At 35.4% G+C, this 72089-nt stretch overlaps 3 protein-coding genes across 3 annotated transcripts; all 3 read right to left on the bottom strand.

Annotated features, from left to right (window-relative positions):
- Positions 1–2860: 2860 nt before the first annotated feature.
- On the bottom strand, positions 2861–20460 carry LOC114312744 (DNA repair protein RAD16). Its single transcript, XM_082879404.1, has 16 exons — positions 20130–20460; positions 19770–19874; positions 18373–19592; positions 16813–16935; positions 16655–16728; positions 15976–16039; positions 15716–15862; positions 15540–15625; positions 11772–11841; positions 8927–9049; positions 7708–7938; positions 4405–4509; positions 4170–4322; positions 3614–3702; positions 3437–3517; positions 2861–3333 (listed from the first exon to the last, which is right to left on the bottom strand). Exons 1-16 carry the CDS (start codon positions 20134–20136, stop codon positions 3261–3263), a joined length of 2751 nt encoding a protein of 916 aa, XP_082735530.1. The 5' UTR covers positions 20137–20460; the 3' UTR covers positions 2861–3260.
- Positions 20461–36569: 16109 nt separating this feature from the next.
- On the bottom strand, positions 36570–37952 carry LOC114312788 (protein FAR1-RELATED SEQUENCE 1-like). Its single transcript, XM_028259084.2, has 3 exons — positions 37214–37952; positions 36787–36905; positions 36570–36683 (listed from the first exon to the last, which is right to left on the bottom strand). The coding sequence occupies exons 1-3, from the start codon at positions 37950–37952 to the stop codon at positions 36570–36572; spliced, it is 972 nt and encodes a 323-aa protein (XP_028114885.2).
- A 558-nt stretch (positions 37953–38510) lies between these two features.
- LOC114312787 (protein FAR1-RELATED SEQUENCE 7-like) lies at positions 38511–39371 on the bottom strand. The gene is made up of 3 exons (XM_028259083.2): positions 39117–39371; positions 38897–38960; positions 38511–38689 (listed from the first exon to the last, which is right to left on the bottom strand). The coding sequence occupies exons 1-3, from the start codon at positions 39369–39371 to the stop codon at positions 38511–38513; spliced, it is 498 nt and encodes a 165-aa protein (XP_028114884.2).
- Between the last annotated feature and the right edge of the window lie 32718 nt (positions 39372–72089).

Raw genomic sequence — 72089 nt, 5'->3', positions numbered from 1 at the left:
TAAAAGAAATTTTGTCACCGAAACTTGACATTTGGTGACCAAAAGTTTGGTCGGGAAAGATTAAAAATTAATTTTTTTATTTTCATTCGGCTACCAAATAATTTAGTAGCCGAAAGTAGGTATACAGCGACTAAAAGAAATTTTGTCGCCGAAACTTGACATTTGGCGACCAAAAGTTTGGTCGGGAAAGATTAAAAATTAATTTTTTTATTTTCATTCGGCTACCAAATAATTTAGTAGCTAAAGGTACCTCTACGGCTACTAAATTTTTATTTAGTCGCCAATTGTCATATGTTTAGCTACTAAAAATTGTTTTAGTCGCCAATTGTAATATCTTTAGCTACTAAATTTTTTTTAGTAGCCAATAAACAACATTCCCCTACTAAAAAAAATTAGTAGCTAAAAAGTTGACTTTTGCCGACTAATATTATTTTTGGTAGCCAATTCCGTGACTTTTGGCGACTAAATTAGTTTTGGTAGCTAAAAGTGGTCGGCAAAAATGCTTTTTCTTGTAGTGATAGCTTGTCTCTAGTTTGAAATCGGACTGAACGGTACTGTTAGGCCATGGTGAGCCCAACTTTGGGCCCATTTGGATGATCTAAACCATTCAATGTGTAGAGTTAATTAAGTAAATCATTCCTGCAAAAAATTATGTTGATCGGATATCGATAGCCACTTGATCATATTGCATTTGTTTCAACGACACTAATGTTTTTAAAAATAAATCGTAGACACTATTGTAATCTAATCAAGTGGCTATCAATATTTGATTAATGTGATTTTTTATAGGAATAACATAATCGACGAGCTCTAACGATTTGGAGTCAGGCCCACCAAGGCCCAACAATATCGTCTAGTCCAGAAACAAACTAAAGAAAAGTTGTACCCTAATTTGTTGGCTCAAAAATCACAAGAAGCTTTTTCCTTTTTAATTTTATATACAATTTCAGTATGTAAGAATTTAATATAAAAATAACAATCTAGCTACATCAATAAAAGGAAAATGATATGATCCTAAAGGCCAAACAACCATACAACAAAACAAAAATTACGAACTGCAAAAAAAAAAAAACAAATCTGTTAAAAAAATCAATTACAATTAAAGGAAAACCACTGATCTTCTCATAAATGTGATTTGCAAAGCTAGATCTGCCTCAAAGCCCACCATCTACGTCGTCCTCGTCGCCGCTGCCCAACTCCGCCACTATTGCCGTCGTTTTTCAAACACCGTCAGAAGTTAAAGTTGAAGAGGAAGAACACCCACAATAGTATGAGAGAAGAGAAGAGGGAACCATTGTAGGTGTTGAAAATCTAAAAATCTATGTCGAAATCGGGAAAAAAATACTCAAAACCTCTATTTTAGACATAAAAGGGTCAAATCTACACTCTAGAACTGTAAATCTATACTCTAATGGTATGTTTGATTGGGTGAATTAGAGCATAGGATTGAGATTATTAATTCGTGGGCCCAATTATTCTATGTTTGTTTTATCATTTTGGTTTAGGATTATTAATCCAATAGATAATTAATCCAACAAATTTGTAGGATTATTAGTAATGGGGTAGGGGTGAGATTATTAATCCAATGGATATTAATCCAATTGAATAATGAATACCATACTAATTTAATAGGATTATTGATACTTCACTAGTCTTATGAATCAAACATGACCTAAAGTTATAGATCTACACTTTAGAAGTATAAAAGAGGTCACCAGACCATGGTCGGAGCACTACCAGAAATCTCCTAGAGAGAGAATCACTTGCTGTCTCTCTATGGTCTTGCTACTGTTATATATTCGGGATTAGCTTGTATGATAAAAATGTTCGATAATTTGAAAGGATTTCGTCTGTATCACAAAGGGGCATGGGGTTAATGTTGTGCCCATAGCTTGTTGTGAGGCTTTTTGGGAACTTGTTTTTTACCTATTTGGATTATTTGAATAGTTTATATTAAAAAATTTGTAGAACTATATCTATGAAAAAAATCAGGTTAATCGGATATTCGTAATTCCATAATTAAGTCTTGCTTTTTTTTTTAAAAAAAAATTATTAAAATCATGCTAGCAATTTATTTTTTAAAACACAAATGTGGTCTTGTGATAGAGCTACAAATGTTCGATTAACGTAATTCTTTTCATGAATAATCTAGTTAACGAATTTTATAATATGAACAATTCAAATCATCAAATTAGACTCTCCAAAAAACCACCCCCACAAAGCTTACACAGACCTGCCATTGTCCAATTTCATGACCTGCCATTGTCCAATTTCATCGACTGCGAGTCTGTGATAGCCTTCAATAAATTAGGGGTAATGCTATACAAAATAAAAAAATGGTACATAAGTTTTATACATAATGGTATGACTCATTTCAAATCTGTCATTTCAAAATAAAATTACCATTAAATATGAATTTGTTTATAATAATACATTATCACATCATTCTTGTCAAATTATTTGTATGAATTTTATGTATAAATAGAATTCTCCATAAATCAGAGGTCAGAGATACCAATAATATCACCTGACGTTGCCTTGCCTTGCCTTAGCTTTATTTATTCTTCTAAAAACAGCAGTTGTGTTAAGGGCCTAATTGACCGTGTGTTCATTTTTTGTTTTTGTTTTTCAAAAAACAGATGACACTTGTTTTAGCAAATTAATTCCAAAAAATAATTTTGGCAATTTTTTTTTTAAACAACTCACATTTTACGAAACCACCAAAAAATTATTTTTAACTTTTCGACAACCATTTTTACATGATTGAAAAAGATTGATGTTTTTGAGCATTTTTTTTTTCCTGAAAACACCAAAAACAAAATAAAAAGCAAAACCACAATGGATGATGCACTGCAATCAGTTGGGTCCAAGGAGTTCATTCATGCATTCACATTTTATTTAGGAATCGCTATTTTCACAATGGAATTTATGACCAATACAGGATTTTACAGTGAATGTTCATCTATGCATATAACCTACTCGAAAAACAAAATGATGTCCATAACAAGTTCAGAGGTTGATGATAATACTGTTCACAAATGTGCCTATCTTTTCCCAATCAAAAAATAACAGTTTTAGGTACCTCTGTACAAAAAAATGGTGGTAGTGGCGGCATTGCAGTGTCAGTTGTGCAACCACTGAAGTCAAAAGCATCTCTCATTTTCTTCCCCCTTGGGCAGACCATTCAAGATATCAGATATGAACACTGCTATAGAACACTAAACCAAGGTACAAAACTGAGTTTGTAGCTAATCCACTGTTCAGGAACCAAAGAGGAACCGCAAGTCAGCCTCCGTTAGTTTTCCAAGAGCCTCGGAAGAGCCACCCATGGTCCTGTAAACAAACCAAAATGATTAAAAAAAAGGGTAAGCAGATTCACCCAGGAGGTTCTAAAATTTGGCGAGTATCCCAATGCACGTAGACAATTTGAACTAACCCTTCAAAGACTAGTTCCTTCTTCTTCTGCAACTCCAAAATTCTTTCCTCAATTGTGTTCTCAATGACAAATCTCACAACCCTACAACATTACCCCAAAAATAAAAATAAAATGTCACCTCTCACAGTGATGCTATCACAGAAGTTAATGGACAATGGGACAAGGAAGCAACACTACTTGATAGGTTTATATTGTCCTATTCGGTGGATTCTATCTTGGGCTTGTCGCTCTGCAGCTGGATTCCACCAGGGATCCATCAGGAAAACCTGCAAAATCAAGTGTGAAAAGCCAGAATAAGAGGAAGTGACAAGTGCTTAAAAATAACTGCAGAAGAAAAAGAAATCAGTACTTGTATAGAAAAATAGAGCAAATATACAAAAGAAACATTGCGCCTTCATGGAGAGGACTTAGATAATCTATTCCATCTAGCGTCATCACAGGTGTGCATGAGAGAGAGAGAGAGAGAGAGAGAGAGAGAGAGAATTAAGGGTAATGGGAAATGTAACTAGAATTCAAAAGAAAAAGGATCTCATTCAAGTTCTAGCCATTCATCAATCTTTTTCAACATAAACTGAGCAGCTCCTTTAAAGCCCTAACGAAATAAAATAAATAAATAAAAGTAATAAAGTGAATAATCTAAACAGGATTAAAAATTTAAAGCAAAATATAAAATGAAGTGATTTTGCATCCATCTCCACCAATTTAATTGACAATATGAAGAGAGGCTCCTTACATGTGATGCAACTGTGAGATTCAGGGCGACACCTCCAGCTTTCAAGCTCATAAGGAAGATTTTGCAATCTGGATTGTTGGTAAATCTCAAAATTGCAGCATCTCTAGCACTCATGGACATGGACCCCACTAATTGAGCACAAGTAATGCCGGACTGCAAAAGGTTGATCAAATAACTATGGCTTTCACTTTTCAATGCATAAACACAATGCTGGAACCTGAATTGTTTACTTTACCTTCTGGAGGGAGTAGTGTATCAGATCCAAGAATGACGTGAATTGGCTAAAAACGATTCCTTTTGCAGAACCATCGCTTTCAACCATGAATCTGATTTCTTCTCTCTGGAACCGATCAATTCATTTTAGCAGTAACAAAAAGATAACAAGTGAACAAAATATGTAAATACCTATAGATTCACAATAAAATCAACAGAGATGTAGGTACAAGTCTATCACAACCATTTAGTTGACCAATTTACTCTCTGACATCAGTTAACTCACACTTCTACCCTTAATCCTCTTTTGTTTCGTTTTTTATGCACGTGCAAAAGGATGGGCAGACAGGAGAAGCAATGTGGTTGTCTGATCAAATGTAAAGATGATTTTTCTAGGCTGCTCTTTCCAGTTCTATTTCTATTTCAAAGCCCTGAAGCTCAGGATGATAACATTACAAAAACTTGAATATTGAAGCAAAAGATGGCAAATCAACTGAGTGACAATGAAGTATTGTTATAGGATTAGACAGCCTTTTGCCCCATTCCCCTTCCTCTACAGCCAATATTTAGTTAACAACTAAATGAACTTAAAGATGCATCCCACCCAGATAAGCATATAGATGTATGTTCCACATTTAATTATGGGTTTCAACATATGCCATGTCATGGAACATTGTCATCGCATCACTGTCACTACTCTACCATGGATGTGTACATTCTTGTTCTCTTGTTCAATACATAAATGAATTGCAACATTTTGGAGGTTTCATTTCTTAAAAGAATGAGCTGTATAAAGCTCACTTCTAAATTGCCTTAAAAGTGATGTAGGACAAGATTTTCAAAACAAGATTCTCAGAATTTTTATATTTTTAGTTTTAATATTTTTGATATATTATTAGGATTCTTGTAATTTAGTATAAATATTTTAGAATTATTAGGTTTCTTAATTTTATTATTTTAGAATTAGATTTTGACTAAGATTTTAAGTAGTTTAGAATTTTAGTTTCCTATTCTCTTAAGTTTCCTAATTTGTGTTGATTTAAGTTCCCTAATTTATTTTAGAATTACTTTTCCTACAAGTGTTAGGTTTAGTTATTATAAATAGCTATGTAAGCCTCATGGCAAAGATAACTTTTATTCATTCAATCAATAATATTAAGATATTTTTTCTTTCTTGTGGATTCAAGGTTCTATTTTTCTCGTGGATTCGAGAGCCCCTTTCGTCTACTAGAACGATATCTAGTCCCCGTGTATTCCGCTACGTCAAGTGGTATTAGTCTCAACATTAAATAGGAACCGCGCTATGGGATTTGCCCAAGGTCAGCCTATTAACCACAACATCTTGAGGCGATCTTCTTGTTATCAATACGATAGTGAGGACGAATCTGAAGATGAGTTATTCGAGGATTATGGTGAATACCAGTCAGTAAGGCAACAACGAAAATTTAGTAATGTGTTCAATAGCAATAATTGCATCAATCATGACTTTTCAGATTATCAAGTACCACCAGAAATTCCCTGTTTTAATGCTTCTTGTCGTACCAAGGATTTTATTTATTGGTTTCGCAAAGTTGACAAATTCCTTGTGTGTATGGAAATCTCTGAAAAAAAGGAAGCCAAATATGTCGCACGTAAGTTACAAGGTATGTTTCTACATGGTAGAAACAATTGCAGTATATGATCGAAGGAGACAATGCAAACAACCCACTAGGACGTGGCATAAGATGAAGAAGTTGATGAGTTCTAGACTCCTTCAATCAAATCATGGGCAAATTTTGTATCAACAATATCAAAAAAAGCTTGAATCGAAACAATTGTGCCAAGGTAATTCTGATTCACAATATTCTTCGCAATTCAATAATTATTATGCAATTATGGATACAAATTATTCGAGAAACATGACTATGCCTTTGCCAAGTTTGGGTCAATCAAATCTTGTGGGTCAATCAAATCTTGTAGATCAACAAATTTGTCACGCTCAACCACGCATTGAAGAAGAAAAGGTTTTGAATATCTCAATGTTTCAAAATTTTGAAGACCCAAACAGATATTCAATTGAAGTAGAAAATCAAGTTGATTTCAACAATGGTGAGAACGTTGAAATTGAAGAAAGAGAGGTCACTGGAATTACTTTGATCAAGAAGTTTGAAGAAGACAATGAAGAGGTGAAGCAAGAGAAAAAAATTGAAGGTAGCCAAGAGCTTCTAATGATGGAACTATCATCTCTCGATTATTATGATGGTTATGAGATCGCAAAAGAAAGAAATCTAGTTGAACTCAATGAAAAAAAAGAAATAAAAGATGAGATAATAAAGTTGACATGTGCACCAAAGAAGTTGATTGAGGATGCAATTGATATTCCAAGATTGATAATTGAATGTCCAACTGATTCTAAGACAGAGCAGAGTCCAAAAAGTATTCAACATCAACATAAAATACACTTCGTTGATTTTCTTGGTATGGAGCAATTTAATTTGATTTTCAATGCTTGTCTAATTGATCTTGTCCACCAGTTGAAGCATATAGAGAATAACTTTCAGAAAGTAGACTTCTCTGCATATAATGTTCGGAAGAGGGACAAACAACTGAAGCATACCAAGTATCTTTTTATTTGGGATGGACGATAGCAGATCTCTAATATGAACTCGAGGATGAGTTCTTTCAAAGAAGAGGAGCCTGATGTAGGACAAGATTTTTAGAATTTTTATATTTTTAGTTTTAATATTTTTGATATATTATTAGGATTGTTGTAATTTAGTATAAATATTTTAGAATTATTAGATTTCTTAATTTTATTATTTTGGAATTAGATTTCGACTATGATTTTTAAATAATTTAGAATTTTAGTTTCTTATTCTCTTAGGTTTCCTAATTTGTGTTGATTTAAGTTCCCTAGTTTATTTTAGAATTACTTTTCCTACAAGTGTTAGGTTTAGTTTATTATAAATAGCTAAGCCTCATGGCAAAGAAAATTTTTATTCATTCAATCAATAATATTAAGATATTTTTTCTTCCTTGTGGATTCAAGGTTCTGTTTTTCTCGTGGATTCGAAAGCCCTTTTTGTCTACTAAAACGATATCTAGGCCCCGTGTATTCCGCTACGTCAAAAAGTTTGGCTCGAACTTAATTATAGAGAAGCCAAAATTACTGAAAAAACTGATGTCTATGTACTGGTAAATGACAAGATAATGCATGGACTGCATTTTTCATTACAGTTTAGCTTCTTTTGTTTCTTCATGAAGTTTTGACTCCCTAAAATGATAATAATAATTATACTAACTACAATAACAACAAACAAATGAAACAATTTTAGATATCACATACCAAAGCCTCAATTTTTGTACTTGTCTGGAAATTGTCAAGGCAGATCCGGTTTAGAATACTTGATGGTTTAAACCCTTTAATGGTTGTTTTAGAATTCTGAACTCCATGATCCACATTTGTACTGAAGTCAACAGTAAGTGGTTCTGAACATGAAGGGCATAAGACTTGTCCCGTACTAGCAGGGAAATTGATGAAACAAGACTTACAGAAGATGTGCGCACATGATGCGACCTGAAACAGTCCAAAGAATTATACATAATCATTACATATCAAAAGAAAATGAATGAAGGATTAGGTATTTATTAAAACCAGGAAGTGGCATGCCAATGCATATTCCTTGCCAAATTCAAATGTAATTTGAAATCTAGTTCTTTCGTTGGGAATAAAAAATGTATATTATTATCTCATTATATCACATCACATTATTATGTCGCTCTACAAATGCAGCAATGGCTCTTCAGTAATCATAAAACAAGAAAATCATAGTTAAGTCATTTAGGGCACTTGAATATTTTTTTTTTAAAATTGAAAGGCAATATATAGAAAATGTACCTGAATAACTAAGAAATCCAAAAACATGTGAGCAAGAGTAAAGAGTTTCTTTACATTTCTCATAAATTACATCAATCATAAAACTCTGGTAAAAGTACTTTTTAATCCATAACATGCCCAACATGTGTATGCCACTCTTTTTAACCAAGCATCTAAGAAAGCTTCAGTTGCCAAACGCCCTTTTGGCACACTTGAAAAGTACATCACAATCACATTAAATGTCAATCTGGAAAACTTCTTTTGTGAGTGTGCAGATGTAATGGAACCAAGGTGCTTACTAGCACTTGGACATGTCCTTTCTTCAAGAATCCAAAGTACGTGGAAAGATAACTTGGTCAGCCAAGAAACAGGTGGCCACCAAGGAAATGTCACCTTTTGCATTTTACAACTATCCAAATCCAAGTTGAGATAGACATCTTTTCGATTTTCAGGGATAACATGATAACTACTCATTTATAGAATAAACTGATTCAAATATCAGAACTACTTTGTTATCTGTCTACAATCTAAACTGGCAGGCTTTCAATAAGAAGTTTGAACAGTTTCCAGTCCTAACTTGATAATATAAAACTACCAAATATTGGCTAATAGTAATGACCAAGTATCAAGGCCAAAGAAAAGCATAAAGTAAAACATGAAAAGAATACAGACACATATGATGACTTACCACAGGATCTTCTACTGTGTCATGACATAAGCCACATACTTGCTCACCATTACCAGCATCATCCAAACTTCCACTTCCAGCAGCAGTTCTAGAATATACCACAAGGTAAGGGTGATCAACTGCCTGTAGAGTCAAAGAGAGATCAATCAGAGATTGTTGCCTATTTGTATACAGGCTCAATATATAATGAAACACAAACATGTAATTGATCCACAGTACAAATCACCCATATAAATTATTACACTTGAAAATGGTAAAGTTGTTTGCCTTGTATATTCTAGTCCTTAACATCAGTTTATTGATGTCTCTTTATTGTACTTCTCCAGTGCATTTTCATCAATAAAATCTTTGTTGATATAAAAAAAAAAAAAAAAAAAAAAAAAAAAAAAAAAAAACTCAAGTTTATTAGTAATAGTAAAACTATTTTTTTCCGAACATAAGTTTATTCGTAATATTAAAACTGTTTTTTCTTCCTGATTATGTTCCCAACTTTACCATTTTTAAGATAGTAATTGGACAAGGCTAAAACTGAAAGTCATTTCTAATAATACTCAATCCAATCTGAAGGAAATGCTTTATATTGAATATAAATTCAATAAGTAGCAACTAGCAGTTATGTTCACTTCCAGTTTCTTTCTAACTTTTGAATCTATAAAAACGTAAGTGTGGAAACCACAACTAAATTCAATGCACTCCTGGCCACAATATAAAATCTAGCATCAATTAAGAAAAAAAGAAATTCTTACAATACAGTAATACCAATAAAGCTAAAATCAACAAAGTCCATCTTTAAATTGCAATAAATAAAGTAAGAACAAGTCATTCATTTGGTAGAATCAATTTCATTCAACCTTTGATTCAAAGAACTGTGCAATAAATGAAACTTCTCTGCTAATTGCAATAAATAAATGGTCTACAGATTTACAAATAATTCAAGAGACATAATAAGTGAATTTAAAATTGAGCACATTTTCTTGAGTACATCATGAAAACATAGTATGCAACAACTCCCTCACATACTGAAGTAGACCATGTGAATTGGCTTATCGTATGCTTAATCAAAGAAATCCATTACAGCTAAAGAAAGGAGAACAATGTTGTCTAGACTACTTTATTTACTTAGAATACTTTCCCAATAGGACTAGACTAGCTTCCAGGTATCTAGATTATTCAAAATCTAATTGTTGCGAGTCTTGTGACTAACCAGTCATTTGACCTTGCTGGCAATTCTAGCAAGCCATTAGATCATATTTGAAATAGAACCAACCCACTTCATTTCTTTAGTTTATGTTCCTTACAATATATTACTTCAGTCATTCTGTCTGATGCATCCTTTTCTGGGTAACAATATTTAAGAGGGTCAAATCTCACTCACGAGGCTGGAAAGGGCCAAGCACCCATGTGGCCTTGGGCCAAGCTACTAAGGACCCTTGGTGCCTAAATGGGAAAGCCTTGGACTGGGGGTTGGCCAAAGGCACAGGAAAGGAACAGCTCTGGATTGAGCCGAGATCTTTGCTTAAATAGGAACAGTGATAAGCTGGGCAGGCCCAGGTGAACATTTGGTAATTGAACAAGCTGGATAAGGCTCGCCCATCTAGAGTTGCACATCATACAAACAAAGCCATAGTGATTTCACGAGATCAGTATGAGAAGGTTCTGCCACATGGAATAAGGGATTGCCTCGCAAATATTCCACAAAAATAGTAAGCAGGGAAAAAATGGTTAATAGCAGATACAGTATTCACACGAATGTCACATTTTTACAACAACTTTGTTCTAAAATGATAAGCCACCACAGGCCAATAAAATAAACCACGTTTTATTTATTTATTTTTATCTTTGTTTTCGCAACCAACAAATGGTATCTTCATTATAGTATACATTGTGTATACGAGGTTGCACCCCTTCTAGCATTGTTTTAATGCAATATATATACTCATAAAAAAAAAGGTATCTTCACCATATGAGAGTTTTTGGCAGCGAACGAGATCTACAGTGTAACCCACTCAACCCACACCACTAATGGCACTATTGAGACGGAATGGGGGGCAAGCAAAGGGCCAAGGATCCAGCTTGTGAATAGGTAGGTATCTTAGCCCAATCCAAGCTCAAAGCAGGGCAGTAATTAGAACCGCAATTACATAAAAAATTTACAGCAATATTCTTCTTAGTTTGTAAATTACCTGGTGTATGAAGGTGCATTCATACATATAGCGAGATGGTGATTCAAGGAAAAGGCTTAATTCTAGCATAAATTGGGTTTTATAGTAAACTACTGAGCATGAACCCTTAAATGAGGCTTACAAAAGGTTCTAGATGAAGGTTTACTGAGCTTTCTAACTTCATTTCAGGTTTCAATGGAGGATGGTAACAAGACTAATAGCATTGGAAGTCAGGAACTACTTTGTAATGCTATTGCCTCGGCCAATTTGATATACACTAAACAATGATATTATTTGTACAGAAAATTTCGAGACAGAAATTTCCTGTCACATGTCAGAGCTTCATGTAAAGAGCAAGTAGGCTCCCCTCAATATCAAAAGTTTGATGAGGTGGGTGCACCAATATATGAGCAGAGATTGCCATGTGCATACAAGTGTGTTTAGTCAGCAAATATAAACATAAGATTTGGCAGGTGACAAAGTCATTACTTCTCATTCCTTCTCTGTCTGAGCTTTTTTCTAGGCTAGCCCAGCCCCCATCATGGATTTGGGAAGTGTTCTCTCTCCACCAAAGCAGAGTTGGGGAAATCAGTGCACACACCCCAACCCATCCCAATTACATCTATTAGGGTATCATAAGCCATGAGTCATCTACAAGTATTTACTTAGAAACAATCCTTTACCTGCCGCAGTCGTGTGAGGAGGACAAATATATGAGCATAGTTATTCATCAGAGTTCCTGCCTCAACATATCTGCACATCAGAAAGCAGATCACATTAACAGGCAGATTATTATTATTTTTTTAATATCACCTTAATAAATGAAATTTTGAAACCCAAAAATGAGGTCCTTGTTGATTTTCAGTATAAAGCACCCAAAAAATTTTTTATTTTACTCCACAATTCTAAGCCAAAAAAACACCTAGAGATTATCCAAATGCACTTGATCAATGACATTCTTCCCATCTAAATACTGGAATACTTAGAGGACATAGCATACGATATATTGACATCCATTTCAACACATGAAATGCCAAAAAGATGGCAAATAGGCCTATTTCAACAGTGATGAAAAAAAAATGAAGCCAAAACAGCCCAAGCTTGAAAGAAGACCATGTACACTAATTCCTAGAGGTAAAATCACAGCCACTAAAACTTTAAGCCAATCTCAATTCTCAAGGGATGTCCATCAAACCATCCTGCCCAATGGAACCATCTGATTCAAACCGAACCGAAGAGAAACCATCGGCTCCATAAATGCATTTAGTTGGCTTTCGGTTGTAGAAGTGCTACAAAAATTTAAATTGGTCAGCTATCTATGGATGTTGGAAAAAATGAGCAGACAAAACCAAATGGAACTGACCGATGATCATTTTAAAGATATACAGAGCAAGTAGACTGGCCACTTAATATTTCCCTTATCATCTTGTCTCCAGGAAATCTGCTACATCTTACCCGTCGATTTCTCTCTACCCCATCACAAATACACCAATTTTGCCACTATCTTCCATTACACGAAAAAGCCTCCTCCTCCAACATGAAGTTTCTCTCTCTCTCTTCACCAGTTCACCATCTCTCTCTCCCCATCATGAAACCTGTCTCCCTCTCCGCTCTCCCTCACCCCCTCTTCAATCTCCCACCCCAAAAACCATTCCCCTCTTCAATCTCTCTTCCTTGAAAACATTGATTGTCACAGTGCAAATTAATTGCAGTAGCACAAAGGCAGCAGAATGATAACAATGGGAGGGCGTTGATCGATGGCGGCAGTGGTGGTGATCGATGGTGGTGGTGGTGCTAAACGATGGGGATCTTCTCTCTCTCAAATCTGTATGCTTGAATCACATTGTTCAAATCTCATATCCCTCTATCTTCCAATCCATTCAATTTAAGTTGTATACATGTTTTTGAATGTGAGATTTGCTTGAATCACAGTATGAGTTGTGTATGAATCGCTGTCTGAACTAACTAGCAAACAGTATGATTTGGCTCAGTCAATTTCGAATAGAAAATCAGTTGGCAATGGGTGACCTTTCCACGAATCCGATGGATTCGGTTCAGTTGTTGGGTTGAGAGCAAATCCGATTTGAACCAACCCATGGACAGCCCTAGTCCAAACCAAATTCTATTTGTCAAACAATGCATGTCATCCTTACGCCTATGATGTGCTGGATCAAAATCCAGAAAGCCCAATGAAAGGATTCAGGCCAAACTTGTCAACAGGACTGACTGAGTTCCATCCCTGTGAGGTGTCATGTTCCAACAAAAAGAAGCACCACTACTCATATGAGATGGGACAAGTACGGGTAAATAGGAATGAAGAAGTTTTTGTAAAGAAGAGCACAAGCTTGGGTGAAGATGTCAGCTACCTATGCAAGTAAAGTCTCTTAAGGGTGTTTTGGGAAGATGGTTAAAAGTTACTTTTTGGCCTTTTTTTGGCTTTTTTGTGAGAGAGGGAAGTGGGTTAAAAGCTGGGAAGTGGCTTTTAACCCACTTCCCAAAATGAGCCTTAGTGTGTGGTACGAAGTACCAGAGATCTGCAATCTAATCCCACCTTCACCTGGGTTAGGGAGGGTTTATAGGTGTTAGGTAGGGGGAGTGCAACCATTTTACATTTAGGAGAAACAAAAAAGTGATTCTTTGATTACAAGAAACAAGATTCTGAAAAATAAATAAATAGATCATTTTCAACATAGTAAGAATGCCCAATGAACAACAATATGGCTTCTATAGACATACAGGCGTAGGAGAGCCCCAGCTCTTAAAGGATCAAATTCCAGTAATGCTGTAAAAAACAAAGACCTATCCTTGAGGTCAAAAGCAAGAAGATAAAGTGAAAATATGCCACAAAGTTGTTTGGCAAGGTGAAGTAATATCCCAAAGAAAACGATCTTCCAATCAAATTATCCCACAAAAGGCACTAAGAAATAACAATAGCCTACAGTGTTGTCCATCAACGGCACAGCTTTCTAGAGGATTCTAGGTTCATGCATACTATAAAAGAGCGAACATCAACAGTGCTTCTTTGTAAGGGTATGTCCTTGCATATACTTCACATTTGTATGGGTGGCATCCCCTTTTTGCCACTCTTCAATAAAAGTTCATGATTTAAAAAATGCAAGAAGATTAAGCTTTGTTTTGGCAACCTGCTAAAATAGCCAAAAATTCCAAAAAGTTAACTATTCTCTCTAGTTTTTTGCACGTCTTTTCATAAAAAGCCAAAAAGGCAACGAAAATAGTTAGTTCCCAAAACAACCCTAAGTGGAACTATCAACAATTTGAAGAGTAGTATATTTTTATTAAGCGAACTAAGAAACCAAAGGAATGATTATCCCCTTTCCAATGATTGTCTTAGGATAAATGCACAGCTCCACCAACCCACAATGGGGACAAAAAAAAGTTACAATTACACATAAAATACATTGACAAGACACTAAAATCCTCTAGTTTGCTAGTTTCCTAGATGTATCGACACCAATTGTAATCTGAAAAGATGCTTTAAATTTGAAATTATAATAATTTTACAGGAACACCATCAATGCTTCAGATTGAAATCACCATACAAAAATGTTTGGTTTTCAAAAAATGTCCCATGAAGCTATCAACCTACCATTGTAATCAACATGTCAATTTAATAAAATGCCACTGTCTAATCAATTAACTACACACTTCTAAATACAATAAAGATGTTCATGCATTAGCAGATTTGGCTAAAATGTTAAAATAGGAACAACAACAACACTAATGGATAAAGAAATCAGCTCTTCAAAGCTAATTAAACTAAATCCTGGCAACAACAAAATGACATCAGAGTTTAGAAGATAAAGCAAGACATTGAAGCAAAAGGGCAGCGAAACACCCTTGTCCAAAACCATATAACAACATAAAGCACCAAGCGAAAGCAACAACAAGCCAACTTGAGGAATCAAGTTGTAGATGGTTCAAACATCCAATTCACTCCAGAAGAGTAAGTCAAAATTAAGCACAGGTTATTTATATGGAGTGGCTAGAGCAGCAAGGTTTCTTGACATTTTAGAAACAAAACCATGAAGAACAAAGGTTCAGCCAAGTAGCAGAAATTTATACTAAAAACAGTAGTTCTCAATAGAGAGACAAACTTATAATTCAATAAGGAAAAACAAAAAATCAATCCTTCAATATCTGAAACGTTTAGATGTATTTAGAGAAGGTAAATCTAACAAAAGTATTCAATGTAGTAGCAAAAATGATGTCAATGACAATATATCAAATAAAAAAAAAAAAAAAAAATTGCACCATATATTTTGTAAATTGAGTGAGCACATCCAAAAGTATTGAAACATTAAAATGATGTGAAGAACTAGAATCATGAACTTGTACAAGATGAATTGTGGAGGGGAAGGAGTATTAAAAAGAACTCTCTTCTTATATAGCCAAACTAATGAGCAAAGGTGTGGATATAGAAGGTGATATACGTATTAAATTGCGCTTGACTGTCGTTGTTCAATGATGTATAATAGTCTTCTTCTTTGATATCCAGAGTGTCCCATCTCAATGTAATCTGAAGAAAAAATTAAAACTAACGAATATCAGAAGATTTCAAAAATGACTGATGCAGATGCAACCATTAGTGGCATAGTGAAAGACTTACAATTCTTGGAGGCAGTGCAAGATCTTCTTCCCTACCCTTTTTAGTGCGTCTCAGCATTGTGCTCTTCAAAATTTTGTGCTTTAACAAGAGCATTGCTTTTCTACCCTCACCAGAATTCCCACGTTTTTGTATTGGTGTAGACACATACTTTTAAAATTCAAAATGGAATACATTACAACACCACAAATATTTCAATACAATATATGCCTTAAACAATTAACCAAAACAATGACAAAAACAGTACTGAATGTTTGTCTCACCTTGTTCCACCAGCAAAAGTGCCTCCCAAAACTATGAGGGCAGTTTGGACAACTAGTTGACGATCTGTAACAAGACAACAAAATTATGGGGGAAAAAACTGCTAAAAAGTTATCAGACATTCCAATCACAAATTAATACAGACAGCAATAGCAAAAACAAAAGATCACACTAGAGCTGAGATAGATATAATAACTTGATATAACAGCCCAGCTTCACAGCTGCAGATTCTTACATACTATGCATGTACTTGAAACGAAAATTGAGAGAAAAAAGGGCACAAGACACTAAAGCAGAAAACGGGCCTCTACACACAGCAGTTGACATGGTATACCTTGTGTTGTATAATCTCAACTACAATAATCAAGAGATTGCATTTTTAATGACGACTTATGGAACCTCTGGATCAAAGGCTGCATTTAGCATAACAAAGAAACAAATCCCCAGAATTGTCCCGGTAGTTTTGCGTTTGCATTTCCAGAAAATGGGATTTTAATTCAATAAAAAACACAGTTCCCCTAAAAGAACCTTCCTTAAATTTCTTTCAGATTCAATTACCAAATCATAGAGTGGACTGGATACAAATGGTATCAAAGTTTGGGTTGCTATGGAAAATTCCATGTTACTCTACTCATGCAACTTCAGATAGGAGAATAGAGCATAACGAATCTTGGGCTGTACCTGTAATCAAGTGATTTGCAGTCACAATCCTTACAGAAGTAATAAGAGTAAGGGAATATCTGTAGGAAGCGGACCTGTGTAAATAAAACAAAACTTATAACACATTTTAGAAGTAAAAGTTGCATGGAAAATTTAACTCATATAAAGGCTATATATACCAGTGAATAAAGTTCTCCAACACGATTCTGAACAGGAGTTCCACTTAAAGCCCATTTGTATGAAGACTCTAAAGCAAGGATAGCTTTTGTGGTATTGCAACTTCTACCTTTTATATAATGAGCCTATATTGGATATAAAATGTTAATGAAGACTCTAAAGCAAGGAGTTCCACTTAAAGCCCATTTGTAAGAAGACTCTAAATAAGGTCTGAAAGCAGATATTTGTAGTAAGATGCTGATGAAAGAATTACTTATTGTTTGAATATAAAATGTTTATGGGCAAAAATGAAATCAAAGAGGAAGTAAAAGGGGGAAGATAAGGAAAAGCATAACTTTGTTAATGACTTTGTCAGACTGCTAGTAGACAATTAAGGATAAATGTGTGACATAAGACATAGTAAAGTTTAACTCAGGGGAAGAAAAAATAAAAATAAACATGGCAACTCGGTTAAAAGCACCTTTTTTGGCTTTTTAGCTTTCTAGCTTTTTACCTTTTTGGATCACATCACATCTCTATTTTTTTATACGTTTATTAAAAAAAAAGCCCAAAAAGACAACTTTTAACCGATTTCCCAACGCAGAACTGGTTTTTCACAATTAGCAATAAGAAAATTATTCTAGCCAAGATGTAGTTACACAAAATAAATAAATAAAATATAATAATTAAAAAAATTTGCTTCCAAAGAAAATCTAGTTGTTTATTCAAATAAACTACAAATCTCATAAAACTTATTTTCTTTCTTTTTTCTTTTCTTTGTTTCCCTTTTTTTTTTTTTTTCCTTTTTTGGTACTAATCATTAATATGCCATTTTTCACAACTTCGAAATTTTATATTGTAAACAGTCTTGGACTTATAATCCAAAATCTGCAGATGTAACGTACATATGTTGTCAATAAATTATTCATTGGACCTCTAAAGGTGGAATAAGCGGTCATAAAGCCACTATCTGCTACGTTGTTTGACTTGGATAGCTGATCTCAGCACTTTTCAATTAGATGAAATTCAAACACCGAAACATTTAGTCATAAGACCCATCCTCCCATCCTCACATCATATTGTAATTTTTTTTTTTTTTTGATAAATGTGTATGTACAAATATTGTAAATTATAAACACCATCAAATATCCTGTACCCACGACCTGTCTTCCCAACACCTCAACAATAACTTTGCAAAGAATTTAACTTCACTTCTTATTTTGATTGCTATAAAGAATCTAATTAATCTAATTCTACTTATTATCTTTGATCGCTATATGCAATGATATGAATGTTGGGCTGATAGCTTCAACAGGTTGACAAAAATGATTATGAATGGTTCTATTTTCGTTCAATTATTAAAAAGGGAAAAGGAAACGCATATCTTAATACACAGAGAGATTGAACCACAAATGACATGATTATCTCTAGACTCTCTACATGGGGCATGGGTCTGTATTAAACTGTATGACTTTATAAATCCCACCTATTTTATGCAAACTCACATATGCCTCAAGTTGGAGCAAGTCCAAAGGAAAGCAAGAAAGTACAAAAGATTTCCTAACACAGTAAGTGAAACTTACCTCATCCAAAATAATGCGATCCCATTTCACAGAGTGCAAAATAGATTTCCTTCTGAGCACACCTTGTTCAACACCTGCTGAATTATCCTTGGAAGAGCCAATTCCTAAATCATTTTCCTCAGTGTTCAGCTTCATAGCCCTTTTGAACACAACCCACTTTTCGTCACCCTCAGATTCACTGGATTGGCCGTCAGTAGACACAGATAGCTTTAACATTTTTCCTGAAATTTTAGCCCCCTTCCTCCGTTGTTTTGACTGCTTATCTGTTCTAACAGCGTCAGGCCCACACAATTTCAAGTGAGTAGACATCTTACTTTCAGAAAATAATTTCCCACACCACTGGCACTTCTGTTTGGGTGGCATCACAGTTTTCCTATATTCAGACTCAACAATGGAGTATGTCGTTATGACAAAATCATATTCAAAGAATTGTTGAAGACTCTTTTCCCTTTTGGCCCCATGATACACCAGTACCATGTTGCTTCCTTTTGTGGTGAACCGATCAACCTCATTTTCCCACTGTCTCACAGCAACCATTGGACAAATAACGAGGGTTCCTTTAATTTCAGGCAATGCAGTGGATGAAGAGGGTGAAGGCGAGTGTCCAATGGGTTCTGAAACTGCTCGTCTGATTTCCCGTTTAGCTAAGACAAGGGCAATTGCTTGAATAGTCTTCCCCATCCCCATCTCATCAGCAAGGATCCCCCCTCTTGTGGAAGACTCCTCTTGCTTCAAAGCCCATGCCAACCATTCCTTCTGGTACCTCAGCAGAGGCATAACCAAATCTGAAGATGCATCACAAGTTTCAGTGATCACTTCATTCTGATTTTCCAGATCAATATCATTCATCATATTGTTTTCAACCCATCTGTTTTGGTCTTCTTCCCAAACTTCCCACTTCAGGGTCCTTTTATCTTTTTTCCTTTTCCTAGTCTTCTCATTTCTCATCTTCTTCAATACAGGAAAATCAATATCCATCTCAAGATCCTGTAGTTCTTCACCATTACTTATAACCAACCCCACTTCCTCTTGCACTCTGAATTCCTCTCTGTCGTGACTCGGGCCTCCCATTTTATTCCACTTTGGCATCCTATACTCAAGATTAGAATCACTTGCACTATCTTCTTGATCACTAACTCCAACCCAATCCTTTGGCACAGAATCCAAGTCCCAAACCTCTCTCCCTTCATTCTCTTCCATTGTGCTCAAAAAATGTTCACCTACATTTACACACAGTACTTCAATTCAATGTGTGTAGCAATATACAAAAGGTGCTTACTCAATCAACCACACTGAACCCCTCAACATTTACAAAAATCAATGATGTATACCCATTCATCAAATTTCAATTTAAAATATTATTACACAATCAAAAACCCACAAGAGAAAAAAGATACCTTCATTATCAGAACTCAAATGTATAACACTATCGCCATCTGAACTCAAACATATCACATGATCGCTATCTTCACCAGTGCTATCATTACACTGGGAGCCTTTGCCTGTGTTCACAACCATACATCAAAATTCAATAGAAATCAAGAACAGAAAAAAAGAAAAAAAATAAAAAAGAGAGAGAATTGTGAATTCAATGTCTGTTTTCTGAAGAGTCAGACGTTTAAATCTTTCTCTTATCTATTCCCACATTTTCCCGATAACCAAACAAAGAATCGATCGATGACAAAACAAATAGATCAGCTAATATAAAAGGCAAAATTGGGGAGAAAACCGAATCAAACAAGGGCTTCGAAGCGTACCTTCCATCGAAGGAACAGAGAGCGATGAGAGCGAAACTTCGTTACTGCGAATCGAAGACGAAGACGAAGACGATCAAGAAATTAGGGTTTTGCGATGAATTGTAGAATAATATGAATGCGCAACAAGAATTTATTACTTTTGTCTTTGTTTTTGTTTTTGTTTGTTTTTGTTTTGGTTTTTATAAAGAGAGAGAGAGATAGAGAGAGAGAGAGTAGAGTAGGGTACTGTTCAGAGTGAACGTGAACGGCGGGAAAGTGCTTGTACATAGATATTGCTATTAGCAGGCAGAGAGTGATTTTGCCACCAAATTTCATTAATCGGTGTTGTGTCGAGGAGTCTTAAGGCCTAGTTTCGAAAAAATTAAATAAGGATATTTTTTAACTTTTTATAAAATATGGGTTAGATTTAGGTTAGATTTGAAGTTATGTATTAGAAAAGTGATGTGACTTAAATAAGATGATATGACTTAAATAGAATAGTGACTTTTTAACTTTTTGTCTTTTTTCAATCTTCCCAAAGTAGGCCTAAATAAATATATTTTTTAATTTTTTTTATAAAAATAATATGTAAAAAAGTGACTTGATTTAAAAAAAATTAAACAAATACATTTTTGTAGGAGATGCAGATGGTGCCTAAATGTCATTCTCTTCGTACTAACATTGAGCCGACCTATCTAACCCATCTAACCCGACTCAATTCGATTTTAAATTGACAATTTCGATATAATGGCTTGATCAAATGCAAGTTTAATAATTTCAAAAAAAATTTGTTTTTGGTTGAGTGACAAATATCCAAGTTTCAATTATCAAAATCCTGGCAATAGCAACGGCTGCTTAGACAATAAAAAATTTAAGATTTTTTTTTTTTTTAACCGGTGAAAGTTAATTATTTTCCATTCTTGTAACGGACAAAGTATTTGCCTCCTAAATAAAAAAGGCTAACTTTTTATCGGCGAAAGTCAGTCATTTCTCCATTCTTGCAAATAGGGTTGTGCGAGGTGCGGTTTTGGCGATTTGAAAGTAAAATTATATATTGAATAATAGATTAGCGGATTAGTAGACTAGCGAATTGACAAATTACGGTTTGAGCGGATTAGCAAATTGAAGAATATTCTAACTAATTATCAAGCATTTGTATAACATATAATATTAATTTGTATAATATTTTTCATATATATAACACAAACTAATTTTACATTATATTTTTCATATATATAACTACTAATTTATAATAAATTTCATATATTAAATCTTTCTTACACTCATTTTTATTTTGATATTTCATTATAAATTAAAAAGTATATATGTATTAACTACAACGGAGCGGAATGATTTCGAAAGCATAATATAAATTTTAAAATTTAAATAACGGTTAGTAGATAGAACAGTGCGAATTGATGCCGATTGATATGATTTTAGCAAATTGATTGATATTTTGCACAATCCTACCTGCAAGAGATAAAATATTTGCTTCTTAAGTCAACTCTGTCTTAAGCATAATTGAACCTGTGACCTGTCTCCTAAGATTAAACCCTTCAAAAAAATTATAATAAAGCCCTAATATAGGCTAACTTCTTTGAAATGTGTCTCTCCATTGTGACACTTTAGTTGACTTTTGGTCGACTTGCACTTTTCAGTTACCAAAAAACTTGAGAATTCATATTTTAAGTTGCGTTTGAATGAGTTTTGTAAATATGATTTGAAAATAGAATTGTATTTTGAGTTTGTAAGTTTTGAAATTATAATTTGAGTGTGAAAAATTTGTTTAGTGAATGAATTTTGAAAAGAGTTTTGAATTGAGTAGGGATTTTTTGATGTGACATATGATATTTGATATAAAAATTTACAACTCATAACTAAACACACAACTCAAAATTCTATTAAAACTCATAAATTTTTTTAAAAAATTCAAAAAATTTGTTTTATTGAATATATAAAAATTAACATGTGTCAATTGCAAAAAAAAAAAAAAAATTGCACTGTTCCGGTCAACCGACTGGACGACCGGTAAAACGTCCAATTAGCCCAAATTTTCCCACCTTCAACCGCGTTTTCAAAAGTAAGTATGAAATTAATTTTTGAAATTTGTAACCAAACGCCCTGTTCAAATCAGCTCTGGAACTAATATTCTAGAGCTGTACCAAACACAGCCTTAATTTTTTTTTTTTTATTAAGATGAGTTTTCTCTCAAAATATACCTTACAAAAATTACAAGATTTTGCAAGAAATTTAACAACTATTTTTTTTAGCATTTTTATATCAATGAAAATTATCAACTGTTTAAAATTAATTTGCGAAAAGTATTAGTTCAAAAAAAATTATCCCCCGAAAAATCCTAAAAAATAATTGTCAAAACATTAATGCTTAAAACCAAGGATTTGGATAATTCAATTTATTTGCTTTGCAAATATATGATATTTATAAATAAATAATTCATATTTTAATTTTTTTTCATTAAAATGAGTTTCCTCCCAAAATATACCTTACAAAAATTACAAGATTCTGCAAGAAATTTAACAATTATTCTTTTTAGCATTTTTATATCAATGAAAAGTATTAACTTTTTTAAAGTAATTTGCGAAAAGTATCAGTTTTAAAAAAAAATAATTTTTTTATCCCAAAAAAATGCTAAAAAAATAATTGTCAAACATTAATGCTTGCCAAAGAAGAGTATTAAAATCAAGGATTGGGATAATTCAATCTATTTATTTTGAAAACATATGATTTTTATAAATAAAATAATCATAAAAAGAATTAGATTCAAATCATAATTGTAATCACATCTATGAAGCATGGAATGAAAATAACGTATCAATAAGAAATGGGATAATAATTTGTAAATCAATAGAAATGTTTTGAAAATTATGGTTGAAATGAAAAGAATAAAAAAAGTTGACAAAATTGTGGAAACCACTAAGCTCATTTACCAAACTTCTTGTTATCTTTCCTTTATTATCCATTTTGAGTGGTGACTTCGAAATTTTAATGGATGAAATTATTTAAAAACATACATTCTATAAAATTTATAAGAAAAATAACTTTCCAGCAAATTTCATTAAACGTCAATTCTCTTTGGACAACCATTGAATCAACATGTCTATCCCGTCTTACTCAACTTAACTCTATTTTAAATTGCAAGTTTAGTAATTATTTTTTTAAAAAAAATTGTGTTTTTGGTCGGATAACGAATATTCAAGTTTCAATTCTCAAAATCTGACCTAATTGCATTGAATTAATAATTCTTCATAAATATTGATATATATATGTACATATTATTTATATGTTGTATTATTTATTTGCTTAATAAATAAAAGTATTGAAAATTGAAATTGATTGTTTTTACTTCTTAGAAAAAGTAAAACCCTCACTCCTCATTGTTCACTTTAAAAAAATAAAATTTTTATTTTTTCTTTTGTAAAATAGAATTTGTTCGGTAAAAATTTAGGATTTTTTGGGAGGCGGTAAAATTAGGATTTCCTCAATCTTTTAACCATTATTCATTTTTATCTATCAAATCGCCCAACTCGCTTAGTCAATTTCGAAACCACGGATGGTCAGTTTTGGATGGGATTTTCTCAATCCAAATCTCATTCGGTCAAGTGATAGATGACATATAATCCATCCAAACTTGACCCACGAGTATCTCTAGTTTTGAATTTTTTGCTTTTACCATTTTGTTATGTTTAGTAAATTGTTTTCAAATTTTTCGTTAATTTTTTTTTTATGACTTTTTATGCACTTAAGCTAGATGAATTAAAAAAGTAAAAATATTTGTACTAAAATCAAAAAGTTCAGTACATTTTTATATTTATTGAATTTTATTTAAATTTTTTCATAATTTTTTTTATATTTTTGATGTATCTAACTTAAGTATATCTAAAAATAAAAGGAAAAATTAGGAAGGCATCCCTTTGCATATTTATGTAAAAGTTTAAGGACAACCACAATTTGCTAGTTAAAAGTCTTTAAAGATTTGAAATTTCATGAAAATAAGGACAAACATCAACATAAATGTCAAGAATGCCCTTTTAACAATTTGTACCATATTGTAGACAAGTTAAATTTTGAAATGTGTTTCAAAACTTTAAAATTTAATAATTTTTTATTTGAAACTCTATATTTTGTAAAATTTATATTTTTTGAATCGTCTCATTGAGATCTATCAAATAAGACCAATGATGAATATAAAATTTTGAAAAGAAAAAAAAATTCACTAAGTTTTTTTACTACAAGTTAAGAAATTTCACAAACTTTTCAATTGTCCAATTTTTGAATTTCTCAGAGAAAAAATAAGCAATTCAAAAATTTCTCTGAACAATTATGAAATTTCTCTAAGCAATTTTATCAGTGAAACATAAAGTCAATTACAGTGACATTTAACTGATTTTAGTGAAATCTAACTTAGGTTAGTAAAATTTTATTTTATTTTTGAATTTCATATTCACCATAGATTTTGATGAGAAAACTCTAAAAATATAAATTTTATGAAAAACGGATATGTAAAGATAAAGTTGTTGAATTTTAAAAATTTAAAATTATTCCAAAGATAGCATAACAAATTATTCGTGTGGGGGTACTTTGATCCGAAAATGACGTTGGAAGTCTTAGAGGACTTGAATCAAAAAAAAAAAAAAAGCATGTCCTCAAACTAACATTTATAATGGGAGAGCTGTAGCTAAATCTCCCATAAAAATATAATAAAATAAAATATAAAAAATTATAAAATAAAAAAAATATGAAAAATAAAAATTTTGGAAAATCAGAACTAGGGGGGTAACAATGGTCTGACTTGGCCCATTTGGGTCTAGGCTCAGGCCTAGCGGGCTCCTGTAAAAAATCGGGTCGGGCTAGCTAACCTAAGGCTGAGCTTGGGCTTGGAGCGGACCTAATCATTTAAAAAAAAAAAGTCACAATTTTTTTTTTTTTCCCTACCAAAACACATTGAAACTGACAAAGCCTTGGAGCAGGCCGGACTTGACAGGCCGGGTTCACGGGCTGAGTAGGATTTCAAAACAGACAGTCTAAGGTCTCAGACTAGGCTCGAACCCAAGTCTTAATGGATCTAATTGAGTTAGACTACACTAAGTTACGAATAAACTTCGAATAGGCCGTGAGTCGGTAAGCTGTTTTTACACCCTAGTCAAAACCAAACAAATATTCTTAAAATTTGAGTGAAATGGCAGCGTCTGTCGTCATTGTGTTGCGATATTTTTGTGAATCACGTTAGGGTTTTTTTGTTTTTTAATAGAAATTTGTTGTGACAATAGTAAGGGCTACTCTGGCAATAGAAAATTTAGGGTGATTTCTTTACATCGGTGTCGAGGACACTTTAGTTGACTTTCGGTCCTCTCACTCAGGCATGTTTCACTTTTCAGTTTCCAAGAAACTTCAGAATTCATATTTTTAATTTTAATTTTATTTTATCAAAAATAATTTTTATTTTATTTTATCAAAAATAAGTTACATTTTTCTTTATTTTATTTTACTATATATATTTTTTAAAAACAACTTTCTCACACAAATTTTTTAAGTCTTCGTTTCAGATGTGTGTTAATTTTTCAATTTTTAAGAAATATTTTGAGTAAATGGTTAAAAGTTAATTTTTTAATCTTTTTAACTTTTTTTACCGTTTCATAGAAGAGTTGATATAATTTAAAATAAGTTAAAAGTTGACTTTTGATTTTTTTGACATATTACCAAAACAGTCCTAACTATTTTATTCTGAAATTAAAAAGTCTTATTTAAAATTAATTTTTAATTTTTTTGACTTTTATAGATAAAAAATAATAATTATAATCTAAATATAATATTTTATCTTATTAATTTTTTTATTTTTTATTTTTCTTGAAACTATTTAACCCAAACGTAGCATGCTAAACATAGCCTAATAATTGAACGGAACAACATTGCTGAGTTGTCGTTTGACTCACCTTCCTTTTCATACCACTATTTTCATATCTTTTAATACTTTATTTCATGATTGTCGTCACCAACTCAATATAATCATTTAAATTATTTATTTGTTATTAACGCCGAGGAACAGATTTTTTTAAGTAATTTTTTATTCTTTGATTAAGATGAAATGTTAAAAAAATTATAATGATTTTTAAATTTTTTACGAAAAAATTTATAAAAAGTAAAAAAAAAAAAATTGACTTTTTAATAAAAGTTGTTAACTTTTTAATTTTTTTAATAACTTTTTAACTTTTTGACTAAAATCACCACTTGCCAAATAAAACTTTATGTAAAAAAAAATTAATTTTTATCGACATCAACAAATATATAAATAAATTATATTTTATATTTTTTTAAATGTACGACAATTATGGATTTAATCTTCAATCGTTAATTTTATAAAATAAAATATAATTTGTTTATCTATTTATCGATATCTGATAAAATTAATTTTTTTGTACAAATAATTTTCATTACAAGATTTACGAGATATATAATTTAGATTATTGTTATGAATCTAGAGAGAAGCCCAAAAAAAAAATATAAAAGAATAAAAAAATAATATAAAAAAGAGTGACTCCCGTCTAATTTGGGGATCTAATAAGATTGTTTTGGAGATCTTGGAAGCATTTTTAAATGGGGGCCGAAATAAGGAAATATAAATATAAATTTATCAACCAGTAGTTATAAAAGCAAAATTAACTTTCAACTTCAACCGTTTGATTTCGCGTCAAGATCCTCTAGAGTATAATCTTAGAGTGATCTCCTATAGTGATCCAATCCAACAATTGAGATGTAAACTAATCAAAACGATGTCATTTTGGTTAGTAATTTGAAAAAAAAAAAAATCATTTTGAAGTCAATCGTGTGATGTTCTTATGAAGCATTAGAGAGAAAGAGAAGGGTTGAGAGAAGAATGTGAGAAAATGAGGAGGCCGCCACATCGCTGCCCAGCCCTGCCCCTTCCTACCCCCGACACGTTGACACCGCCGCTTCCACGCCACTGCCTACACTTGCCCGCCATACTTAGGAATGAGAACGGAGAGGGGAGGGGCGAGGCGGGGCTGGGGATGATACTCCTCGTCCCTGATCTCTGAAGGTAGAAAAATCCCAGTCCCCCCCCAATCCCCTGCAAGGAACCCATCACTTCTCCCACCTCCGTCCCTTAACGTGGATCAGGTTTCCCTGACCCCGAAAAATCCCCGGCAGATCTGTTCAACACATGAACCAAAAATAAATAAATAAATAATCTGTCTAATGGACAACAGAACAGATATGTTCAATACACACACACAACAATTGTTCAGATCAACAACAATCATCAACAGAAATAGATATATATAACAACTTTTAAAAAAAAAAAATTGTTCATCAACGGTAGATATATATATATATATATATATATATAAAGAGAGAGAGGGCTTCATGATCTGTCCATTGATCAAGACATCGATTGAACCACAATCCGTTCAGATCGGTGGCAACAGAAGGCTTCACGGATGGAGGGCTTCTTCACTTCTTTAGATCTATTCAGATCGGTGGCAACTGTTCTCTCACTTCTTCACGAGTTTCACGGAGGGCTTCAGATCGATGGTGGTGGTGGATAATGTTGATGATGATAAGAAGTGAGAAAATGAGAGAGAGAAATTTGCGTGAGTAAGTGAGAGAGAATGAGAGAGAGAAGGAGAAGGAGATGGAGAGAGAGAGAGATGAGAGACCAGTGAGACTGAGAGATCTAAGTCAGTGAGTGAGGGAGAGAGAGAAGTGAAACTGTGAAAGTGAGATGAGGTTTGGTTTATATATATATATATATATATATATGGGGGTAAAATAATAATTTCACTTCGGGGATAAATGGGGACAAGGACGAGGACGAGGACGAGGACAGGCACGAGCATGAGCTGGGGACGAGGCTGGGACACTTATCCCCGTCCCCGGCCTGAAATTGATAGGGGATTAATTTTTGAATACCATCCCTGCCCCATTGGGGATATTTTTTAGGGAAAAACCGCTCAAATCGGGGTCGGGGGTCAGGTTCCTGCTGGGCCTGGTTCAAATTGCCATCCCTAGCCATACTCCAACAGATTCAAGAAAAAAAAACCAAAGATTCATCCTCCAAACTTAAAATATTAGGGTTTTGATTCAAAAAATTAGGATTTTCTTTGAATGGAAATAGTAATGGTAATATAAGATTGTTTAATGTATTTATTGAGAGATTCTTACCTGATTTATTTGAAATCTGTTCTTAGGATTTTGATTTGGGACTTTTACATGATTTATTTCAAATCAATTCTTAGAGTTTTGATTTGGGACTTTTTACATGATTTCTTTCATGTTGATCTTGATTTTGTATGTTTACATGTTCATTACAAGAAAATTAAGGGATTTGGGTTAAATCAGGATCATTGATCTCTTTGTGAATTCATATCAAAGAAGAAATTGACTATTTATTTATTATTTTATTTTTTTTGTGGTATATGTTATTGCTTTTGGGAGATTTATTTTGTGATCTGCTTTGCTCTCCTCTCTGATCTTATTCTTATACTTCTTCCTTTAGCTATAGAAGGTGTTTAGAAATTTCCCATACCCAATTAGACCTTTGGCAATTACTTATATGATTATATCCAGTTTGAATTTTTATTTTTTAAAAAAATAAAAATGTTAACATGCTGTATATTTTACTTTATTTCAAACCAAGTTTTTTGAATCAGTAAGGTAACAATTTGTGCCAAAAATATGAATTTAGCAGTTTTAGAATTAGTTCCTTGATGAATTAAAGAATTAGATGCAGTTGGTTGTAACATGAAACAAATAAAAAGACCAACAAATTTTTTTTTTTATATACTTTTCATGAAAAACTAGATTTGGTCTTTCCTTTTAAAACATGGGATTGCCTAATTTAAAGTTGAGAGATTCAAATACGTTCTATTTAATGGCCACAAAATAATTGAATTCGCTAATTTAATTGAAAATGAAATGATTTCACTTGTGTAACGAAATTGGCAATGTTTTTGATTAGTGAATCGTGTGATTGAATATTAACATGGGTGAAGAAGGCTAATTTCATCTCACCTTTATAATATGTTGTTATTTAGAATAAAGAAATGTCAATGTCAAATGCATCTATGAGTGATATTGTAGCTCGGCTTTTTCGCCCCTCCTTTCAGAAGGTTTGAAAGAAAGTCTTATAGTTCGAACTCTCGCAATTCTGAATCTAATCTCGCAAGTGCAATGTGAAATTGATAAACATCAAAGAGTCCAAATCCAGCAAATCTTTTTAGAAAATCAATTTTAAATCAAATTGCCAAAAATGGATTGCTTTGCCAGATACAGAGTCGCCACCTAAATATTTTATTTTGGAAAAATTTAGGCAACCCATGACTCGTGCCATTAGACATAGTGGGCTCAAAACATACATTCGTTGAATTGTTCCAATTCAAGCAACAAACCTTCATCCACAGGCATTTAAACATTTTATCAAGTAGGCATTTAGCCTCATGGCAAGCATGTTAGTCATGACAATCACTCACACTCATGCAAGTATGCTAAAGCACTAAAAACTCACCTAGTACTCCAAGCTAAGAAGATATGAGTTAGAAAAATGCATGTTCCTAACTATACAAGATCACAAATGCAACACATGCAATAATGCAATTTAATAGGCTTGGCTACTAATATGGCATATGAAGTAATTAAATAACATGCAGTTAAACACGTATTCAATGAAGTATTGAAACGACAATGCAATTTGAATGATGTGCCGAGCCTCGGTGTATGCGATACAAAATGAATGGATGCAAGCATAAGTTATGCTAATTGAAATATGTCCCTAATCTAACCATCAAAAGCGGGTAAATAAAAGGGAAAAAGAAGTGGGGTTAGAAGACATACACATTATTACATTACGCTCTAACGAAGGAGAGTCCGAATGAATAAGCTAACTAGCCAACTAAACTAAGCTAATTAAGCTAACTAATACAAAATAAATAAATAACTAGCTAAACTAATTAACTAATTATTACAATACTTGAATGAACTAACTAGTAAGTTAATTAATTAAGTTACAACACAAATGTTAACAAACTGAGTAATTAAAGTCTCTGACTACTTTGCCATTACTCCGCCTCGGGAAATAGAAGAAGCACATGCTCGAATATCTCCCGAAAAGACCTCTGTTTCGCTCTCGAAAGCCTCTGTTTGTAGAGTTGAACACTTTTAGAATCATTTTGCTCTACCTTACCAACATCCTGTTGAGGTTTGCATTAATGGCCAGCCGGCCACTGGTAAAGCTTGCCGGCTAGGTGCCAGCCATGGAAATGGCCTGCTGGCCATGGATGGTGGCCTGCCAACCACTGATGCACTAGTTCAACTTGCTGCACCAGAAAACAAACAGAGCAAAAAAAGGATATTCCCATAGATTGTTTGCACAACTCACCCCTCATTTTCATGAATAAATCCAAGGAGTTATGAACTCAAGTCACAAACCACCAACTCAAGCAATTTCATTGCATGATGGCTTGTGACTCAAGAGTTGCAAGTTCAATAAATGCAAAATGAGACACAATTCTCCTCCCTTTCATGAAAGATCAAGGGAAAAAGTTGACCTTGGAGACTCGGATCATTTCATCACTAGTAAGTATGAAATGGTCCAAGTTCCATATGTTCAATTAACATCTGATTGAATACATCAAAAAACACAACCAAATTCTTATCTTGGCTCACTTTTAGTTCCAAGTTTTAATTATTCATTTCACTTTACCAACCATTCCTTAATCCAATTAAGTCCAAAATGTGAGTTAAAGTCCTCTAATGGAAAGAAGGCTCAAAACACAAGTTGCTTTGGGTATGAAAGAAGTCTCATACCGTTGGTAATGAACCGCCTAAGGGATTAAACCATTAAGTATGAAACCTCAATTTCATACTTAGGCAAATAAGTGACTTGAAACCACTTTCAAAGCAAAAGGAAAAACCAAGAAATGAGGGAGGTTGCAGAAGTGATTAGTGTTGAAATGAAGTGCAAAACAACACCAAAACATGCAATCAACTTAAACAAGGGGTGTCTAATGGCCTAAAACACCAAGCTTGTGAGGACCTTTACACTACAACCATGCAAAACAAGGCCTAACTGACCCAAACAGCCCAAAACAGAGCTAAAGCAGTCTAAAACAAAGGCAAAAACTGTAGCGACCCTAATTTTCTTTAGTCATTATTTATTATTATTATGGTTATTATTATCTTATTTTATTTTTGACTTTATTAATTGTGTGGTCACATGAGAGTTAATGTGATATTTAATGGATTTAATGTTGTAATTATTAATTGGGTGGTTACATGAGATTTAATGTGATATTTAATGGATTTAATGATGTAATTATTAATTGCGTGGTTACATAAAGTTTAATGTGATATCTAAGGCATTTAATGTTGTAATTAATAAATTTACTGCATATTATAGTTTATTAAGCTATTATATATTGAGATTTAGGTTTATAGTATAATATTATTAGGTTATACTAGCTCTTAGATTATTACATATATAATAACATAGAAGTATTCAACTAGGTTTAGGAGATCAAAATGAAAAGAGAGAGACCAAGTTGTGTGTGTGTGTGAGAGAGAGAGAGAGAGAGAAAGAGAGAGAGAGAGAGAGAAAAATCAAAGAAGACAAAGAAAGGGGCAGCAGCAAGGAAAAAGAGGAGAGGGAAGAAAAGGAAAGATTAGGGTTTTGTTTTAGTGACTCTAGTAGTTTTCTAAATATTCTTTGATCTTCAATAAAGTATTGTGAGTAAAAAACCCACTTCTATTGATTTATGTTTAATTCTTGTTTTTATCTATTTGTTTGATATTAGTTTGATTTTGTGTTTACATAAAGATGATAGATTAATTTTAATTATTTTGACTAGTGGTGTATGTAAAGTTTAGGGTTCTTAGATAATTGACTGATTTTAATTATTTTGTTTAGTTGTGTATGTAAGGTTTAGGTGGCGTTTGGTAACACTTACGTTTTCAGTTTATATTTACAAAAAATTTAAAAAACTGTTATAAAAACTTGTTTGGTAAATATTTTGATTTATAAACCAGTGGTCTTAGTTTATAAATTTGGCCAAAATTTGTAAACTCAAAAAATAAGTTTACGTTTTCAGTTTTTTTTTTTTTGACCACCACCACTCGCTACCACCTGCCACCATTTTCCACCACCGTCTTCCGCCACCACCACCCGCCACCACCCTCCACCGCCGTCTTCTGCTGCCACCACCCACCACCGTCTACTGTTGCCACCACTCGCTACCACCATCTTCCGCCACTACCACTCGCCACCACTTTCCACCACCTTCTTCTACTGCCACCATCTGCCACCTGCCACCGCTTTCCACCACCGTCTTCCGCCGCCACCATTCGCCACCACCTGCCACCACTTTCCACCACCGTCTTCTACCGCCACCACCCGTCACCTGCCACCACTTTCCACCAACGTCTTCCACCAGCACCACACCATCCGCCACCTGCCACCACTTGCCACCATCTACCACCACTTTCCACCACCATCTTTCGCTTCCACCACCTGTTACCACTTTCCACCATTGTCTTCCGCCACCACCACCTGCTACCACTTTCCACCACTGTCTTTCGCCACCACCCTCCATTACTGTCTTTTGCTGCCACCACCCACCACCTGCCGCTATTACCCATTACCCGCCACCCGCTATCAACATCTTCCGTCACCACCACTCGCCACCACCCACCACTACCGTCTTCTGTCGCCACCCACCCACCACCACTGTCTTTCGCTGCCACCATCCGCCACCACTCGTCACCACCCACCACCCGACACGCCACCACTCGCCATTTCTCACTCTTTTAGTATATATTTTTTAAAATTTTCAAACATTTTGTCCAAACCAAATGCGTTTGTAATTTATGTTTTTCTAAAAATAAACAAAAATCAGTTTATAAAATTTTTGTAAATATAAACTGAAAACATAAGTGTTATCAAACAGTCACTTACGGTTTTTATTGATTGAATTTAATTATTTTGATTAGTTGGGTATGTCAAATTTAGGATTTTTATATGGATTTATTTTATTGTTGTAATCACACTCATGGTTATATGAAATTTAAAATTAATTAGGAACCCATAGATAAATTCCTTATACTCCACCATGACTCCATGGATTATTGTTTTATTTGAGTGATGGTGAGAAAGAGTGTATAAAAAAAAAGGTGAGGATTATGAGATTTATTTGAATGCCTTAGGCTCGGCATTGTTATGTTTATTCTCATGTGTGAGATGTTGTGTATATATATTGTTACCTCGTTCTCATGAGTAGACAAGTGCTTTGATTCGCACGCGTACGTATATGCTAACCATCCCGGGAGTGTGAGTCAAACTCGGGACGATATTCCTGTGCAAATTTGGCTTCGGAGCGGTGTTAGGTATACGGGAGGCACATGGGATATATGTGTAGGCCAGAAGGGGAAAGCCGAAGTGGTGGAGTTAAGGAACAAAGAATTTAATTATGAATTCATTAGTATAGTGTGTATGGTACTGTTATGTACATGATAAAAAAAATAGTAAACGATATTGATAAATTATGAAATTTGAGGAGAGGCATGTATACGTGATTTTGGACAACTTTTGTGTTGTAGCTTTTTATTTAAAAGATCGAGTAGAACCCATAATCGGATGATCTTGATTATTGTCGGTTTGATTTATTTTAGCAATGCAGATTTTAAATGTTGTTTTAACCCATGAAGCGAGCTCATTTTTATTGGTTTTGCAAGATGGTGGGTCATACTAATTTTCTTTTTTTTTTGTAGGGCTGACCCACCATATTTTTATTTTTATTTTGTTTATTTTATAATCAATTTATATTTTGGTTGTATACGGACAAGAAATTAAATGCCATCGTATATCAGGAAACTACCCATTTGTCTCGGTGCGGTTGGAACTACTTGTCTTGTTCCGTAGTAAGAATTTAATGTATTTTGGTTTGCGTCTGGTAGACACATGGGTGTTAAATCTTGTACTCATACCAGTATACCTATATACTGACCCGTTTTGTCTCTTGGCAACTCGGGTGCGTTCTGTTTGAGCGTAGCTGAGCTTCCTTTGCAGGATTAGTTAAGGCTACGATGGTGACGAGAAGTAGCTATAGTTTTTTGGCATATCTCTTGGACTTCTTTTGTTTTATTGAGCTTAGGATTGATATTAGTCTATGTATTTATTATTCTCTTTATGACTTTAGTATTGGAATAATTTAGAATGGTTTGTAACCGTACATTATTTAAGTTATTTTGACTATGTATTGTTACTTTAATGTTGAGGTATTGGTTAGTTATGGAATTATGGTGGATGTTTTTGTTGGCCTTTAGTTTTTGTTTCACCCCTAAGATTTGGATGATGGAATGTTATTGGGGTTTAGTCCTAATTTAATATTTAATTGTCCGAATTTTGAGGCGTGACAAAAACATGCTGGAATGTAGTTACAAAAAGCTAGAAAATCATGTTAACATATAAAATTAACTAGGCTAACAAACAAGACACAAGGAGGGGAGGCTAACCCCTCCAATTTAGGAATTTAAAATATGTTTTTTGCCACTAAAAATACTCTGAAATTCAATGGTTAAAAGCCAAAAAAAAGTTGGTTTGAAAGAAGAAAACAGGTGCAAAAACCTTTCAAATAAGAAAGAAAAAAGGGTGAAACACCCCTTAACTTAAAATGGTCTCAAACTATCACTTTTAGTCCACCAAAACAGGTTTTTTATAGTTCAAAAGCAGCCCAAAAACAGTGGGAAAAGATATCAAAATGAGTGTGTAAAACAAAGTGTACATGACAAGTGCTATACCTTTTGAAGGGAAGAGTAATTCTAGGCAACAAGCCAAGCCAAGCCAAAAACCACGTTCTAGAGCTCAAACCAAGCCCAAGAACACCTTAGCTCAGAGATTAGGGAATTTGGTTATGGGTGTAAAGGAAAGAGTGCAAGGATTGTAGACAAAAGTGTAGGAAGTTTGTAGAGAGAAAGGAAAATTTTGCGTCTAAAATTTTCTAACCCCAAAACATGAGAGAGGGGGTCCCTATATATAGAAAACATGAAATCTATACAAGGAGATCCAACCTTCCACATGTGGACAGATGCAAACATCTGTGCAAACAACTGACACAGTTGGCATAAACTATCTGCAGAAAACACTGGTAGCTAACCGACCGACCATCAGTGATGGCCGGCAAGGCATCATTGATAGCCGGCAAGGCATATCAATGGCCGACAGACAAGAAGTGCTGGCCGGCAGCCTCTAAGGATGTTTGGCAGGCCACCAGAGATTGCAAGCTGGAAAGATAAAGGCCTGGTCTAAAAATGAGACAAAATGGATGCAGGGTTTGAAAGGCTCAAAGCTGTGGCATTTTGATGAGGATTTCGAGTGCTTGGCGAGCAAACAGACTCATCATCGGATGTACCTGTAAGAACACCCAAGTCTTGAAGGGCTGTCAAAAAAATGAGGTATCTACAGATACTAGTGAAATTCAGTTTAGAAATCGAAAATGTCATTGCGGGACAAGAGCAGCATTCAAAATTTTAGAGTCAAAGGAAAATCCAAGGATGGTATACTTTGCTTGCCCTTTCAACAACACCAATAGATGCGACTTCTTTAAGTGGTGGATACCTTTACAAAAATAGCGTCAATGGTTGAAGATGCTAAGGGGAAAAAGTGAGGGAAATTGTAATATCACGCCTTTGGTCAACAAACTCATTGTATCCAATGGTGAGCTGAAAGAGATGGTTGCAAAGTGTAGGAAAGAAAGTAAACAAATGGTTGTAGAGATTAGAGAATTTCGAGAAAAGTTGCACTACGCCATTGTAATAATTGTATTGATTGGTTTTGGACTTCTTCTTATGTTGCTTAAATAGTAAATGTAAATGGATTTGGATTTTTTTTGTTGTCTGAATATGAAGTGTAAATTAAGTTTGGATTTGGACTTATTGTTTTGTGAACTAAATGTTAAGTGTAAATTAAGTTGGTTTTGGATGCATATTTGGATGTATAATTTTTGTAATTGTACTTTTCTTGCTTTCTCTGCTGATTCTATGTTAATGAAAACAATAAGTAATAGGATCTCATGAAAGATTCATTATCAAGGATACATTATTTTTGGTCCAAGTTGTCTAGCGGCATTAGGGGAGGTGGTATGACAAAATATTGACCCCATGTATTTCTACCAACATTTTAGCAACATTTCAGGAACATTTCAGCAAAATTTTCACCAACATTTTTAGAAACATTTCTGCAAAATTCCAGCAAAATTTTCAGCAACATTCCAGAATTTGAGGCAATATTTCAACAACATTTTAGCTCCATTGTCATTTCAAAATAAGAGAAAAACAATTACAAAAAAAAAAAAAACCCAATGATCAAAGAACACAACAATTAAAATACATCCACATGACAGGTTTTGCAATATTACATACATGAATACCATATTCAACTTAAAAATAAACTCTAAGATCAATTGACGTGTGATCCACATGATCTTGCCCACGGCCACACTCATGCCCACAGCCGCGGCCACGACCACGCCCATGCCAATACCCATGTAGTACCTAAAAAAGAAAAGAAAATAGTCTTATGACACAGGAACCATAAAATAAAATGGAACTTAAAATGAATGTCAAAATAAAGGAGCAAAGGTGCAAAATAAATTACTTGACTACATGTAGGACTATTCAAGGCTTGCGAGTCATAATCGCTTGCATTGTTAAGCAATGCTTGATAGCTTCTATGCACGGAATACATTGATGGCATTGAAAAGGCATATTGCTTGGCTGAAATAATAACAAACATCTATCAATTTAAAATGGTAATAGTGACCTACAAATAAACATAATAAATCTTCTTATTAAATTAACTTACATCATAGACAAGATACATAAATTGAGACGAAGAAGCATTAACTTGAGGAACACTCGTCGAGAATGGAGGAAGTTGAGGAGCACTTATTGAAAATAAAGGAGCAGATTGAGGAATACTTGGCGAAAACAAGGGATGTGGTTCAGGAGCACTCGCTGAAAATAAGGGAGGAGGTTGAGAAGCACTCGCCGAAAATAAGGAAGGAGGCTGATGAGTAACAAACATGGGAGTTTGAGAAGCATTATGTGAACTTTTTTATTTTTCTTTGCCAATGCAAGCTCCAAACCACTTTCTTTCCGCCTTCTTCCCTTGCTAGTGCACTCTCTTCTCTTGAGTCTTTTTGCTTGAACTGCATTTGTATCCACTACACCATGCACTTCAAAGCTTTTGGGGCATATGTGAGGAGGGCTTTCTTGTTCAATATTATCTAAAAAAGGCATATTGAATTTTGCGTTTAATATGCTTTCAATGATTGCAATTAATTCATCCGCTTTCTCTACCGTCAAGTTATATGTTTCCTTACTTTCGGAAGCGCTACATGCTATTGCTCTGAATATTGCCATCAATGATCTATAGTGTGAAGTTTGATGCAATCTTACATCAACCTTAATATCATGCCCACATCTATCTTTCACATTTTCAGCTCTTGCTTTTTTAGTCCATCTCTTAAGAATATATTGCGAAGGAATCTCTTTGAATTTGAGGGTGTCTCTAAGGATCTTCAAACAATGACTATACAAAATGCCCTTCGTTTTAAACTTCTTACAATTGCAAGTCAATAAACCATCACACTCCACTCTCACATTCCTCACCTTTACACCACCACTATCAAGAACTGCATACACTGTACTCTCACCGTCATGTTCAGTTTCTTCAATGTTTACTTCAAGGGACTTGCCATACTCATCCTGAAATTTTGCATAAATTTTATTGGTGTAAACATCTACAGCTTGCTCCATCATCTTTCCTTTTATATTCACCCTTGGAAACTTTTGGCATAGAGCATATTCGGCTTATAACTTTTTGTACCTCTTCTCACGAAGAACTCGATCAAAATGCATGAAAAATTGCATTAAGTTATTACCAGACCGAATGAAATCCTTCAAGAAAGCATTAAAGGATTCACTAAGTTGGGTGCTACTCATGCCTACGCCCCATGCATTTCTAATATATGGCCAACCCCATTTTTCCTTGACCCCAAATGTTAACTTCAACCAATGATTATCTCACACTTCATATTTGTCAAGCATTTCCTCTAATTTTAATGTAAACTCTTCCTCATCCTCAATGTCGTACATAAATTTGAATAAAACACTCTTCATCCTCTTATCCTTGACCTCCATATCCTAGAAGATAGAATTTGCATGTCTTAATGCATTTTACATCAAATGCCAAGTGCAAAGGCGGTGGTTTGTGTTAGGCATGACAACAAGTATGGCTTTAGCCATTGCAACATCCTGATCTGTAAAAATTGTTTCCGGAGCCTTACTTGACATCGCCTCCAAGAATCTTCTAAAAAGTCATATAAAAGAATCGGCGATCTCATCATACATCAAAGCTGTGCCAAATATAACAGTTTCCCGATGATGGTTAAATCCAACGAAAGATGCAAATGGTCTATGTGCACTATTTAACTTGTAAATAGTGTCAAAAGTCACAACATCACCAAATTGCCCATAATCCATGATCATTTGAGCATCTGCCCAAAATATGTTTGTAATCTGCTCCACGTTATCTAATTGGACCGAGTAAAAAAAAGATGGATTCTCCAATGTTTTCTCACAAAAATATTGTAAAATGCTATCTGCCTCCCTATATTCTAAACTCTTTTATCTCTTCGTTCTCAAATAATTTTTTTGGTCCAGGTTTGTGAACCCAAGCGACTCCCTTCCACTAGCTTCATTACCCATGAGTTCAAATGCAGCATTAAGACAGATTCCAGATTTTTCGGCTAAATCTATTTCGATTGCCTGTGATGCAGATATCTTCATTTGGGATAGTAACATATACGTACATTTTGCTGGTACAAAGATATGGTTATGTTGTTCAACAAAATCACCAACAAAAAATTTCTAAATATTCCTATCCCACTTAATGATAAGTCAGGCTTGACAACTAGTCCTCACTTCCTGCCTAGGATTTGTTGTTAACGGATCTTGCTTGTCGACAACCTGAAACCCCTTCTTATTACAAACAAATTGCCTTGAAGTGATTTGTCCTTCCTTGCTCTTGTTTACATAACCCCTTCTAATACTAAAGCCTAGCCTTCTTCCATAAGCATTATAGAAATCATATGCTTCTTGTTCTGTATCAAATGTCATGCAAACTCTAGATTTCCAATCACAATCACCCCCGTTATTCCCAACATTGTTAGGTTTCATTTCAATGTGCCAAGTCACTTAAAAAATAAATAAGTGCTCAATATTTACATAAAAACTAAAAATTATGTTTGCAAAATAATACAAACTAAATAAAAACACTACAAGAGTTAACTAATATTAGATTATATAAACAAAGGGGAACAAATCCCTTAAACAGTAAATTATGTTTTCAATGATCCAGATTTAACCCAAATCCCTTAATTTTCTTATAATGAACATATGAACATACAAAATCAAAATTAAACAACAAACAAGCCAAACCAACAGTGATCAAAATTGGATTTTCCTTATAAATCAAAATCTAATGATAGATAAAAATTTAGAGATTTGAAATAGTATTGATCAATTTGACTCAATAACACAACATAAAAGCAAATAAAAATAAAAATTAACAAGAACCCAGAAACAACAAATCAACAGTAATTAGAATTGGGTTTCCCTTATAAATTAGAATCTAATTAATAATAGTAAGAATCAAGAGATTTGAAATGGTACCCTTCAATTTGACTCAACAACACAACATAAAAATAAAAGAAGAACAAGAATTAACAAGAACCCAATAGTACTAGGGGCAATCTCGAGAAGGGAAAGAGGAGGAGGGAATGGAACATGTGTTCTAAATTTATTGTACATAGACTGATTTAGGGAATGGAATGCAAACCAAAACCCAAATACCTGTTCTAAACATGTGTTCTAAACTACTATAAATACCTGTATTTTTCTTTAATCGGCTGGAGCAGGGGGTTGGTGGCAGTAGGGCGGCGGGGCGTCTGGAGGCAGGGAGGAGCGGCGTCTCCCTCTTCTTCTCTCCCTCTCTCTCACTCTGTTTTCCGCCTTCTGCGTATATGGAGGGAATTTTGAAATGGATTTTTTTTTTTTTCAAATTACTAACCAAAATGATGTCGTTTTGGTTAGTTTGCGTCTCAGCCGTTGGATTGGATCACTGTAGCAGATCACTCTAGGATTATACTCTAAAGGATCTTGATGCTTCGATTTGAGGACTTTCTCAACATGGATTTTTTTGAATAATTTTATTTGTATTCAAAAAATCATTTAGTACACCTAGTTTTTTAGTACTTTCTATTAAATTATTTAAAATTATAAGTTACTTTCAATACGCTTTATGTTTTTTCACAAATTATTCTTTAATATAAAATTATAATTTGTAGTATACCCATTAATGAGTCAACATCTCTCTTCTCCGAGGGGTACTTGATAGGCCTGGAAGTGTGTTTAGGGAAGAAGAGTATTGTGGGAAAACTTCCCAATTGCAATTCTTTCTCTGCAAATGCCTTCTAATTGCCATCGGCCCTGAACTTTCCCGACTTCACTCTTCTATTTGCCAACTTTTCTGCTAACACCATGTATCATTTTTCCATTGCCTATAAAACAGGTCAGTTAGAAACAATAATGTTGAGTTTTGATAGGTTGGATTAGAATTTTTGAGAGGAAAAAAAAAAGATGAAAAGAAAATAATTGAAATTTGAGAAAAAAGATAAAGAGATTTGAATATGAAGAATACATATAAGTGATTAGTGTGTATCATGACGAAAAAAAAAATTATTTTAGAGTTTAATATATATTGTTTTTATTAGTAAATTTACATTATGGTATAATAGGAACTAAAATTTTAAAATTTTAATTGAGCATACTGAATTACTGTGTAAGTGTAAATAGAATCACCCGATTTTTCCTATAGTGCCTTCGTTTGAGATGTCGATTGGCTTTTTGAATTTTTGCTATTTTAGTATGGGATTAAAAAGTCTCGTTTGAGATAGATTTTTTGACTTTTTTTATTTTTGTGAGAAAAAAAATAAAATAATTATGGCTTAGATATGACATTTTGTCTTATCGACTGTTTAGTCTATTTTGTCTTTTTGTAACTAAAATAGTCTAAAAAAAAAAAAAAAAACTATCCCAAACATAGCCTGTGTAAGCTTTTGAAGACACTCTTTATTTGGGTTGTTGTCAACCCACCATATGAAAGATAATAATTTTTGGGTTGGTGCAAAATTATAATTTTTGGGTTTGGTGTTTCAAGCCTCAAATACTAATTATATGTTTGGCTCACACCAACCCATAATAATTGGGCGAAATAGTAATTTTGAGCTAAGATTGTTGGGCTGCTAACTAAACTAGTATTTTTTTAAAAGTAATTTGCCAAAAATAGCAGTTTTTTTAAATGATTTTTTATGCAAAATAAAAATACGGCTAAAAAGTAATAATCAAACATTAATTCTTGCCTAAGAAGAGTATTAAAACCAAGGATCTGGATAATTAATCTATTTATTTTGCAAGTATATAATTTTTATAAATAAAATAATCATGAAAAGAATTAGATTCAACTCATAATTGTAATCACTTATATGAAGCATGAAGAAAAAGAAAATGCTTGATTTAGGAAATGGGATAGTAATTTGTAAATCAATAGAAATGCTTTGAAAATTACGGTTGAAATGAAAAGAATAAAAACAATTAACAAAAGGGTGGAAGCCACCAAGCTCGTTTACCAAATTACTTTCTATCTTCCCTTCTTACCCATTCTAGGCGACGATTTCGAAAATTTTAATGGATGATATCATTCACAAACATACATTCTATCAAATTTATAAAAAAATAACTTCTCTAATTCAAGTTTTTTGCACCCAAAAATAAAAAAAAATTAAGTTTTCACTTGCCCACAAACAACAAACTAAGTAGGTGTTTTGGGTAAATTAAAAAAGTGCACTTTTTTTACCTACATATACTTTGGGTCACATCAATTAATATCTATCGGTATCTCCTCTTTACTTTTCTAACCACTTTCTCTATTTTTCTACACATTTTTTTTTATTATAAAAAATTAAAAAGTGTATTTAAAACATCCAAAACCATCCCTAAATTAAATATTCAAATCATAAATAGAAGAATTTTCTTTAATATATTCATATTATTGTTTGGACAAATTAATTCGACGAGATTTCATATTTTGAAAATATTGAATGATAATATCATTATCAACGATAGCAAACACATCTTTTTTGATATATCCAAATCCTTTAAAGCTATGTTTAATTAGGGGATTTGAGGAGGGATTTAAAAAATAAATAAATAGAAAAGCACTACAATAAAACTGGATTTTTACGGCTTCACATTAACGGCATAGAGTAAATGCAAGCTGTGGTTTCTTACTTTTACGGCTTTCTTTTTTTGCATGTCGTAAATAATTTTCTACCCGTGGCGTGTCTATTGGGTAAGCCGTAAATGCTAATAACGATGATTTTTTCATGACTTGCAATGTTAGCCATAAATAATAAAACATTCTATGACATTTATATGGTATGCCGTTAATACATCAACTATACACAATACACGTAGACCAGCCGTTAAAATATTGCACTTTTAACAGCGCACAAAAAACTAGTCGTTAAAAATATTGCACTTTTCACGGCGCACAATCTAGGTCGTTAATAATATGACCAAAAATAAAATAAAATAAAATAAGCGCCAAAATATAAATTCTCTCCCAAAAAAACAAGCGCCAAAATGAATTCTCTCATACGCCAATCACCAAAACAAATAAATTAGATTTCCCCCCTCCCTTAAAAAAAAAATAAAATCTCTTTGGCTTCTAATTGGTTCTAATTAGAAAGGGAGTGTAGAAGGGAAAGGGTTTTAATCTCTCTAAGATCGAATCAATCTCTCTAGGGCTCATCTTCTCTTCGGTTGTGTATCTAAAATCAGAATTATCCATCTCTTCTACATGGTGTTCTTCTAGTAAGGAGTCTTTGGAAGCAACAATTGAGAGTGTATTTCACTGATTGGTAATGTCGCGCCCCAAAATTTGGACAATTAAATATTAAACTATACTAACTTTATTTTTTACAGAATGATGGGTCTTACTAACTTTTTATGCAGGGCTGACCCATCATATTTTTATTTCTATTTTATTTATTTTATACTCAATTTATATTTCGATGTGTACGAACAAGATACTAAATGCCACCGTAGCGCAGGAAACTACCCATTCGTCTCAGAGCGGATGGAACTACTCGTCTTGTCTCGTAACAAGAATTAAATGTATTTTTGTTTGTGTCTGGTGGACACGTGGGTGTTAAATCTTGTACTCATACTAGTTTACCTATATACTGACCCGTTTTGTCTCTTGGCAACTCGGGTGCATTTTGTTTGAGCACAGTCGAGCTTCCTTTGTAGGATTAGTTGGGACTACGGCGGTAAAGAGAAATAACTATAGTTGTTGGACATGTTGTTTGGATTTCTTTTGTTTTCTTGAGCTTAGGGTTGATATTAGTTTATTGTATTTTTTTAAAATTTTTATGACCTTAGTATTTTGACAATTTGACATTGTAGGTTATTTTTCAACTTTGCATTATTTAAGTTGTTTTAATTAGTTATTGTTACTTTAATCTTTGAGGTATTGGTTAGTTATGAAATTTATGGTGGATGGTTTGATTGGCGTTTTGTTAGTTTTTTTTTTAATCTCTTGTAATCTTTTGAGCATGGAATTTACTTAAACCTTATGGAGACGAGAACGTTTAGATTTTGTTTCACCTCTAGGATTTGGACGATGGAATATTGATTGGGGTTTAGTCCTAATTTAATATTTAATTGTCTAAATTTTGGGACGTGACAGTTTGGTATCAGAGCTTTAGGTTACCCTAGACTTGTCAGAGTTTAGGTGATTCTCGAATTGTGGAAACATGGGTTAGTTGGTTTAGCTTGGCGGTCGAATTTATTCTAAGTAATTATGAACGAATTCTTTTTGTGCATTTAACTTAAAGGTGATGGCTGGAAGGTATAATTTGCGAAGTGTTGAACCTAATGGCACAGGGGAAGAAATAACTGTTAACGCCACGACGGCGGTAATGGCGGCAGCAATTGCTACCGAGGCAACCAATACAGTGCAGGTTAATGTGGGGGAGATGATGGCTCAGTTACTTCAGGTTGTGCAAAACAATAATCAAGGTCAGCAGGGAGATCCTTTTGTGAAGAGAAACAAAGACTTTGGTTATTTTGGAGGTCAAAAATTCTCTAGAGATGGAGGACCCATTGCAGTTGACGCTTGGGTTTAGAAATGTGAGATAGTGTTTGGTCGTATGTAGCTCACCAAGGTCCAAAAACAAGAGTTGGCGACACATCAGCTTGAGGGAGCAGCCCTATTTTGGTGGAACTCGTGTAAGGAGGGTCTAGATTTTACAACTTTGACTTGGGCAGATTTCAAGACCCATTTTGACCGGAAGCTTGTTTATGCTGCTATTCGGTCTCAGCTGAGTGATGAATTTTCAAAGCTGACTCAAGAGAATAGAACAGTGATCGAGTATGTCACCAAGTTTAATGAGTTATCTTGCTATTCCCCTTACTTGGTTGACACGTAAGAGAAGAAAAATGAGAAGTTTATTAAGGGGTTAAATTAGTACCTATCTAAGTCCCTTATTCCCGTTGATGCTAAACCGTTTGATAGAGTTCTTGACTTGGCACTAAAGTATGAAGAAAAAGAGAAATAGTTTAAAGAAGGGAAGGCCAAAGTCGGAGAGACTTCTAGAGGGAGTCACTTCCAGCAGCATAATGGGAACAGATACCGATCTTATGATCAAGGGCATAGAAGTCAACAGTTTCAAAGGCCACAGTAACAAGGTAATCAAGGTAATTTTAGACCTTAGGGTAATTTTAGGCCTCAGGACAATTTCCAGCCCCAGGGGCACTATTATCAGAGACAGGGTGATCTGCTTCCACAAGGTTATCAAGGACAGCAATAGCAAGTGCCACAGTTGGGTTACTGTCCTCCTGTACCTCTGTTGGAGGGACCCCCATCTATCAGAGTAGTAGCACCTCAATTGATCAATAGGAAGTGTTTTGGGTGTCAGCAGTTGGGGCATGTAATCAAGGATTGCCCTCAGAGACAACATGCGCGACAGGGTCAAGCAGCTTCAACTAGGGCATTTGTAGTGATGCCAGTAAATGACAAAGTGCAAGGTACTTTTAATCTTTTTTGAGAACCCATTAGAGTACTTTTTGATATTGGTGCCTTTCATTCTTTCATATCTAGACAGTTTATAGAAAGAGACCACCTTATAACTACCTCCTTATCTAGACCTATTTGTGTTGAGACTCCTTTAGGAGGGGCAGTTACTTTTTATGAGATATGTAAAGATTTTGAGATTGACTTTGCGGGTAGAGTCTTGTATGCAGACTTAATAGTGTTAGGGTTTGAGGGGTTTACAATTATTTTGGGTATGGATTGGCTACGAAAATACTTTGTGACTCTAGATTGTGCTGAAAAGACTGTAAATATAGATATTTCCAGTATGCCACAGCTTATCCACACTTCTAGCGATGGAGAAGAGTCAGTAATGACGAGTTTTCTATGCTCGATTGAAATCTCTAAGCAGGATATTAGTGAGGTAGATGTGGTACGTGAGTTTGATGATGCATTTTAGAAGATACCTGGACCTCCATCTTGATGGGTAATAGAATTTTGCATTGACTTAGTGCCGGGAACTGCACCAATTTCTAAGGCGGCATATAGAATGATCCCTAAAGAGCTTGTGGAGTTGAAGAAGTAGCTAGAAGAGATGTTTCAAAGAGGGTTCATACATTCAAGTAACTCCCCGTGTGAAGCACCCACGATCTTTGTCTCCAAGAAAGATGGCACTATCTGTATGTGCATAGATTACTGAGAGTTGAACAATGTGACTGTCAAGAACAAGTATCTGCTTCCTAGAATTGATGAAATGTTTGATCAGTTAAAAGGGACGGCTATGTTCTCTCAGTTTGATCTCAGAATGGGTTACCATCAGATGGGTGTGTCATAGAAAAGTATACCGCTTACTGGCTTTCGGACCCGGTATGGGTTGTACGAATTTCCTGTAATGCCTTTTGGTTTGACCAATGCTCCTGCCTATTTCATGGACTTGATGAACAGAATTTTTCAACCGTATCTAGATAAGTTTGTGATTATCTTCATAGATGATATTCTGGTGTATTCTAAGAATGAAGGAGAACACAGAGAACACTTAAAAAGTCATGTTGCAGGCTTTGAGGAAGCAGTAGTTATACACTAAGTTCAGTAAGAGTCACTTTTGGGAGAAAGAAGTTCAATTTTTGGGACATGTTGTATCCAATTAAGGGATCGCGATAGATCTTGAGAAAGTTGTTGCGGTCAAAGAATGGAAGTAGCCCACGAACCCTTTAGAGGTGACGAGTTTTCTAGGACTAGCTAGTTATTACAGGAGATTTATAGAGAAGTTTTCCACTATTGCAGCACCTATGACCAAGTTGACCTGTAAAAATGTGAAGTTCTTATGGATAGATGATTGTTAGAAAGCTTTCTAGGAGTTAAACCAGCGGTTGACTACAGCTCCGGTGTTAACTTTGCCAGTATAAGGGGAAAAGTTAGTTGTGTTTATTGATGCGAGTGGAACTGGGTTAGGATATGTGTTGATGCAGTATCAGAAGGTTTTATCTTATGCTTCTCGACGGTTAAAACCTCATGAGAGACGATACCCTACTCATAACTTAGAGTTGGCAGTAGTTGTTTTTACATTAAAAGTGTGGCGACACTACTTGTTTGGGAAGCGCTTTGAGTTATGCACAGATCACAAGAGCCTCAAATATTTTTTTCTCAAAAAAAGTTGAACATGAGGCAACAAATGTGGGTTGAATTTATCAGTAGTTATGATTTCGAGATCCTTTACCACCCAGGGAAAGGAAATATGGTCGCAGATACACATAGTCGACAACATGGGATGATAGCTTCTTTGATAATTTAGGAATGAAATTCCTTGGAGTTAATTGCGATACATGATGTTCAACCAATAGAGAGTATTGAGAGGGCATACATTGGTAGTTTGACCGTGCAGCCAATGTTACTGGGTAAAGTTCGTCAAATGCAGAATTTAGATGGATTTCTGGTCAACAAGGTCAATGACCTCGTAGTGGATTTGATCAATGATTGTTTTACTGATTGGTCTGTGGACTTAGATGGGGGATTGCGATTCAATGGCAGGTTGTGTGTACCTAACATTATTGAATTGAGGAAAGAGATTATGGATGATGCCCATAGGTCCGGATATACCATTTACCCTAGTGGGACTAAGATGTATCATGACCTGAAGAGGACGTTTTGGTGGGAAGGTATAAAGAAAGATGTAGGAGAGTATGTTTCTCGATGCTATATGTGCCAACAGGTTAAGGTAGAACACCAACAACCATTTGGACTTTTGCAGCCTCTCGAGATCCCTACTTGGAAATGGGAGTACATCTCTATGGATTTCGTGGATGGATTGCGACAGTCTAAGTGAGGCAATGAATCTATTTGGGCAATAGTGGATCGACTCACCAAGTTTTCTCATTTTATTCCTATCAGTATTCACGGAACTACGGATAAACTGGCCAGGCTATATATTCGGGAGGTGGTGCGACTTCATGGTGCGCCAGTTTCCATAGTTTCGGATCGTGATACGTTGTTTGTGGCTGTAACAACCCCAACCTGTGATTAACGTTAATCCGTACTTAATTATGTCTAATGGTAATTTAGGAAGGATTTGGGATTAATTTGCATGTGTATTGTATTATTTTTGTGTTTTTATCTGTTTGCCATAAAATGACTTGTTCATGCTTTTGACTTTAAACTGCAAATTGAAAGCCTTATCGGCGACCGATTCAAAAATTGTGTAGTGTTTTATACTAGTAAGAATATATGTGATTTTATGGTAGGTTTAATTAAAATTTGGTTGGTATGATTAAATTAGATTATATAATGCTAACTTACATTAGTTCAAGCTAATTACCTAATTGTCACTTAGTGGGCCACTTCTAAGAGCCTTGTTTGGAACTTATTGTGCATCATTCTATCATCCATTTCTTGACCAAACCGTGGGAGAGAGAGAGCTAGAGATAGGAGAAATTTTGGTTTCAACAAAATTCCTTGAAAAATTGGAAGAATTGAAGAGTAGTTTGCATATTTGAGCTTCTAGGCTTGGAATTCAAAACCTAAGGTAGGAGAATCATCTTCTTGATTGTGCATTTAAGTTCTACCTTGCATGGTCCATGGTAAAATTGAAGATTAAAGTCAAGAATTGGTTAAAAATGTTGAATTGAGGCTTAAATCATGCATGCATGTTCATAGCTTAGCATTTTGAAGTGTCTTCATGGAAGTTCTTGCATGCAAGCCCATATTCTAGCCTTAGTCCATGAATTCATCATGATTTTGAGCTCAATCTTACATTTGGTCATGTTTTAGAGCATTGGATTTAAAATGAACACTTGCATGTTAAGCTCTTGTTTTGTTCTTGAAGTTCTACTTGTAATTGTGTTCAATTGACTCACCCTTGGGCTTTGATTTTACAAATTGATCTTTGAAACATCTTATACTATGAGTTTACAAGTGTTTTCTAGAAAATGGGCCCAAGAGGTCAAGTTTTGAGGTGTTGAATGTTTGGTTTGAGCATGGGAGGCAAATCTGGAAATTCCAGATTTTGGATCCAGGCTCGAGCGAGGAACTTCACGCTCAAGCGTACACTCTGAGTTCATGCAGTTCGCTTGAGCGAGTAAAGTAACGCTCGAGCGTGAAATGCGTGTATCTAGTACTTTGCATGTGTTTGCAGTCTGCTGGAGCGAGGGAATGCATGCTCGAGCGAGGACTTGTGTCTCACACTCGAGCGGGGGTCGAGCGCCCGTCGAGCGTGAATTTCGTGCATCTAGTACTTTTGCAGTTCGCTCGAGCGAGGAAAGTCACGCTCGAGTGGAGCTCCTTTGTCTACATGTCCACTCAAGCGTAGAAAGCCACGCTCGAGCGAGACCCCTGTTTTCAGCAAGTTTTGAAAAATGTTTTCCAAGACATCTTTGCATCCTCATTCCATCCTAGGCATTCCTAGGCCATGTTTAAGACTCTATAGTGAGGATTTAAGGTTAGAAACATACTAAGAACCAACGACATAAGTTTTGTGCAATTAGACTATGTGTTTCAAGTGTGTGTGTCCGTTATCTGTTATGTAGGTCACGTGCCGCGTATCGTGTGATCAATCTGCTCCGTCTGTTTGTTTCAAGGCCAACTATGAGTAATAACTTAGTAAAGTTATGTTCAAACTGTATCTACTTTCTGAGTGATAAAACAAGATCTGTTTTTCGAAATGATATTTTCTGTACAATGAATGATTGTTCTATTTCTGATATGTATTCGTGACATCCTTAGCATCATGTGATATCTGTTAGCTGTTACCCGGTATCGGAGGTTCCTTTATGGAACTTATTTCTGTCTGCACTCTGTTATTCGTACTGGAGGCCCTGTCACGGGGGCTCAGCTTCTGTTCTGTTGCCTGGATCCAGAGGTTCCTTTATGGAACTGGTTATTCGTAACCTCACGTGTATACGTTCTGTTCTGTTCTGTTCTGTTAATGCTAATGGATGTATCACATAAACTTAATCATGACTTATGATTTCTGTTTGTATATGATCTGGACAAATGATGAATTTGATACAAATCTGATTTATGATTTTTGAATCTGTACGAACTCATTCATTGAAACCCTTTACTCTATTATTATTCACTAGGCTCTCGCTCACAGTTTATATTATGTATGTAGGTGAGCCGGCACATGACCAGGGCCAGAGGTGACGGCCTTCTGTTTTGTTTTTGTCAGTCAACTGTTGTGCTTCCCAAGGAGGTTCCGAACGAAGCCTAAAGCCATGGCTGTTTTTGTATTCATGCTAGTCTTTGTGTATGCTCTGTAAAGTCAGGTCTTGGGATGTACATTCTGTAAATACCTTGTAAATATTGTGTATCTAGACTGGCATGTTTATGTATATATACATATATATAAGTTTTGAAATGTTCTGTCCCATGTACGTTATCACAGCTCATTGGACCTTGTCTATTTTGTATTATTGCTTCTGTAGCTCTTTATTATTTGCTAATCTATTCAGAGGCCTTTGGTAATCCACGGATTACTGGCCGGTTACGGTGCTAAACCTACAGGGGCAGGTTTGGGTCATGACAAAGTGGTATCAAAGCACGTGTTCTACAACACACACAAGTCCGTATGAGTTTAGGGTGTCCTAGTAAGGGTTAGGGGCATTCCATCTGCATGTGTGAGTGTGTGGTAATGCAACTGAATATGAAAACTGAATGTACATTTGAATCAAATGAATTGAAGGAAACGACTAAGATTATGCCTGTGTTTATTATCATTTGATGTCTGTATAGTAAGATGGACAATGCAAGGGGAAGTGGTGAAAGTGAATCTTCAGAGGCTCGCATGGGCCGAATGGAACAGATGTTAGCAGCATTGACTGAAACCTTGACACAACAACAGAGACAACAACCTTTTCCCCTTCCGCCTCTACCGGCACAAGCCGAGGCAAATAATAATGACATCATCAATCTGACATAGAAATTCATGAAAATGAAACCGCCAACGTTCTATGGTGGAATTGAACCTTTGAAAGCTGAGACGTGGTTGCTTGAGATGGAAAAATTGTATGAAGTATTTCCTTGTTCTGAAACTCAAAAAGTCCTCCTAGCCACCTACACTCTGAAAGATGAACCCCGCAGGTAGTGGTTACTGATCCGAAGTGGCAATGGAAATATGACATGGGCACAGTTTAATGTTATCTTCTACGACAAGTATTTTTCCCAATGTTTCAGGGATCGGAAAGTGTCTGAATTTCAGGAACTCAAACAGGGAAGAATGTCTGTGGCAGAATATAAAGCTAAATTCACCGAATTGGCACGGTTTGCTCCACATATGGTGGATACTGATTACAAGAAAGCACGAAAGTTTGAAGGTGGATTGGATCTAGATGTGTTTGATCGAGTAGGCGTCCTGAAATTGCCTACTTATGTGGAAGTTCTAGACAGAGCCTTAATGGTAGAGGCTACCCTAGCCGCCATGAAACAAAGTAAAGCCCCAACAACTACAACAACTGAGCGGAGAGGAAAAAGATCCGGGTTTGGTTTTAAAAGAGGCCCGTCCTTTGTCAGTAAGAAGCAAAACACAAGGACTTCGAACAGCTCGAGTCAGAGTAGTGGGTTTATTCCGGTCTGTTCTGATTGTGGTAAAAGGCACAGGGGTGTGTGCTACCGAGTGTCCGGTGCTTGTTTCCGATGTGGCCAGCCAGGTCATGTAGTGAAAGATTGCCCGCTCAGCTCTGAGACTACTAGCCGTCTTGCAGCAAGTTCAGCGGGATCCGCTTCTGTGGCCAAAACCAATGCCAAAGCCAATATTGGGAAAGAACCTCTGAGACAAGGTCGAGTGTTTGCCTTAGTGCCCGGTGACGTACCGAACACCTATACTGTGGTGTCAGGTACACTCCCTATATGTTCTCAAAATGCATGTGTACTGATAGATTCTGGTTCTACACATTCCTTTGTATCGCATGCTTTTTCTCGAAAATTAACTAGACCATTAGAACTTATGACCTATGTGTTATCTGTGTCTACGCCGTTTGGGGATTCTATGATGTGTGCTCATGTTTATCCAGCATGTGATGTTATGATTGGCGATATGATGTTATATGTGGACTTATTACCCTTGGACATTAATCATTTTGATTGTATTTTGGGGATGGACTGGTTGACTAAATACTGTGCTACCATTGACTGTGCAAATAAAATTGTTGTGTTTAGACCACCGGGTATGCCTGAATTTACTTTTATTGGGAATGGGGTAGTTCCTCCCCCATATTTGATTTCACCTGTGAAAGCTGTAAAACTCCTTAGGAAGGGATGTAGGGGTTATCTGTGTTGTATATTGACTGCACTATTTGACAGTACTACTGTAGAAACAATCCCTATTGTTTGTGAATTTCCCGATGTGTTTCCGACTGACTTACCTAGGCACTTAGTTGATAGAGAAATTAAATTCACTGTTGAGGTGTTTCCAGGGACACAACCTATTTCCAAGACTCCCTATAGCATGTCTACCTCTGAATTGAAAGAATTGAAAACCCAACTTCAGGAATTGTTAGATAAAAAATTTATCCGTCCGAGTACTTCACCTTGGGGTGCTCCAGTTTTGTTTGTCAAAAAGAATGATGGATCTTTAAGATTGTGTATAGACTACCGAGAACTGAACAAAGTGACTATCAAGAATAAATACCCTCTGCCCTGAATAGATGACTTGTTTGATCAACTTCAAGGTGCCCAAGTGTTTTCCAAAATTGACCTCGGTCCGGGTATCATCAATTAAAGGTTAGAGCTGAGGACATAGAGAAAACTGCATTTCGAACTAGATATGGACATTATGAATTTTTAGTAATGCCGTTTGGGATGACCAATGCACCTACAGCTTTCATGGATCTTATGAATAAGGTGTTTAAATCATATCTGGATGACTTCATTGTTGTATTTATTGATGACATTTTGATTTATTCTAAAGATAGGGAAGAACATGAGAACCATCTGAGAACCACCTTGCAGATTTTGAGAGAAAAGAAATTGTATGCTAAATTGTCCAAGTGTGAATTCTGGCTTGACAGTGTGGCATTTTTGGGACATGTAATCAACATGGGTGGAGTTTCTGTTGACGTTCAGAAAATTGAAGCTGTCGTGGATTGGCCTAGACCGACAAATGTGACAGAAGTCTGAAGGATATGCTCAGAATGTGTGTGTTAGACTTCCAAGGGAATTGGGAGACCTACTTGCCATTAGCTGAATTTGTGTACAACAACAGTTACCATTCAAGCATTGGAATGGCTCCTTACGAAGCTTTGTATGGAAGAAAATGTCATTCTCCGATATGCTGGGCTGAAGTAGGTGATAGACCTTTGTTGGGACCGGAACTTGTGCAAGAAACAACCGAGAAAGTGAAAATGATACAGCAGCGTCTGAAAACTGCACAGAGTCGGCAGAAGAGCTATGCCGATGTTCGAAGAAGAGAGAGGAAATATGAAGTTGGGGACCACGTGTTCATAAAGGTGACCCCGATAAAGGGTAAAACTCGGTTTGGTGTTAAGGGAAAATTGGCGCCAAGATATGTTGGACCTTATGAAGTCCTCGAAAAGATCAATCCGATATCATATCGGGTAGCCTTACCTCCAGTAATGACACACATGCATAACGTCTTTCATATATCGATGCTACGAGAATATTTGAGGGATCCACTCCACGTCATCGAACCGACACATGTGCTTTTGAAATATGACTACACTTATGAGGAAAGACCTATCCAGATTGTGAATCGCCGGATCAAAAATTTAAGAAATAAAGAAATACCGTTGGTGAAAGTGGATTGGCAAAACCACGGAGGAACTTATGCAACTTGGGAAACTGAAGAAGACATGATGAAGAGATATTCGGATTTGTTCCCATTAGACCCAATGTTGTTCCAGAATGAAGGTAATTCGAGTTTGGAGGACCAAACTCTTTTAAGAGGGGAAGACTGTAACAACCCCAACCTTTGATTAACGTTAATCCATACTTAATTATGTCTGATGTTAATTTAGGAAGGATTTGGGATTAATTTGCATGTGTATTGCATTATTTTTGTGTTTTTATCTGTTTTCCATAAAATGACCTGTTCATGCCTTTGACTTTAAACTGCGAATTGAAAGCCTTATTGGCGACCAATTCAGAAATTGTGTAGTGTTTTATACTAGTAAGAATAAATGTGATTTTATGGTAGGTTTAATTAAAATTTGTTTGGTATGATTAAATTAGATTATATAATGCTAACTTACATTAGTTCAAGTTAATTACCTAATTGCCACTTAGTGGGCCATTTCTAAGAGCCTTGTTTGGAACTTATTGTGCATCATTCTATCATCCATTTCTTGACCAAACCGTGGGAGAGAGAGAGCTAGAGATAGGAGAAATTTTGGTTTCAACAAAATTCCTTGAAAAATTGGAAGAATTGAAGAGTAGTTTGCATATTTGAGCTTCTAGGCTTGGAATTCAAAACCTAAGGTAGGAGAATCATCTTCTTGATTGTGCATTTAAGTTCTACCTTGCATGGTCCATGGTAAAATTGAAGATTAAAGTCAAGAATTGGTTAAAAATGTTGAATTGAGGCTTAAATCATGCATGCATGTTCATAGCTTAGCATTTTGAAGTGTCTTCATGGAAGTTCTTGCATGCAAGCCCATATTCTAGCCTTAGTCCATGAATTCATCATGATTTTGAGCTCAATCTTACATTTGGTCATGTTTTAGAGCATTGGATTTAAAATGAACACTTGCATGTTAAGCTCTTGTTTTGTTCTTGAAGTTCTACTTGTAATTGTGTTCAATTGACTCACCCTTGGGCTTTGATTTTACAAATTGATCTTTGAAACATCTTATACTATGAGTTTATAAGTGTTTTCTAGAAAATGGGCCCAAGAGGTCGAGTTTTGAGGTGTTGAATGCTTGGTTTGAGCATGGGAGGCAAATCTGGAAATTCCAGATTTTGGATCCAGGCTCGAGCGAGGAACTTCACGCTCGAGCGTACACTCTGAGTTCATGCAGTCCGCTTGAGCGAGTAAAGTAACGCTCGAGCATGAAATGCGTGTATCTAGTACTTTGCATGTGTTTGCAGTCCGCTGGAGCGAGGGAATGCACGCTCGAGCGAGGACTTATGTCTCACGCTCGAGCGGGAGTCGAGCACCCGTCGAGCGTGAATTTCGTGCATCCAGTACTTTTGCAGTCCGCTCGAGCGAGGAAAGTCATGCTCGAGTGGAGCTCCTTTGTCTGCATGTACGCTCGAGCGTAGAAAGCCACGTTCGAGCGAGACCCCTGTTTTCAACAAGTTTTGAAAAATGTTTTCCAAGACATCTTTGCATCCTCATTCCATCCTAGGCATTCCTAGGCCATGTTTAAGATTCTATAGTGAGGATTTAAGGTTAGATACACACTAAGAACCAACGACATAATTTTTGTGCAATTAGACTGTGTGTTTCAAGTGTGTGTGTCTGTTATGTGTTATGTAGGTCACGTGCCGCGTATCGTGTGATCAATCTGCTCCGTCTGTTTGTTTCAAGGCCAACTGTGAGTAATAACTTAGTAAAGTTATGTTCAAACTGTATTTACTTTCTGTGTGATAAAACAAGATCTGTTTTCTGAAATGATATGTTCTGTACAATGAATGATTGTTCAATTTCTGATATGTATTCGTGACATCCTTAGCATCATGTGATATCTGTTAGCTGCTACCTAGTATCGGAGGTTCCTTTATGGAACTTATTTTTGTCTGCACTCGGTTACCCATACCGGAGGTCTTGTTACGGGGGCTCAGTTTCTGTTCTGTTGCCCGGATCTGGAGGTTCCTTTATGGTACTGGTTATTCGTAACCTCACGTGTATACGTTTTGTTATGTTCTATTCTGTTAATGCTAATGGATGTATCACGTAAACTTAATCATGACTTATGATTTCTGTCTGTATATGATCTGGACAAATGATGAATTTGATACAAATCTGATTTATGATTTCTGAATCTGTACGAACTCATTCATTGAAACCCATTACTTTATTATTCTTCACTGGGCTTTCGCTCACAGTCTATATTATGTATGTAGGTGAGCCGGCACATAACCAGGGCTAGAGTTGATGGCCTTCTGTTTTATTTTTGTCAGCCAATTGTTGTACCTCCCGAGGAGGTTCCAAACGAAGCCTAAAGCCATGGCTATTTTTGTATTCATGCTAGTCTTTGTGCATGCTCTGTAAAGTCAGGTCTTGGGATGTACATTCTGTAAATACCTTGTAAATATTGTGTATCTGGACTGGCATGTTTATGTATATATATATAAGTTTTGAAATGTTCTGTCCCATGTACGTTATCATAGCTCATTGGACCTTGTCTATTTTGTATTATTGCTTTTGCAACCCCTTATTATTTGCTAATCTGTTCAGAGGCCTTTGGTAATCCACGGATTACTGGCCGGTTACGGTGCTAAACCTAGAGGGACGGGTTTGGGTCGTGACAGTGGCAGAGTTTTGAGAGAGTTTTCAACATGCTTTGGGTGCTAGGTTAGACCTGAGCACGGCTTATCATTCTCAAACGGATGGGAAAATTGAGCGGGTAAATCAGATCTTGGAAGATATGTTGAGAGCTTGTGTCCTCGATGTTGGTGGTAGTTGGGAAGAACACTTGCCATTGGTGGAGTTTGCTTATAATAATTGTCACGAACCAAACCTGCCCCTATGGGTTTAGCACCGTGACCGACCAGTAATCCGAGATTACCAAAGGCCTACTTAACAGTCAGCCAATAATACAGAGTATAGGGGCATGGCGGAAGCCAAAACAGTAAATAAACAGTGTCCAATGAGCTGTGACAGTTTGAATGCAAAAAGATTTTTCATACGTATATACATGAACAGTACAGAACAGTATGTACAACATTTACAGTCGATCAGAACAGGGACCTAATCCCTGTTAGACAGTACAGTACAGTGCTATCAGTCTATAGAGTTAGTACAAAACAGATACAGAGACAGACAGGGGAAATTAAAACACCCCTAAGCCATAGCTTGGCAGGCTCGGAACCTCGCAGAGAGGCACAGTGGTTGGCATGACAAAAACGGAGTCTAACCCACGCTCCTAGCTCCGGTCTGTGCCTGTACACCTACATATATATATAAACAGTGAGCTAAAGCCCAGTGAATAACATAATGCGTAAAGAGATTAAGAATGAATGTCCTTACAGTATTGAAAACAATCATTTCAATCAGTATATTAGTTATTCAGTCATTACAGTCATATGTGGTACATCCATTAGCATAGCAGTACAGTAAATAGTAGGTCTTAAGAGACTGAACAGTCAATGATGGCCATCATATCAGCAAACAATAGTGGTTCCAACATGGAAACCGACAGAGATCTCTGTAACAGTAACAGTAACAGTAACAGTAACAGTAACAGTAACAGTAGTTGCTAAGGATGCCACAATACAGTTCACAATTAGGACATCATTCATTCAGCAACAGTATCATTTCAGAAAACAGTACAGTTCAATTGTTCAGAAGGTAATCATATTTGAACATATCTTTACACAGTTGTTATTCACAGAGTTTTGGGCTGCAGTTGAACAAGAGCGCGTCCTCAGATGCCAACCCTACACAGTTTAGAGGATGAACACACACTAAGTTCACATTCGGGAAACAAACACTTAGTCCCTACTTAGACTCGGTGTGGTTCTACATCTATATCCTCATTAAGATGCCTCAAACTAGGCCTAAGCATGCCTAGGATGAAATGAGAATGCAAAGATGCACTTTAAAAGCATTTTCAGAAAACAGTGGTCCTGCTCGAGCGTAGATTACTCCATTCGAGCGGACATGCAGGCAAAGGTTTCCGCTCGAGCGTTATGCAAAACAGTCAAAAGTGCTGGATAGGGGAAATTCACGCTCGATTGGACGCTCGACACCCGCTCGAGCGTAAGACACAAGGTCCCGCTCGAGCATCAATTCTTCCGCTCGAGCGGACATCAAAACAGTGTAAAATACTGGGAGCACGAATTTCCCGCTCGAGTGCCACTTTCCCTGCTCGAGTGGGGGTTCAAAATCTGGAATTTCCAGATTTGAACTTCCAAGCTCAAATCAACCTTAGATGCATCAAAACCATATTTTTTGGGCCAATTTTCCAGAAAACATTCCAAAACTCAAAGTTTAACATGATTCAAAGTTCAAATGTAAAATCAAAGCCCCAAAGGAAGATCAATTGAGCCCAAATTGAAACTAAATTTCATGAATATGAAGAACATGCAAACATGCATGAATTTAACCAATTCAAAGCTTCCAACACTTGCTCTAATGAGCCAATTCTTACAAAATCAAGATGAAATCATGGTCGACTCTCAAAATATGGACATGCATGTGAGGAATTATGAACTACAACCTCATAACTTCAATATATATACGTGCATGCAACAATTAAGCTTCAACACAACAATTTGAGCCATAAATTGGCTCTAGTCTTCAACTTTGCTCTAAACCATGCAAGAATCAATTTAAACACAAGAATGAGAAGATGAATTTCTACCTTAAGTCTTGAATTATAGACAAAGAAGCTTAATTTTGCAATTCACTCCTTAATTCCCTTAATCTTCAAGCCAAATTGAGATGAAATGAAGTTATCTCTCTATACTCTCTCTCTAGTCGGCAACAACAATGAAATTGGCTGAGGAAATGTTTTGTTTGAAGGTAATAAGGCTCAAATATAGTCTTAGGTAGTGGCCCACTAGTGGTGGCAAAAAGGTAATTAGCCTAATTCATGACATTACACAATTTAATCTAATTTAATCATACCAAATCAATGTTCAATTCAATACACCATAAAATCACATTAATTCTACTGATCTTAAGACACTAATCAATTTCACATTCGGCCGTCGATAAGGCCTTCAATTAGCAGTTTAAACACAAAGACATGAACAGATAATTTGGCAGGCAAACAGATAGAGTTGCAATTTAACTAATATACTTAATCAATTCGGCTTCAGTTTTCAGTCAGTCAGTCAATCAACATATTTACCCTCAGTTTAACAGTAATCAATGGCTTATCAGTAAATAGTGGTGAGGGTTATTACAATAATAACTATCACTCCAGTATCTGGATGACACCTTTTGAGGCTTTGTATGGGAGGCCATGTCGATCACCTGCTTGTTGGATAGAGGTAGGAGATGTGCCATTATTACGGCTAGAGTTGGTGAAAGAGACCACGGAGAAGGTGAACATTATTCGGGAACATATTAAGACTACATAGTGTCGTCAGAAGAGTTACGTTGATAGAAAATGTAAGGGGGTTGAGTTGAATGTCGGAGATTTTGTGTTTTTGAAGGTTTCGCTGATGAAGAGTATCATGCGGTTCGGAAAGAATGGAAAATTGGCACCTAGATTTGTGGAACCATACGAGATCACTGAGAAGATTGGTAATGTGGCTTACAAATTAGCTCTACCACCTGCTTTAGCTATGATTCACAATATGTTCCATGTATCTTTATTGCGGAAGTGTGTGCAAGACCTTTTCCAAGTAGTATCACCGAAAGTGTTAGAGATTAGTGACAATCTAACGTATGTGGTGTGACCGATTACTATTCTAGACTGGGATGTAAAGCAGTTGCGACGCAAGAAAGTGAACTTAGTGAAAGTGCAATAGAGCGAGGATGAGAATGACATCACTTGGGAATTGGAAGAGAAAGTTCGGCGTATGCTCCCGGAACTTTTTGTTTAGTACCCTCTCCTATCGAATCTCGGGACGAGATTCTTTTGAGGTGTATATATTGTAGCAACCCTAATTTTCTTAAGTCATTTATTATTATTATTACTTTATTTCATATTTTTTTGGCTTTATTAATTGCGTGATTACATGAGAATTTAATGTGATATTTAATTATATATAATTAATTTGAATATTTATTATATATATAAAAAGGTGTTATATATATTGATTTTATATAGCATACTATAAATGTTATATTTGTGTTGAATTTGTATAGTATAATATAATGTTATATAATAGTGCTTAGGTTTTTCTCAAAGCAGCCACAAAGAGAGTTTGAAATAAAAGAGAAAAAGAAGAAAAAAAAAGAAGAAGAGAGGTTTGTGTTTGTGGTGTGGCAGCCGAGAGAGAGAGAGTGCAAGCTGAGAGAAAGAGAGACGGCCAGAGAAAGAAGAGAGGGAAGAAAAAAGAAAGGGGTTAGGGTTTTATTTTAGGGGTTTTATTAATGCTTTAAGTAATTCGTTGATCTTCGAAAAATAATTGTGAATACAAAGCCCACTTCCCTTGATTTATATTTAATTCGTTGTTTTTATTTATTTATTTATATTTATTTGATGTTGATTTGATTTTGTATTTGCATGTAGATGATAGATTGATTTCAATTATTTTGGTTAGTTGTGTATGCAAGGTTTAGGATTTTTCTATGTATTTATTTTATGGTTGTAATCATACTTATAGATATATGAAATTAAAATTAATTAGGAACCCACAGATAAATTCCTTACACTCCACCATGACTCCAATGATTGTTGTTTTCTTTGAGTGTTGGTGAGAAAGAGTGTATAAAAAAAATGTGAGGATTATGAGATTTATTTGAATGTCTTAGGCTTGGCATTATTATGTTTGTTCTCATGAGTAGATGAGAGATTGTGTATATATATATTGTTGCCTCATTCTCAGGAAGAGACGAGTGCTTTGATTTATGCGCGTACGTATATGCTAACCATCTGAGAAGTGTGGGTCAAACTCGGGACGATATCCCCGTGCAAGTTTAGTTTCAGAGCGGTGCTAGGTATACGGGAGGCACATAGGATATATATGTAGGTCGGAAGTGGAGGCCGAAGTGGTGGAGTTAAGGTACAAAAAATTTAATTATGAATTTATTGGTATAATATGAATTGTATTGATTTGTACATGTTAAAAAATAGTAAACAACCTCAATAAATTACAATACTTGGGCGGAGGCATGTATACATAATTCTAAACAACTTTTATGTTTTAACTTTTTACTAAAAAGGTCGATTAGAACTTGTAATCAGATGATCTTTGTTACAATAGTTTTTATTTATTTCAGTATTACAGATTTTAGATGTTGTTTTAACTCACGAAACGAGCTCATTTTTATTGGTTTCTCGTAAACTGAAGTAAAACATTATTCTAAACACTTTTTGTGTTTTGAACTTTTCTGAAAAAATCATCTTAGGGCAGTTTCTTTTCATTTTCAGTTTCAGATTTTTCGGTTGAATTCCGTCTAGGTTCTTCTATCAAGTTTTTCTCTCAATCTGTTCAGTTTTTACTAAATTCGTTCACGTAGTCTTTTAGAAAATTTGATTCTGTACAACTTTTGTTCTTTGAGTTTTGGTCAATTTGAATTATTTAAGTATGAAACGGTGCATTTTATACTTCTTCAGCAAGTTACTTATGATTAAATTATACTAACTTTATTTTTTGCGGGTCTTACTAACTTTTTATGCAGGGCTAACCTACCATATTTTTATTTCTATTTTGTTTATTTTATACTCAATTTATATTCCATTTTGTATGGGCAATAAACTAAATGCCACCGTATCTCGGGAATCTACCCATTTGTCTCGATGCGGATGGAACTACTTGTCTTGTCCCGTAACAAGAATTATATGTATTTTTGTTTGTGTCTGGTGGACACGTGGGTGTTAAATCTTGTACTCATACCAGTATACCTGTATACTGACCCGTTTTGTCTCTTGGCAACTCGGGTGCGTTCTGTTTGAGAGCAGCCGAGCTTTCTTTGTAAGATTAGTTGGGACTACGGTAGTGAAGAGAAATAACTATAGTTGTTGGACATGTCGTTTGGATTTCTTTTGTTTTTTTGAGCTTAGGGTTGATATTAGTTTATTGTATTTTTTTAAATTTTTATGACCTTTGTATTTTGACAATTTGACATTGTAGGTTATTTTTCAACTTTGCATTAGTTAAGTTGTTTTGATTAGTTATTGTTACTTTAATGTTTGAGGTATTGGTTAGTTATGAAATTTATGGTGGATGGTTTGGTTAGTGTTTTGTTAGTTTTTTTAATCCCTTATAATCTTTTGAGCATGGAATTTGCTTAAACCTTATGGAGACGAGAACGTTTAGATTTGGTGCTGTAAAAACCTTTTTTTGTTGTAGTGAAGGTAGGTAAAATGTGAATAAAATATACATATATTTCACTTAGTTTTACACATCTTTTCACTTTCCTTTGACAAATCCCTCTCTAAATTCCCAAACTGAACACAGCATAATCGTGCCACTAGCCCACTATATTTTATTTGCCTTTGCTGCTTATAGAGTTGATTTTTTCTTTTTTGTTCTATGTGATTATTAATGTCAAGAGAGATGGAGCAAATTAGAAAATAAACCTAATTGATAGGGTAAAATTTGAGTTTTATATAGTTGGATGGGATCACAATTTTTTTAATGGGGTCAAACGTTGTCTACTTTAATTTTTACCCTATATTTTTTTTTCTTCACTCTGGTCAGTAATTCCGATCGTTAGCTATCATATCCAGTCCTTCGCTACCCTCCCCGACCCTCCTTAGCTCTTTTCCACCACCTGAACCCATTCTCACCACTTCCCTATACCACTCTCCACTATCCTCCACCAACCTCTGCCACTACACCACTCTAATCATTTTTTTTGATGGCCCATGGATAGTTGGTATATGTAAAGAATGTCTCAGGAACTTTTTTTATAGGTATTTGATGATGAGATTGTGTTAAACATGTTCCTTTTGGTTACGTTAATATATGTATGGTTTTGATTTGAATGGAATTTGACTTGTCCATATCACCTTGACAACAATTTTATCATGTCTTGAGGCCATGTTCACCATTGTTATTAGCTGGTTACGTCTCTGAACTTTGGATGTGGCGACTGTCTATGGATTTTTTGCATAACTTTTTCTCTGTTTGATGTCTCATGATCCTGGTAACGTGTAATGAATTCTTAACACATACAAACATTACAAGATTTATATGATTTAACTATAAGCCTATATTTATGGGCAAAGAATATCAAAAAAGTTTCATTATGAATATAGAAATTATAGTAAACTGACTATCTTTATAAACAATTCTCTTGGGTCATATTTGATTCACAAGATTAATAGTGAAGTATTAATAATCCTATTAAATTAATGTAGTATTCACTATCCAATTGGATTAATATCCATTGGATTAATAATCCCACCCCTACCACATTACTAATAATCCTACAAATTTGTTGGATTAATTATCTATTGGATTAATAATCCTAAACTAAAATGTTAAAACAAACATAAGATAATTGAGCTCACGGAATAATAATCTCAATCCCATGTTCTAATCCATTCAATCAAACATGCCGTTGAAGTAAAATTCATAGGATCGTTATAATTTTAGAACTCTGAAATAAGTCAATATAGACAAATATTTAAAAATAAAAAAAACAAAAACTATAAAAGTGCTTAAAAGTACACTACCACCAATAAGTGGCATCAATTTGCATCTCCCTTTGCAAACAAATAATTATTTGTCAATTTTTATGTTATCTTAATATTTTAAGAAATGATAAAATTTAAAGGCATTTCCTGCAATTGCAAGTTGTCGAGAAGAAAGATGAAGTGTATATATATTCAGGGGTAGATGGAGTGCCTAATGAGCCTTGCATAAAATAACTCATCCAATCCAAGAATTAAGAAAATAAAAAGAAATTAACAAATGCAGTAAGTGTAGGTCACTCTTGTGGACCATCTTGGCTCAATGACTTGGTTGATCATCGTAAGGCTGTTAAACTTTAAGTTCAATTCATCTTCGACTCATTAAAGATTTGTTTAAAATTGACATAATAATATAAACAAATTAAACTTAAACACAATTTTTAGCTTGTTATTAAGTTTTCAAGTCAAGATTTTTAATTTAAGTAATTACTAAGAAGAACTTTCTACCCCTATCTCTGTCCAAAACAAGTAATTCATGTTCAACTCATTAAAAATTCTAATTTTTTTTAATAATGTAAGCATTTATTTATTTATTTATTACTTTTAGATGCAACTAACCTAAATGCACTTAATCTAGATGCACATCTTGAAGATAAAATATTTATGAAAAAATATAAAAATATACTCATTTTTTGTATTTTAATGTATTTAGTGTTTTGTTTTTACAAATATTTTGCTTTTTGAGTGTATCTAAATTACATAATTTTTTTAAAAAATATGTAAAATATTAATATATATATATATATATATATATATATATATATAAAATAAAAAACTAAAAACTGTTTCGGTAAATGACTTCATCTTTAAGTTCTATTTTTTTTTTTTTGATCGGAAAAAATAAGGCTTTATTGATGGAATAAAAGAAAATTTACATCAATAGAGAGGAGGTTGAGACAAGGTTTCTCCTAGTTGGTGAGAAACCAACGCACAAAGCAAAAGCATAAAAACCAGAAAGATTAAACCAGCAGCCCTTCCAAGCTGTGGCTCTACAACAGCCCAACCAAGCACCAAAACCAGATCAGGCACTACAGCAGCCCTTCCAAGCACCAAACAGATCAGGCAACACCAAAACAGAACAGGCAGAGTAGACAACCAGCCCTACAGATAATCTACAACAGCCCTTCATTCAAAATTACTACAGTAGCCCTTCATTCAATCCAAGCACCAGGTTTGTTAAATCCAACACAACAGCAAACCAGATGAGGCACCTGATCATAGCATTCACCAAGAACACCCCATTCACACAAACCAGCAGCAGAACACCACAGCAGCCCTACATTCAATCCAAGCACCTGGTTTGTTAAATCCAACACAACAGCAAAATAGATGAGGCACATGATCATAGCATTCACCAAGAACACCCCATTCACACAGACCAGCTGCAGAGCACCATCTCCCAAAGCAAAGCATTCAGAGTCTCAGACCAGCAGCACAGCACCAAAATGACCCAGACCAAACATGACAGTAAGGAGAAAAAACCCAAACAACCAGAACCCCAAGGCTAATCATCAAGACCAGAACAACAGACAGCCAGGGTTAATGTGATGATACCCTGTTGAGCTGTAAAAGACACCATAATTCCAATCCTAAATTGCCTTCCAACTCTAAAAGCCACCAGGGCAATCTGCTGCAGAAACTCCTAAGGAAAGCACCTTCTAATATGTTACAGATTATGCACTAAATCATGGATAGTGTAGTTCAAAGTTGGGACATAAGACTTAACCCACAAAGCAATTCGAACCTCAATGGTTTCACACAGAGCTACGAAATTAGTCTCCACCCCATTGAACACAGAGTCATTCCTCTGTTTCCATATGGACCAGAAAATAGCATATGGTATTACACTCCATAACTTCTTTTCAAGTTGCCTCATTCTACAACCAGACCACCACTGAAGAGCACTCTGAACCGAACCAGGTGAAGCCCACTGTAGCCCCCACCCTTTGACAAAGTAAGACCATATCAGCCACACACAAGGGCAGTGAAGTAACACATGATTAATAGTTTCCTCCACTACTTTGCAGAAAACACAACAAACATCAACATTGGCATTAAGGATACCAATCCTGTGCAAATAACTAGCAGATTTGATTCTTCCCCTCCAAACTAACCAACCAAAGAATTATGCTCTTGGTGGAGCAGGGGCCTTCCACAAAAACCTAGAGATCAAACTATTAGACCCAAAGCCCAATTCAAGCCACTGATAGACAGATGATACACTGAAGTAACCAGATGTATTAGCATTCCAAGTCAGACAGTCAACAACATTAGCTTTGAGCAAAGGGGGACTACTTAAATGCACTAGCAATCTACTCAATTCTTCTTCCTCCCAAGCAAAGAGGGGCCTTCTAAAATTAATCACCCAATTCCCATATACATCTCTATTGCTGTGAAACATGAATACAGACCCTTGTTTATCAACTGATAGAGAATATAGTCTAGGAAACTCATCTCTAAGACAAACACCCTCTGCCCAATTATCAGACCAAAATCTAATTCTTCTACCATCCCCAATTTTGACCACAACATGGCTCCTAAAAAATTGCATAAGATCTGCCCTAGAAGCCACAGTGTAAATAATGTCAGCCTAAATCTTGGAGAAGCTGCTAGCCCTCTCAGTAGATGGAAACCATGCCCATCCTGACTCCCTATACTTACCACATATAACATCCTTCTAGAGAGAGTTCTCTTCAGTACCAAACCTCCACCACCACTTCATTAAAAGGCATACATTCATAATTCTAGTTCTCTTAACACCCAACCCTCCTATGTTTTTACTTTTAGAAACATCCTCCCATTTCACCAAGTACACTTTCCTCCTCAGATCTGAGCCACCCCAAAGAAAAGCAGACTGAATACTTTCCATCTTTTTTGCTACCATCCCAGGCATCTTAAAGATTGAGAGATAAAAAATAGGTAAGCTGGCAAGAACAGACTTAATTAAGGTCAGCCAACTTGCAAAAGATAGATATCTTCTTTTCCAAGAAGCAAGTCTTTGTTTACACTTATCAATCACTGGCAGCCAAGTTCTACTACTTCTTGGGCTGGCCCCTAATGGCAGCCCCAAGTATTTGATGGGCAATTTCTGGAATTTACAATTCAACCTACTTGCAAAATCTTGACCCAGCTCATTTGGAATCCCCACCCCACATATCACACTTTTATTAAAATTAATTCTAAGTCCTGACAAGACTTCAAAGCACCTGAGAATTCGTTTTATAATAACTATTTCCCCCCAATCAGCTTCACAGAATAGAATGGTATCATCCACAAATTGAAGATGAGTAATCCGAAGACCACTGGGCCCAACAAACGCCCCTTTAATCAGGCCCAAATTTTTAGCTCTACCCAGCAAGATATTAAGTGTTTCAGCCACAATGATGAACAGGAAAGGTGACAGTGGGTCTCCTTGACGAAGTCCCCTTTGAGGATAAAATTCAGGAGTTGGAGACCCATTAACCAACACTGAAGTTCTCACAGAAGCAACACATTCCTTCATCCAACTAACCCACTTAGGACCAAAACCAAATTTAAATAACATAGAAAACAAAAATTCCCAATTGACCGAATCATAGGCTTTATGGAAATCTAGTTTAAGCACAACTCCACTTCCTCTAACCTTCTTCCACCCATCTACTATCTCATTAGCAATAAGTATGCCATCTAAAATGTTTCTGTCCCTCAAAAATGCTGATTGAGTTTCACTTATGATCCTAGGCAGCACCTGTTTCAACCTATTTGATAGTACCTTGGCCAATATCTTGTATATGGAGCCCACTAGGCTAATGGGCCTATATTCATTTAGGCTAACTGGGTTCTCATTTTTTGGGATTAAAGCTATGAAGGAACTGTTTAACCCTCTAACCAACTTGGCATTTTGATGAAAGTTCCTCATAAATTGCAATACATCCTCTTTCACTATATGCCAGCATTTTTGAAAAAAAACCCATATTAAATCCATCAGGCCCGGGGGCCTTGTTTCCCCCACAAGATTTAATAGCACTTAAGATTTCCTCCTCAAAAAATTCTGCTTCCAAAAATCCTGAATCATGGCCTTCCCCAATTGACTTAAAAGGACCATCTAAGGTGGGCCTAACCCTCCAAGACTCCTCAAAGATATTAGTAAAGTGTTTCAAGACCTCAGCTTTAATAGCTAGTGGCTCTTCTACAGTATTTCCACTCACCAAGATAGAGCATAAGGCATTCCTATTACTTCTACATCTGGCCATAGCATGGAAAAAAGAGGTATTTCGATCACCCAATAATGCCCATTTAAGTCTAGATTTTTGGAACCATATCCTCTCCAGCATTTTACTTAATTGCCAAGCATCACCTTTTAATTCTCTATTCCTAGCTAATTCATCTGCAGATAAAGCCCTTCCTTCGGTAACTATATCAAGGGCATGAACTTCCTCCTTTGTAGCTTTGAGTTTGCTCTCCACATTTCCAAACACCTCATTATTCCACCTCTTCAAAGCTGATTTTAACCCTTTGAATTTGACTAAACATCTGAATCCAGCCCAACCCATCACATTTAGAGCAGCCCAAGTTTGTTTCACAAATGACAAGAATTTTGGACGCAAAGACCAAGCACTTATGAACCTGAATGGCCTAGGCCCCCAATCCCTCTCATCCTCCATTAAAACAATAGGGCAATGGTTAGAGACCAGTCTAGGTAAACCCCAAAGCTTAAAATTGAATGTCTGCAACCATTCTAGATTTAATAAAAATCTGTCAAGCCTGCTCCATCTATCACCCTCTTGTGAATGACACCAAGCAAACTTCCTTCCACACATAGGGAGATCAAAGACCTCTAATTGCTCTATCATTTCATTGAATTCCCTCATCCCCTTATCCCTCCTAAAACACCCTTTTTTTTCAACAATACTTTTAATTTCATTAAAATCATCCCCCCAAGCACCATGGGTCCAAGAATTGTGATTTAAGATTCACAAGAATATCACACACCCTTTTTCTTCCCACTGGATCATTTGGCCCATAAACATTAACAATTACACAGTTAAAAGAAAAAAAGATGGAACCTGCCAGAAGGATAAAATTGCGAGTGCAACAGCAGTTCTTGAGCTGAAAAACTTCAGGGTTCCAGATACAAAGAAGCCTACCAGCAGACCGTATTGAATCAACTAACACAAACTCCATTTTATCCCCAGCCCAAATAGTTTGCACCAGCTCTGGATTAACAACCTCTTTTTTGGTCTCTTGCAAGAGAGCCATATCTATATTCCTCTCCTTAAGCACCTGCTTGACTTTCCTACATTTACCAGTCCTACCTAACCCCCTAACATTCCATGATAAAAGCTTCATTTAACCAAAAAAGCACTCATGAATCTTCTAGAAGAAGTCAATTAACTGACTACTCCCTTTCCCTTTTTGTGCACCTTGTCCATATCTATGGACTCCAATTCCATAAGCTTGCTCACGACCTCCTCCTCTTTGCCTTCACATTCGAGGTCGAGTACTCACCCTATCTGTAAAGTTGCTTCAGCCTCATTGAGTAGCAATCTACCACGACTGGAATCACTTGCCATAGACAGCAAAATAGCAGCCACTGCAGACCTAAGAATTGCTCCTTTCTTGACTTGTGCTGATAGACCAATTCAGTTATGAAACTCGAGACTTCCTTTCTTATTCCAGACTCTCTTTCTCATCCCTTTACTCTTTTGTATCCTATAGGTTTTGTTAACCTGAGATGAAAGTTTTGAACACTTCCCAAACTTGCCCAAACCCACTCCACTGACTGACTTAATTTGTAATTGGTGCTGGGTCGTAACCCTATAAATAGGCTGAAAATTATTCTCTACATTAGTTGGACTTTCTGAACAGCTAGTATCACCAAGGCCTTGGGCTTGATTAAAATTATTCCCCCCATGTTGGGCTTAGGCTTTGCCCAACACCACCTCAAGATTTAAACCAGCCCCAATACCAACAGAACCACTCACACTTCTAATGAAACCAGGCGTGCATAAAACATCATTGACATTTTCATGACCTCCACTCACACCTTCCATAGAGCCCCCCAAATTGACTTCAGGGCTGACATTACGTGCTCCACATGCCACTTCCAGCATACTAATTGTCTCTTCCACCATAGAAACACTCTGCCCACTGTTTATCTTTCCATCATCCACTGACACGGAATGCTCCCCTACTGCCACAGCAACTTTGTGATCACCAACTCCTACCGTGGCAGCCTCATCATCCCCCTGCACCACCGGCAAATTACCCAGAACTGAATCGGAAGCCTCAGCCGTGGCCTCATTGTTTGAACTCCGGCTGACACTTTCCCTTTGGGAGGATCGGCAACTGCATTGTTGCACTACTTCCTTAGAAATAACAATCTGTTCCTCACAAATCTTGACTGGGTACAAAACCCCTCTGCAATCTAAGATAATGGATGCGTTAATAGATTCCGTACAGGATGTAGCTATCCTTATCTTTCCACTTTGCGAGTTTTTTAACTTCAAAGTGTCATCATCTAATTCAATAACTTGCCCCCACTGCCTCCCTATACTATTGAAAGTGTTGAAGCTCCATAAGTTAGGAGGCACCCCATAACAGCTTAACCACAAAATTCTTTCTTGATCCAAAAGCATGCCTTGTTTCCAAACTTTTACTGAGTCACTCCACTCCTTAATCTAATCTTCCATTCTATTAATTTCCTGTTGCATCATCTTTACTGAGTTAAAGGAGAGTATCACATCTTTACCCCTACCTATTGTAAATTTAACCTCCCCCAAACCCCTGATCAATAACTCCTTCTTAAAATCAGCAAGAGGCCTTCAACCTGACCACTACACTCTCATATAACCAACCTTTTCCTTCTTTCAGTGCCCTGATAGTTATGGTTGGTTTTGACGTGGCCCTACCTTCTCGAAGAACCTGCGCATAAGACATGTTCCCTCTATGTGACCCTGGGACAACAATAGACTTACTTCCCCATTTCTACCAACATTTGGATGTGCTGACTTATGCTTCACAACCTCCTCCTTCCCAAATTGGGCCATCTTGACCTTTAGAGCTTTATCATCACACCACATACCATCTGTTTTTTGAAGCGCCATAGTTGTTGCCACTAAACAGTCATACCGAACAAAACCAAACCTGGTACGGGACATTTTTAAAGGGGATGAAGACATCCCTTACAACACCAAAATTTGAATATAGAGAATGTAACCTCCTCGGATCCATCAAGTCAGGGATGTCATCGACGAAGATGGTATGGACAGCAGATTGAACCCTCCAGCCCTCTGGGCCTTGCCTTCCATGTTTACGAACCACTAGTCTCCAACCTCCTAATTCTCTCTCTCTTCTCCTCTCCATTTTTTTTCTAATTAAGGGACTTGCACCTTCATCTTTAAGTTCTAGAGCACTAGAGATTGCCTACTGTTCTCTTATGGGTAGAGTGGCTGATGTGTGCATGTATTTTTGGAGTAAGGATTCCCTCATTCAATTCTCTCCTTGACTTCCTACTTGATGGGTCATTGGACCTACTTTTGGGCTCAATTTTGATGATCCGAACTGTTCATATTTTAGAATTTGTCATATACATCATACTTGTAAAAAATCAAATTGATTGAATATCGGAAGAATTAAAAACCGTTTATTAAAAAAAATTAATAAACAGTTTTATTGTTTAATAAAACTTTTAGTTCATGTGGTTTTTGATGTCCAGTCGACTTAATTTTTTACAGATATGATATACATGACAAATTTTAAAATACAAATGATTCGAATCATCAAAATTAAATCCAAAAATCAGTCTTATAATCCATCAAATAAGAAGTTCAGTAAGAGATTTAAGGAGAAAATCCTTACTCGTATTTTTGGTGGATGAGTTGTTGAGTTGTTGAGTTGAGGGGTGGGTGTAGTGTTACAAATCTTGGATGGGTGTGGTATTTGTCAGTACAGGATGGGTGTGTATTTGTCAGAACAGTTGGAACCTCTCTAACTGTGAAATAATTTGGAAATTTGATAGTACAGGATGGGTGTGTATTTGTCAGTGCAGTTGGAACCTCTCTAACCGTGACTGAATTTGGAAATTTGATAGTACAGGATGGGAGAGTTAATTTGGAAATTTGACAGTACAGGATAGGTGTGTATTTGTCAATATAGTTGAAACCTCTCTCACTGTGACTTAATTTGAAAATTTGATTAAAAAGTGGATATTTAATTTATTTTGGATCATATTAATTCTTATCTTTTTTATATGTTTTTTTTTTCAAAAAAAAGTTAGAAAAAGTAAAAAAAATTAATTTTTAATCAACTTTTTAAAATAACTTTGTGTTTCATTGTGAGAGTGCTACCAAATGATTTTACATCCTTATTTATGCCAGTCTAGTTGGGATATGAGTGGTGTTGCTGTGATGTTTTTTTTTTTTTTTGTGTACCTTGTAATTTTGATTTGTATCAATAGAACTTCTTTGTTAAAAAAAAAGAAAGAAGAAGCTGCAACTCTATATTTACAATGTGATTGCTCCTTAAAACACACAATGACCACCAAGATTAGAAATCAAATTATCCCAAAGTCAATGTGGATATGATCGATCATATCTAGCACAGTAAACGGGCAGAGTTAAATCGAACTGAGTAATATGTTGTTCAAGAATATCAAAAAGAATGAGTAATTATTCAATATTTTGAAAATATGGACGCATGGTATTTTATAAGGTTTTGATTGGTAGAGAATGGTAGGGACCCATGATTAACATTAGAGATGAAAGAATAACATGAGACTAAATAATTGATGATTGACTTAAAATATGACAACGTAATATTTCGAAATTATTA

Source organism: Camellia sinensis, chromosome 7 (genome assembly GCF_055761805.1).
Source record: "Camellia sinensis isolate YWXY chromosome 7, ASM5576180v1, whole genome shotgun sequence".
NCBI lineage: Eukaryota > Viridiplantae > Streptophyta > Magnoliopsida > Ericales > Theaceae > Camellia > Camellia sinensis.
Note: the sequence above shows the minus strand (reverse complement) of the source record. Positions and strands in the feature narration are given on the sequence as shown.

Coding starts and splice junctions, on each gene's coding strand:
- LOC114312744 (XM_082879404.1), bottom strand. Junction 4,510..7,707: donor GTACAAAAATTGAGGCTTTG/GTATGTGATATC, acceptor GATCGGTTCCAG/AGAGAAGAAATCAGATTCAT. Junction 3,518..3,613: donor GGACAATATAAACCTATCAA/GTAGTGTTGCTT, acceptor GTAATGTTGTAG/GGTTGTGAGATTTGTCATTG.
- LOC114312787 (XM_028259083.2), bottom strand. CDS start 39,371: ATGAAACCTAACAATGTTGGGAATAACGGGGGTGATTGTGATTGGAAA. Junction 38,961..39,116: donor CAACAAATCCTAGGCAGGAA/GTGAGGACTAGT, acceptor TCTGCATCACAG/GCAATCGAAATAGATTTAGC. Junction 38,690..38,896: donor TGCTGCATTTGAACTCATGG/GTAATGAAGCTA, acceptor TATTTTGGGCAG/ATGCTCAAATGATCATGGAT.
- LOC114312788 (XM_028259084.2), bottom strand. CDS start 37,952: ATGATGGAGCAAGCTGTAGATGTTTACACCAATAAAATTTATGCAAAA. Junction 36,906..37,213: donor AATGCTTCTCAAACTCCCAT/GTTTGTTACTCA, acceptor TTATTATTTCAG/CCAAGCAATATGCCTTTTCA. Junction 36,684..36,786: donor ATAGTCCTACATGTAGTCAA/GTAATTTATTTT, acceptor TTTCTTTTTTAG/GTACTACATGGGTATTGGCA.